The sequence below is a fragment of the Ornithorhynchus anatinus genome, chromosome 4 (assembly GCF_004115215.2).
Source record: "Ornithorhynchus anatinus isolate Pmale09 chromosome 4, mOrnAna1.pri.v4, whole genome shotgun sequence".
NCBI classification, from domain to species: domain Eukaryota; kingdom Metazoa; phylum Chordata; class Mammalia; order Monotremata; family Ornithorhynchidae; genus Ornithorhynchus; species Ornithorhynchus anatinus.
This window is the reverse complement of record NC_041731.1, coordinates 19,241,368-19,304,954: the sequence shown is the minus strand read 5'-3', so window position 1 is coordinate 19,304,954 and position 63,587 is coordinate 19,241,368. Positions and strand designations below refer to the sequence as shown.

At 47.3% G+C, this 63,587-nt stretch overlaps 2 long non-coding RNA genes across 2 annotated transcripts; one reads left to right on the top strand and one right to left on the bottom strand.

Moving 5' to 3' along the window:
- Positions 1–5,468: 5,468 nt before the first annotated feature.
- Positions 5,469–18,293, bottom strand: LOC114811058. Its single transcript, XR_003758742.1, has 3 exons — positions 18,073–18,293; positions 17,171–17,359; positions 5,469–5,699 (listed from the first exon to the last, which is right to left on the bottom strand). It is a non-coding gene; the product is annotated as an uncharacterized LOC114811058 (long non-coding RNA).
- A 7,346-nt stretch (positions 18,294–25,639) lies between these two features.
- LOC114811056 lies at positions 25,640–39,597 on the top strand. Its single transcript, XR_003758740.1, has 4 exons — positions 25,640–25,757; positions 38,370–38,560; positions 38,731–38,814; positions 39,300–39,597. It is a non-coding gene; the product is annotated as an uncharacterized LOC114811056 (long non-coding RNA).
- Positions 39,598–63,587: the final 23,990 nt, after the last annotated feature.

Genomic DNA, 63,587 nt, shown 5'->3' with positions numbered 1-63,587 from the left:
ATATTTAGTGGCCGCGTTCGGCCTGATTTACAGCATCTGCGCAGGGTCCAAATCTTGGAGCTCTTCCTCGAGAAGGTGGTCATCCCTTCAGAGCCAAATATCTGCAGAGTGGCTGGAACAGAGCAAGCACTTAAGAGAAACCATAATCAAATGGAATACATTTTCTTTCTAGACACTTAGCTGATTGTTGGTAGGCACGGTGCTGAATTCTACATTTCCATTTGCTGTGCATTTTAGGAATATGAGCAGTACAGCGTGTCGGGAATAGGAACTGCCATGCCCAGGACAAAGAAACTAGCCAGTAGTCCCGCTGATCATGTAGTAATACTTTCCCTGTAAGAGGGAAGAGAACATCCGAATCAAGAACACCCACAGGAAACCAGGGCTGTAATGAGATTCAAGGAATCACCACCTACTGATAGAGAAGTCAACAAGACAGGTACCATATTGTTTTGAACAGGAACGTTCAGGAAAAAGTAAAACAAAGGCTAAATTAGATAAATGAGAAAATCCCCCCAAAATCAAGAAGACAAGAGAAGGAGGGAGGATAGAAGGAAGAAAGTAATAAAGAGAGAAATAAAGAGAGAATGAATAAAAGAGAAAGAAAGAATGAAAAGAAGATATTAAGAATCAATCAATCCTATTTACTGAGTTCTTACTGTGTGCAGGGCACTGTACTAAGCTCTTGGAGATGAGAACATAACAGTATAACAGACAAATGTCCCGCCCACAATGAGCTTACAGTCTAAGTAATGATATAATGAATACTTTAAGTATGCATTCATAAGCGCAGGAAAGGTAGAGTGGTGGGTGGTGGTGAATAAAGTGAGTTAATCAGCCTGACACAGAAGACAGTAGGCTACTTCCCGTGCCCTATCGCCCTAACCTCCCTGTCTCCCCCACTCCAAAACTTGAAGTTTGCTCTCGATAGGTACACCCCCAAATTCCCTCTCTCTTTCTATTCTTTCTTTTCCCTCTCTCTTTCTCTCTCTCCCCTTGCTATTTCTGGCATCTTCCTACCACCAACCTACTTGATTCTCCTTCTCCTGGGAGCTAGACGTTTGGGAATCAGTGAGGAAATTTGAAGGGCGCCATAGGAAAAGCACATTGGATTCATCCCTGGGAGTTGTACAGAGCCTGCACTTTCCTTTTCCCACAGCATTTGCTCTTTGAATATTTCTCAGAATTCTGCCACAGAAATACCAGCCACCAAGGGAGCTATAGCTTCGCGTAGCATTGATCCTACTGGAGTCTTCCACAGTCCAATAAGAGGTAGCCTATGATGACGAATCCAACTAGGGTAAATGGACTTGAGTTTGAGCACAGAGGGTTCAACTGCAGGAAATCTCCTTGTCTTAGAGCAAGTGCACCGTGGAACTGGCCAGGGAGTAAATGAGCAGTGAACATTCACTGACGGAGAGGGCGTCCATTTCTAGTATGCGAGAGGCAGGTCATCCTCCCGGCCAAGGGGCACCATAGCGCCTGAATCCTACCGGGAAGAGCAGGGATTTTCTGCCCTTCTGTCTCACCGTGGTGGCCCCCCCGGACGTAGAAGTACAACAGAAGATCCGGCCACATTCTCTGTCCATAAGAAGCTTACCTCCAATGTCTAGGGATCAAGTCCCGTGTGCTATTCCGGAGTGGACCTGATGCCCTCATCACCAAATATCGCCAAAGATACAGTTAGAAATATACAAGTGGAGGCACGAGGGCTAACTTCATTCCTTTGGTGACGTGACAGGAATAGAGTATACAGATGTGGATGGAGGGACTGCATTTTCACCTACACCTCTAACTTCTGACCTCTTCACTGACACTTTTCAATAGAGCAGTAGCCATCAGGAAGTAATTGGCTGGGGTAATAAAACTGATGAGGCTATAAAGTAATGATAACCATTAATTTTTACTAGTTATAATACAATAATCATTAGTGATGATGGTGGTGGTACTTTTGAGCCGCCAAACACCTCCCAATCCATTCACATTTAGTCCAGAATCTGGAGGACTCATGCCCATATGGTGATCCTGAGGGGAAAAGGTCTCTAACACTCGGAGTTCTTCAGAATGTGAAGGAGGATTAAAAGTAGCATCCTGAATATTTGTAGACTGATATAAAGCTAGAGGATTGTATTGCTGACATGGGGCCCGCACAACACTTTGGCGTCTGGAGTGTTGCCAACACTTGGAAGGAAACTTTCTCCTGTCCATTGTACAGTCTTTTTTTGGTAGCCGATGCAGATAGGAGGTGGCACCAAAGATACTTTCAGATCCAAAGCAATGTTCGGGAGAGGACAGGGCTTGGGAAGTCTTGGACATGTAGAGTTTGAGGTGGCAGGAGGCTATCCAGGTAGAAATGTCCAGAAACCAAGAGGAGATGCAAGCCTGGAGGGAGGGAGAGAGACCAGGGAAGGAGATATAGATTTGGGTATCATCCTCATAGAGATGATAGCTGAAGCTGTGGAAGCGAATGAGTTCACCAAGGGAGTGAGTGTAGATGGAGAGGAGAAGAGACCAAGAAGTGAACCTTGCAGGACCCCCTACAGTTAGGGGATGGGAGAGGGACGAGTAGCCGGCAAAGGAGACAGAGAATAAACGTCCAGAGAGATAAGAGAGGCAGGCGAGGACAGAGTCAGTGAAGCCAAGGTTGGATAACATATTGAGGAGAATGGGATGGTCCACAGTGTCAAAGGCAGCTGAGAGGTCAAGGAGGATTAGGGTGGAGTGGCAGTCGTTGGATCGGGTAGATGGTGGTCATTGGTGGGATTTGAGAGGGCGGTTTCAGTGGAGTGAAGGGGGCAGAAGCCAGAATGGAGAGGATCCAGAAGAGAGTTGAAGGAGAAGAATTCGAGGCAGAGAGTGCAAGGAGTTTAGAGAGGCAGGATAGGAGGGAGATGGGGCGACAACTGGAGGGGCCTGTTGTGTAAAGGGAGGCTTTATGTAGGATGGGGTGACGTGGAAATGTTTGAAGGCAGTGGGGAAGAAGCCACAATAGAGTGAGCACCTGAAACTAAGGAGGAAAGGAGGGAAGACCTTCGAACTCCCAAGTTCTTGTTCTATACACTAGGCAATGCTGCTTCCCATAGATGTAATAGATGTAGTAGCTGCATTAGTAGGGACAATGAAAGGCGATTTCTTGGAATCAAATTTAAGGTCTAATCGGCAAGATCAGATTCAATAGCCTGCAAAAGAGGAGCGAGAAACAGGACTTCACTCACTCCAGAGGCAACTGGAGATCGAATACAAGAAAGTCCCCTCCTCGCAGAGAGGCTTGGGGTGTCGGATTGTAAGGCGATCAACCTGAGCATTATGGATACCAAACACACATACCCTGCTGGCTCACAGTAAAGGGAGAAGGCTCTGTCCGCAGTGGGAGTTTTCTGCCACGGTACCTGAGTTCACTCCCGTAAATCTATCTCGTCGCACCTCTCCTGGTCTGGGCTGGGGGGAAGGGGCAGAGAGACAAGGGACGTCGCTCTCCCTCACTGAGGCTGCAAGGCCCCGAACGAATATAATGCCTGTAGCTCGGAGGGGCTCCAACTGCCTAGACAGCTCAGATTCCGCTGTGAAGTTGTGCTCAGAGTTGACAATGCAGCGTCTTTCAGGCGAGGCGAGAGGGGAGCAAGAGCCGTGGAGGCCCCTGGGTTATTCCCACCGGGGAAGCTTAGCATTAGAGATTGCATGCCCCAGAATTCTCCTTCTGCTTCCAGATGGGCGAAGGCCGGGCCCACCGCCCGGGCGGGAAAGGCAGTCTTCCCATGGAAGTGGCCGACGCGGCCCAGGCAGCTGTTCCAGTGCGAAAGGCGGGGGAGCCCGGGGGTCTGATGGTGGGAAGAGGCACCAAGTGGCGTTAGGCTCCGGGACCGAAGCCAGAGGGGAGCCCCGGCAGGTCTTCCCCCTCCCTCAGCGACACAAAGATGGATTTTGTGGCCCCAGCGGGCCGCGGAGAACCCCGCAAGGGCCATGGAAAGGCCGCCGCGGGGTGAGGGCCCGAAGACCCCCGCCCGGGCTGGGGCAGAGCCACGGGAAGCAAAGATCCTGCCCGTCAGCCCTGGGGCTGCAGACCTTTGCGCCTGTAGGCCCGAGCGACGGAGCCAGCAAAGGCGCCTGGTCTGCGCGGCAGCCCAACGTGGTGATCTCGGGACAAATGGTCTGTCCATCGGCGGGCAGCGGTGGAGCCCGGAAGGCTTTTTCTAGAGTGCCGATCAAAATCATGAAAGAGCACGACTTTGTGTCGTTTCTGATCCCCCAAATCCTGCGCCTTTCCTATATGCAGTTTTCATTAAAGAGGAAAATCATCTCCTGGCAGAGAGGCTTGTGGAGCCGGATTATGAGGTGATAAATCTGGGCATTCCCGAACCCAAACAGGCTTATCCTGCTGGCTCACCGCAGAGGAAGAAGGCTTACTCCCCGGGAAGTGTTTTACACCCGAGAACCGGGGTTCACACCCCTATCTGTAAGACGTCGAAACTCTCCTTGGCGGGGTTGGGAGACAACGGATGTCTCTCTCCCTGGCTGAGGCCACAAGGCTTTTAATCTCCTCCCAACACGGCAACAGTTTCAAGACCCATTGAAATGCACTGCTGGGGTCCAGCTTGTTTGTTCCAGGCCTCAGGACAGTGGACATCTGTCCCCAGGTGACCCTGGGGTACCGACCATCTCAGGGTCAAATGCTATTTCGTTACCTCCTGAGCCAGCAGGTGGAACTCGGAAGTGAGGATGGGACACCGCCCCCACAACCCAAACTGCCAGATTGACAGTCCAAGCTGGGAATACAGAAGGTGCCCCTAGCCCCCGTGCCAATCAAATTAGGAATGGAGAAGGGGGGAGGGCAGAGATTGGATAAACTGAAGCCGGAAGCTGGAATGGCCTAAGGGCACAGGTGATATGCACGTGCCGCCTCTAACCTTCTGTGCAACAGAATAGGACTTCCAGCAGCCGGCTGCAGGTCGCCTCTGTCCAGAGCGTGAGAAGGCTGCTCTGGCTGCACCAAGTGAGGAGCTGTGGGATGGGTGAGTGTCCCGTCCTGCTGAGAGCTCGTGGGGCTGGAAGCCAGGTGCTTCACCATGGGTATGTAACGTTTAAATGGATTTGATGTCTAAGTGGGTGCCTCCCCAGGGGGACGTGAACAGGGTGGGGGCTAGCCGCCTCACCAAGTGCGAGTAACACATAAGTGGGTATTGCATAACTGGGTTTAACGCATAAGTGTATGTAACTCATATGTGTATGTAACTCATTAGTGTTTAACGCATAAGTGTATTTAACGCAAAGGTGGATTCCTCCTGGGTGGGGTGAGCCCATGGTGGGAGCCAGCCGCCTCACCACGTTGTGAGTAAATCATAAGTGGGCTCGGGTGTCCGCCCACACGCGAGTAACAGTGTATTTCTCCCTTTAGGGAAGCTCTAACACCATATTCCTCCCAAAGGGGAAGCTTTAACACCATATTTCCCCCCAAAAGGGAAGGCCAATTGTCCCATCTAAATAATTATTTAATTCAATTCACCCCGCGGAATAAATTCTATACAAAACTCAGGTTTTCCATCCCCAGCCTCTCTCTCTCTCTCTCTCTCTCGCCGTGCCGATTCCAAAAGAACCCGTCCCCGGCGACGGGTGACAACATCCTGGCCCAGTCGATTTCTTCACCAGCAGAAATCACATTCTGGTAACTCTTGGATAAGGTGCTTGATCAGGAGAGCCCGTATCTGGAGAGACAGCAACAGTGTGAATTTAAGGGTCCCAGATCCACATGATAACACTCGTGAAGTATATTCACCATTTATTATCTATTCGACCTGATGTCCTCTCCAAGGCACTTCGTCCTGTGCTCAGCACATAGTTGGTTTTAAGTTCCATCAGCGCAGTGACTACCTCTAGTCGACCCTCCCATGTCCGTTGAACAGGGCCCATCTCAGAGTAAATACAGTCCATTGACTACTATATCCCAAGCTCAGCACTAATACATGGAACTTCACTCTAAACATTGGGGATTCGTCCTCAGAAATCTGGATTTCACACCTGAGATAGCGAGGAGAGAATGGGATTGGTGGTCGACGGCTTCCAAGCATGTAAGCAATAATAATGTTGGTATTTGTTAAGCGCTTACTTTGTGCAGAGCACTGTTCTAAGCGCTGGGATAGATACAGGGTAATCAGGTTGTCCCACGTGAGGCTCACAGTTAATCCCCATTTTACAGATGAGGTAAGTGAGGCACAGAGAAGTTAAGTGACTTGCCCACAGTCACACAGCTGACAAGTGGCAGAGCCGGGAGTCGAACCCATGACCACCAAGCAAGCAAATCAGAAAAGCAGACAGAAAGGACGTGATTCTGGAATCTGGAGAACTGGGTGATACTTCCCCCGGCATTACATGTCGACTTTCTGACAAGTGACCATTTAGATTTTCGAACATGTTGACCAAATTGACAAGTCAAATTTTGTGACCACTTCTGTAAAGGGATTCCCCTTTGCTGTGTCCCTTGTAACCCATCTGTGAAATGGAATTAAGACATGAACTGTGTCCAAATTCTTCAGTCGGGATCTACCGCAAAACTTAGTACAGTGTCTGGCCCATTGTACATACCAAATAGAAAACAAAACAAAATCAAATGCATTTTCCCTCTTAATTATAAAGCTCATTGTCGGCCCAGAACGTGCTCACCAACTTTGGATTGTACTCTCCCATGCGCTTGGTGCAGTCCTCTACACCGAATAAGCGCTCAGTAAATACCAATGATGATGATGATGAATGAGGTCTTGAGTTCACCTTAGGTACATGCGGCATAGGAGGAGAGGGGAATGCGGACAGCCATTTCCTGGAAAGGGAAACCATCCGGAATGTCCACTGATCGTGAAGTCCAGAGTTGCCCTAAGTAGGAAAGACGATCCGCACCCAGAACAACCATAGTCAAACCAAGGTGGTCATGAGACACAAACAACCACCACTTACTAGAGGGGAAGAATAGCGTAAGATGCCTTTTTGGTTCATCAGTGCAGGGTTAATATCGACTATTTCTATTGGGTTCTCAAATGCACCCTGAATTGTGCAGGCGCTGGAGCCCGGGGGTCTGATGGTGGGTGGAGGCGACAAGCGGCCCAAAGCGACTCAAGCAGGCACCTTTGCAACCTCCGCGGACCGTGGAGGACCACGCTGGGGCCTTGGAGATGTTTTCATGTAGCTTTCCCGGGATGCTCTGCTCCCTCTGAAAGAAACCTCAACAGTCCCACTTGAACTAACAGCTCTGTGCACACGTCTCTTCCACGCAAACACTCTGTAACTCTTTTCCCTCTTTGTTCACAGGAGCGAGGTCCTTCCCTTCGGCCCTGGAATACCAAGTCTGGAGCCGGAAGGATCTGGATGCATTTCCAACCCCGCTGATGACCAATCATCATTTCCGGAAGCATCGCCATGTCATCTCTACTCAACTAGTCCTAGAGGATGCACTTAGAACAGGATCTCAGTCCTCAGACTTTGCAAGACTATGTTTTCCAACCCGGACGCGATACCTGAACTCATCTTCAATAATTTTAGCCTATTCAAATCAAGGTGACCTGTGTCCTAATTTCTTGTGTCCATTCTTGATCGGTAACTCCGGAGTGATTTTGAGCATGCTGTTTTTGAGAGTTTGTTGGCCGTTACATCTCCAAGGGATATCTGTTCCCAGCACGTGGCATTTCCTGTCCCCTCTCTCTGCGGGGTTATCGCTGACTTGTCAGAGTGACCAAGACCGGCCAGGGATTAAAATTCCCCTTTCAATTGGGGAAACTATTTCACATGTCGGATTTACAGGAGTAAAAAGGAATTTTCCAGAATGGGTTGAAAAAGCTCTCCCTCTGGAAATGAAGCCCTCTGTTACTTTTGATCCTATTGGGAAGCCAGGTGTATCGGGCAGGACCAGAGCTTGCATAGACTACTCGTCCCCCGTATATCGATTGTAATGGAATACCGAAGAAAGAGGAGGATAAATCCAAGTTGTCATCTTATTTATAGTGGAGAGCGGGGAGGAGGGGGGGATTAGCCCCCGAACAGTCCGTGGCGGCGAGTAGACTTGGAGAGATAACACAGCACCTTCCCCTCGCATTCAGTGCCTTATCCCCTCAGGTGTTCCAAGAACAAAGGTTTGTGTGTGTTGGGGGCGGGGGGGAAGGTAAGGGAGGCATCGGCCACCTGGCTGGATGCTCCCTTCCAGATATCCCTGGAGCCCCAAGATTCACGAGGCGGTATGCCCTTGGCGGTCGTTCAACGTATGGTCTTGTTGCTGCTGTGGGGCCTCCTAACTCCGGCAGGTCCGTCTTCCACCCGGGGATGGCACTACACCGGCGCTGTGCAACTAAGGAGGCAGGATGGCGCGGGGGCGGCCTTGACTGTGTTAGTTCACATGTTTCCCACGGGGTTTGACAATACACTCCAGCTTTTCGAGGACGTCAACCGTACAATACTAACGCGTTTCCGTCTTCCGCAAAGATCCCTAATCGCACGCCCAGGAGTAAATAATAATGCGGCTAAAATAATCGATCATCGGCCCTGTTCATTCCTGCAGAGGTTGCCTGGAGCATGATGCCACAGCAGCAATATATCCCCCAGCATAGTAGAAGCAAGTATAGTTTTAAAATGATTATTGTGATGAGCCAAGTACGCCAATGTGCAGGCAAATTCGTTAGCCACGTGGTGAATGAATCAGTCTTTCCAATTTCTGCAATTTCCCTTACCAGCTGATTCACTTGGACTAATGCAGCTGTGACGTTTAGGGAATTATCCGGGATGTATATTCAGCACTCTGGCCTGATCAGGGCACAGGTCCCTCCTTGAGCTGCTGTTGAAATATCCAGCTCCATCTATTCCTGGAGGACAACCCTGTGCATTTGCTGGATCTCGGCCGTGAGCCACGCCACCCCTCTATTAGTTGCACTCAAAGCAGTCACAGTAAAGTTGGCTAGAGGGATCACTTCCAATTTCGTGTAGATGATTTCCACTTGGGGGGTCATGACTGCCAGGGCCCAATCTCACCACTGCATGCTGCTTCCCCGATGGCTGCGTACAGTTCCTATGTTAATAATGGCCCGGGGAAGCTTAGCATTAGAGATTGCATACCCCAGAGTACAATGCCCTGCTCGATTATATGGGACAAATGGCCATACATTTTGGACACGCAACCATTGCCTGGGGTACGGGGCCTCATAGGCCACATGCCAGTCATGAATGGGACCCTTTGGCACAATTCAGCACCCCTCTCTAGGCATGAGGGCCACCTGGCACGCATCCTGGTCAGATTTAACTCCACCATCTGGTCTTGCCTTTTGCTGTAGCGTCGTCTCCGACTCACAGCGACTACGTGGACACATGTCTTCCAAACCTCCCCATTCTTCATCTGCAATCGCTCTGGTAGTGTATCCACAGAGATTTCCTAGGAGAAATTACAGAGGTTGTCTACCATTGCCTTCTTCCAAGCAGTAAACGTGAGTTTCCACCCTCGACTCTCTCCCATGCCGCTACTGCCGCACACGGGTGTACTTTTGCTTGTAGCAGATTGCCTTCCACTCGCTGGGCACCGTTCAAGATAGGAATGGAATGGCTTTGCCTCTACTTGACTCTCCCTCTGGTGGCTGAGACTGGTAGAGTACTGGAAACACTCCAAGCGGCATCATGAGAGCGGGACTCTTCCCTCTGCTTCCTTCCAAAATAACACTTCTTCATCACTTTCGACACTTGCTGACAATTACCATATTCAAGACCGACTTCTTATTCTTCCCACTCCAACGCAACCCTCATGCAGCTTTTCCCACCCCTGTAGACAATAGAATCATTATTCCGGCCTCACATTCCCGTGACCTCGTCGATATCCTTCGGCTCAGCAGCCTCATTAAACCCAGATACCGATTTTCTCCAAGAAGCCTGGAGCGTATATCTTTACAATATTGAGAAAATCCTCGATCTTCTCTCCAGCCAAACGTCCACCATGCACATACCAGCAATCATCATATATCCTACCTTCACGACTGCATCAGCCTCTTAATGGGGTGATTGGGATGTGGGGAAGGCATCCGTGACTACAAAGAAAGGTTTTGATAGGTCACGAGACTCGGGCTGAAGTCAAACATAGAGCTCTAAATCCTTTCATTCTTTCTTCATTTCTTCCTTTCACTTTTTTCTCCATCTCTATTTTGTTTCTATTTCCTTCTTTTCTTAGGCTATATGGCTTTATCTCTTTTTCTCTTTGTCTTTACCAAAAGTATCTCAGCAGTCCACACCGGGCGATTAGTGAGCAACCCCCCGTTAAACAGTTCATCAGAAATTCTGGGGAATATGGAAAGTATGATCTAAACAACACGGATGTTAAGAATGTTCCATAAGAGGATAGCGTTCGCTTAAGCAGAGGACTCTGCACATATTAAGCGTTCAAGAAATGCCATGGATTCAACGTCCTGGATGGAGCAGCGATGATAGATCCGGTGATTTTGAGCCTGCCTCCCTTGACACTTCTTTGGTGTGTTTTTTTTAAACCGCTGAAAATTTCCCTGCCCCTTCCTCTGTGGCCTTACCTCTGACCGGACCGTGTGACTAGAACCTCGCCATTGATAGAAAGCTCCAATCGATAATCCTATAAAATGCACTGAATTCGATCAGGCAAGGTGTTGTGTTCCTGACTGGGATGAAAAGGGAGGTTTTCACCTCTCAGGATTCAGTCCTGTACTCCTGATGGAAAGAATGACTAATGGAGGAAGAGGCCGGGAGGTGAGTTCACACGTTATGGGAGATTCTCGCAGGCGAGGAAAACAGTCTCCCTGGTCTAGATATAAACCTGGGCCTACCTCCATTCCAGCCAATTCTCTTTCCTGCCATTTGAGCGAGAGGGAAAATTTCTCATCACTGCAAGACTTTTCAGATCGGAGCCCGAGGACATCCAGGAAATGATCGGCATTCCATTGGCGAGTCCTGTCCCTCGGTGGATTATCTACTGCTCTCCAGAGGGCCGAGCGCCCTCCCGCAGCCAGGCAATCCAGACCCAGGAGCCACAGCTTCAGATGGAGTACCGTCCCGAGCAGGGCCACAGTGAAGAGGGAAGCCGAGACCTGGGGCAAAGCCTAATTGAAAATCTCTCTATCAGCAACTGCAGCCAGAAAAAACGTCCCGGCAAGAAGGGTAGCAGGAATGGCACGAACGGCCAAAGAACCAGGAAGCGGCTGTGACTGTGAGGCGAAGAGCAAAGACCGAGAAGGAGGAGGAGGAAGAGAAGGTGGAGGAGAAGAAGGAGGAGGAGAAGAAGAAGGTGTTGGAGGAAAAAGTGGAGCAGGAAAGGAAGATGGAATGTGAAAAGGAGACGATGGAGGAAGAGGTGGTGGAGGACGAGCACGAGGAGGAGGAGGTGGAGGAGAACGAGAAGGAAAATAATATGAAATTGGAAAAGGAGAAGACGGAGGAGGAGGTGGAGGAGGGCGAGAAGGAGTGGGAAAAGAAGATGAAATTGGAAAAGGAGAAGATGGAAGTGGAAGAGGATGTGGAGGAGTGGAATGTGAAGGTGGAGGAAGAGTGGAAGGTGAAGGAGGAGGAAGAGAAGATGAAATTGGCAAAGGAGAAGGAGGAAGTGGGGGAGGCGTAGAGGCAGGAGAAAGAAGAGGATCAACACGAGGGTTCCATTATGTTCCTTCCCCAGAGCTCAACGCAGGTGGAGATGTTCTGCGGGCTGGGGGCCCTGTTTCCAAGGCCCAGCCAAATTTGTCCCGAGGCGGGAGAAGGTGCCAGCCAGAAGGGGAGGAGAGGGGTCCTGGACTGGATGGCCCGTGCCCAGAGGTGGGTCCGGAATTCCCTGCGGGGGAAGGCCAAGGTGCACCCCCAGGGCAGGGACTGAGCACAACATCGGCCTCTCCCGGGGTCCTGGCGTTGCCCATCTGGAATCCCATGCCCCCGCCCTTGCCCAAAAACCGTAGGAAGCCAGACCCTTCCCTCTCCCCAGGAATCTGGCCTGTGAATCTAGCAAAAATGCCTTTCACATGTAACCTTCATGAGTCAGGTCTGCATCTCTCCTGTCCTTTGAAATCAGTGGGCCCCTTCCAGATCACCCCAGTCTTTGAATGCCTGCTGGCCACAACCAAATCACTCCAGTCCATTAATGTCAGCTGGCCACCTTCACATCACCCCCATCCTTTAATTTGAGCCAGAAAAGTCCACGTTGCCCAAGCCATTAACACCAGCGGGAAATGTCCTCATCGCCCCTATCATTTAACATCTGCCAGCCATGTCTACCTCGCGCCAGGCTTTAACATCAGGCATAAACGTCCACATCGCCCCAGTTCCTTAATATCTGTTGGCCACGTCCTCATCACTCGCATATCCTTTAATGTCTGCTGGCCATGTCTGGATTGTCCCCGTCTTTCAGCTTCTGCTAGCCATATCTGCATCTTTCTCTCCTTTAACTTCTGCTGGCCACGTCCTCATCACTCCTGACATTGAACACTGACTGACCACATCCGGATCACCCCCGAATTTTCATGTCTCCTGGCCACGTCCTCATTGCCCCCGACATTTAACATCAGACAGCTGCATCGTCCCCATCCTTCATTGTCCGCCAGCCATGTCTGCATCTCCCTGTCCCTTTAATATCTGCCAGCCAAGTCTGCACCTTCCACAACTTTGAAGATCTGGGGCCACATCCTCATCGCTTCCTTGACCATCTTTCGGCCACGTCTCAGTTATCCCCGTCGGTAAATTTTGGATTAGACGATTGACCATCGTGTCTCCGTGCTATATTCTGCCAATATTGTACTAGACATCCGGTCTCCGTTTAATGTCTTTCCTTTGGGAGATCAATCATATAAGTTTGGGTAGCGATGTGTAAATTACATTACCTTATATGGACCACTCCTAAGAACTGGGTCCTGATTGGAGGCTGGAGTACGGCAACCAAGGGGATTGGGTAGGATTTTGCGTTGGAAGAGTTGCGGTCGAGCGGAACGCAGAAATGCTCATAAATAAAGATACCAGGTTCAGACGGCTCGGAGCTAATCATCACTGGTACCCTCCTGGGGTGAATGGGTGGGCAGCCACTTTCTGCCCTTTCCTGCTCTCTCGGCTCTTTCTCTCTAATCTTTTCTTCACCAAGGTCACGGAACCCTCTCATTCAAAAATTGTGAGATCAGAGTCGTTTCTCGGCTAAATTCTCTAGCAGTGTTCTCCAGCCATATCTGAATCACTCTCACTCTTTAACAGTTGCTGGACATGTGCTCATCGCCCCGTGTTTCAACATCTACCAGCCACGTCCCACTGGCACCTTATGAGGCCCCCTCCTGTGCCTCTCCCCCATCACACTCTCTCATCGCTACCTGCCTCGTAACCCTAAATTCATTCATTCAATAGTATTTATTGAGCGCTTACTATGTGCGGAGCACTGTACTAAGCGCTTGGAATGTACAAATCGGTAACAGAGACAGTCCCTGCCCTTTGACGGGCGCACAGTCTAATCGAGGGAGACGGACAGACAAGAACAATAGCAGTAAATAGAATCAAAGGGATGAAGATCTCATTAAAACAATAGCAAATAAATAGAATCAAGGCGATGTACATCTCATTAACAAAATAAATAGGGTAATGAAAATATATACAGTTGAGCAGACGAGTACAGTGCTGAGGGGATGGGAAAGGAAAGGGGGAGGAGTGGAGGGAAAAGGGGGAAAAGAGGGTTTAGCTGTGGAGAAGTGAAGGGGGGGAGAGGGAGCAGAGGGTAAAGGGGAGCTCAGTCTGGGGGAAAAGGGGAGCTCAGTCTGGGAAAAGGGGAGCTCCAGGCACCTTACTAAGCCCCGGAGTAGATACAAAATGCTCCCCACAGCTGCAAACTCTAATACTCCTGCAGCAGGAAACCTGAAATGCTCCCTGCAGCCATGAACCCTAAATGCTCCCTGGAGCCACGAGCCCCTGAACCCCCAAATGCAACAGTGGTGTGGGGTAGCTCGCTGCCTGCTCATCTGTCCTGGGGAAGATGGGGTCAGGTCCCGGGCTCCCGACCAGCATTCCAGACCCTGGGCACCAGCTCCCCAGACAGAACCCTGCTACCCTGAGTCCACTTGTAGCATTCCCTGAGGGAGCCCGGTTCCCCAACTTCCAAATCCCAGGACCGGTCTCTATTTCCAATAGGCTCTGCTCTAAACATTGTTCAGAAACTTAAAAGCCCAGCCCTGGGAATGCCAAGTTTCATAAAATGTTTTTTAAATGGAGCACTCATCTCCTCACAAAACCCATCATGAGTGAATGAATGAATGAATGAATCAATGTTGTGAAAAAAACTGTATTGTACACATTCTAAAAACATAAAGATTTTAAATTTCAGGAAAAAAATAGTGAAAACCCTTTTCTAATTATAATAATGAGAGTGATTATTGTAATAGTCGTTAAGCACCTATTACGTGCCAAGCACTATACTAGGCTCAGGGGTTAATAGAAGATCATCAGGTTCCACATGAGGCTCATAGTCTGTGTAGGATGGAGAACAGGGTTTGAATCACCATTCTGCAGATGGGGGAAGTAAGGTGCAGAGAAGTGAAGTGACTTGCCCAAGATGATACAGAAGAGAAGTGGTGGAGACAGGATTCAAATCCAGTTCCCGTGGCTCCCAGGCCTGGGGTCTATCTACTAGGCCACATTGCTTCCATCAGAAGCCAATCTAATGGAATCCTTCAAAGGGTCAAAGTTCACCATGTTCACGAATGCTCTACCTTCGGAAATAAAGACGATGGTGGGCAGTGAGGATAATAATGAAAATAATGAAAATGATACTTTTTAAGCACTTACTATGTACCAGGCACTGTATTAAGTGCTGGGTTGGGTACAAGCAAATCGGGTTGGACACAGTCCCTATCCTGCATGGGGTTCACAGGTGTAATCCCAATTCTACAGATGAGGTAGCTGAGGAACAGAAAAATGAAGTGACTTGCCCAGGTCACACAGCAGCCAGGTGGAAGACTGTGAGACTCAGACTTCCATCCGCTTCACCCCACTGAAACCGCCCTCTCAAACGTTTCCAGTGAACTCCTTCTTGCCAAATCCAACGGCTCCTACTCCATCCAAATCCTCTTCGACCTCTTAGCTGCCTTTGACACTGCAGACCATCCCCTTCTCTTCAACACATTATCCAAACATGACTTCACTGACTCTGTCCTCTCCTGTTCTCCTCATCTCTCTGGCCTTTCATTCTCAGTTTCCTTTATGGGCTTCTCCTTCCCCTCCCTGCCCTTAACTGTAAGCTTCCTCAAGGGTCACTTCTTGGCCACCTTCGGTTCTCCATCTACACTCACTCCCTTGGTGAACTCATTTGCTCCCTCGGCTACTACTATCATCTCTATGTGGAAGATACCTAAATCTCTATTTCTTCTCTTGTTCTTTCTCCCTCCCTCCAGCCTCCCATCGTCTCCTACCTTTACAACATCGCCACCTGGATGTCCTCCCGACACCTAAAACTCAACAGGTCAGGTCCAAAACTGAGCTCCTATCTTCCCACCCAAAACCTGTCCTCTCCCTGACTTTCCCGTCTCTGGGGACAGCTCTACCATCCTTCCCATCCAACTAGCTCGCAACCTTGGTGTCATCCTTGACTCTGCTCTCTAATTCACCCTATGTATCCAAACCGTCACCAAAACCTGCCAGTCTTACCTTCACAACAACTCCAAGAGCCGCCCTATCCTCTCCATCCCAACCACTATCACGTTAGTACAACCACTCAGCATACCCTGACTGGATTACAGCATCAGCCTCCTTTCTGATCTCCCAAACTCTTGTCTCTCCCCACTTCAGTCTATGCTTCACTTTGCTGCCCAGATTATCATGCTAGAAAAATATTCTGGGCATGTCACCACCCCCCCTCAAAAATCTGCATTGGCTGCCTAACAACCCCCTCCCCCCCGCCCCTTCTAGACTGTGAGCCCTTTGTTGGGTAGGAACTATCTCCATTTGTTGCCTAATTGTTCTTTCCAACTGCTTAGTACAGTGCTCTGCACACAGTAAGTGCTCAATAAACACGATTGAATGAAATGAAAGAATAAATGAACCTCCAAATCAAGCAAAAACTCCTCACTATTGGCTTCAAAGCTCTCATCACCTTGCCCCCTCTTACCTCACCTCCCTTCTCTCCTTCTACATCCCAGCCTGCACACTCCACTCCGCTGGTGCTAACCTTCTCACTGTGCTTCGTTCTCCCCTAACCCGCCATCAGGCCCTGTCCCACATCCTACCTGTGACTTGGAATGCCCTCCCTCCTCAAATGGGCCAAAGAATCACCCGTTCCCCTTCAAAGCCCTACTGAAGGCTCACCTCTCCAGGAGGCTTTCCCAAACTAAGTCCCCTTTCCTTCTGCTCCCATTCCCTTCCCCATCGCTCTGATTCACTCCTTTTGTCCTCTCCACGCCCCACAGCACTTGTATATATATAAGTACATATTTATCATTCCATTTATTTATATTAATGATGTGTATATATCTATAATTCCAATGTTTACATTGATGCTATTGATGTCTGTCTCCCCCCTTCTAAACTGTGAGCCCGTTGTGGGCAGGGATTGTCTCTGTTGCTGAATTGTACTTTCCAAGTGCTTAGAGTACACTGCTCTGCACACAATGAGCACTCAATATATACGATTAAATAAATATAGGACCTGGTGATTTTCTGTCTACCTCAGAGCCTAGTATAGTCCTTGGCACATGTAGAGTCCAAAAAATTTCAGTCTTAGGTACACAGCATAAAGGGTTTTTTAATTGCAGTATGTTATGCAGATCTGTATGAGTGAAGATTGACATAGTTTGCTGCCGTAATTGCGGGCCCAACCTCATCTCCCTGAAAGGTGGAAGAGGTAGCTAGATATAGTCCGTGGTGGACGTGGTGTTCCTTCACACCAACAACAGAATCCAGTTAAATGGGGCTCCAATTTTCTTAACTGACAACAGGATGTGGCTGAAATTGACAATGGGGGAATGGTGAGGCTGAAGCATGATTTAGGAAAACAGGGTAGATTAGTGCAAAATGGAGTCTGAAACAAAAGTAAGGCAGGTTAAGACTAAGTTTCCACTTTTCCCTCTTTGATGCTTTACTAGCATCACCACAGAATATTCTGTAGTCAATTTCCTTCCAGTTGTATCTGGATTGTGGCCTTACTTAGGCAGCTTATCTCCTCATGACCTCGACCCCACCGGATCCCTACCTTCACGTAATAATTGAAGCGACAAGTCTCTGGTTTCATCATGAGGCAGGCTTTAGGGATCTATCTGCAGGAGTCTTAGGATCTCTATCTCTGGCTGTCACTTTGCTCTTCTCTTTCTTGAAGACTTGCAGAAACTATCCGTTCCAGTGTTCTCGCATTAACAGGCTTCTGCACACCTTTACAGCAATACTTTGAAGTGCAAGCAACAGAAAAAATAACACAGGTCATCAGAATCATGAGGATTCCCAGACCTAGAAACTGGAGTATGCTCTTAGCCCAGCCCTTCACACTGGGGAAACAAGATGTGATAATAGACCACAGCTCTCTCCTTTCTTGGGATATGTCATGTGCTTCCCGTAGCCCCAATAAGACGGAGAGAACTGTAACACTGAGAGAAATGCAAGACTCTGAGTTATCAGGGATGTACATACAACACGGTGTATCAAGGACAACACAGGTTCTCACCTTGAGCAGCAAGCAGCATGTCTAAAACCATACAGGTCTACAGGGCAACCAGGAGGGTGGCCTGGCCTCCCTTGCTTAATAAGCTCAGGGCTTTATTTATTTGGTTAAGAACTGCCTCTATTAACTTGGCTAAGGCACTTATGCCTTCTATGGCTCTATCTCATACTGTGGAAAAAAAATTTGGATGCCACAGAGCCAATGCCACTCTGAGTGGGAGCAAGTGATTTGGGGCCAGGTGGATGCATACTCTCCTCCTCATATATGTATATACAGGTGACCCAATCAATGACTGGGTCCACTATCAAGAGTTCACGAGGGACTTTACAGAAACCAAGGAATAGTGCTAGCCCAAGGACAAGGGGCCCTGCTGGATATCAACACCCCAGTAGTTCTGCAGTTTCTCCCAAGGGTCACTGTTATTCATAAGTTCATCTGACCTCAGGGTCCTCTTCTGATAGCTCTGGAACCTGCTTAAGGGGAGAGGCGTAGATCCGAGGTCTGCTATTCCTTACACTTTTCCACAGTTCCTGTAGATAGCAGCAGCAGATAAGGTTCCTTCCACTGTGGCTCAAGGGCATTCTTCCGTGAGAAGGACTTAAGTTCTTAACAAGGACTTGCCTGGTTTGAGTCTGTGGCACTGGTTTGGGTCTGACTTTCGCAGTGCTTGTTGTACCTGTGAATGTAAAGCTTTAAGGAAATCATTTAACATATTACAATAGTCCAATAAGGCATCAGGGGTAAGCATTATATTCCATCTTTCACAGTTCACAGGAGAGGACATTAGAGAGGCATATAGACCTCTCCATCAGAATATCATGTGGGCTCATACCTGTCTTTCCACTAAGCATGTTTTGCAGACCAAAGAGGGCCAGGAGAAGGCATTCTGGCCATTTCAATCCAGTTTCAGAGCATAATTTTACTCATCTGTTTTTCAGCATCCCCTTGTACTCTTCTACCAGTCCTGCAGACTGTGGGTCATAAGGTCAATGGACATAAGTTTTACACCCAGTTCTATACAGATATCTCCAGCTATTTGGCCAGTAAAATGAGTCCCCTGGTCACTACTGATATTGGCAGGCTAGCCGAACTGGGGAATAAGTTCCTTTAAAAACAATTTTTCTACTGTCATGCAGTCTGCCTTTCATCAGGGGAATGCCTCAACCCATCTTGAAACAGTATCTATTATCACCAGAACAAACCCCAAATCCATCACTCTAGGCATATGAATAAAATCAACTTGAATGTTAACAAAGGGGCTCCAAGGAGTTGGGTGTGCTGTGCAGGGAACCTTGGTGATTTTCCCTACATTAATGTAGTTGACATATTAGGCACCTTGAGACATACAGGCTAGTTAGGTGTGCTATCCTGTGTGCAACCCAGAGCCACGTAATGAAGTCCACCACCCCACTTTTGTCCATGTGGACACGACCATGATTGCCTTTAAAAATGTTGCAACAAGGGACTGTTTTGCATAGCAGTTCCCACAGTTATCAGCAAACCTCATTGTTGCCAAGGGGAACCAAAATGATGCACAAGCCCAAAGGCATACAGTAGTCAGTATAGATTATTGGGCTCTGTCTGGAGGCCAGAATTCAGACAGAAGTAAGAGCAACTAACTCTGCCTGTTGTACAGAAAAAGGGGGAGGCAGGAACTGGGATTACAGAATAGCAGACTCAGAGCAGACAGCATAGCCAGATTGTGTAGCCCTTCATCATCCTGAAGGCAAGAGCCATCAGCGAAAAACAAGAGATCAGGGTTTAGCGAGGGCTGGTCCTATAAATCTGGGCGTGGTCTTATTAAGGGATTAATGGCAACCTCGCCAGCATGAGATTCCCGCTTCATCTTTGGTTGGCAACAAGGTGGAGGAGTTTAGGGTAGAAAAACACGTGATGGTAAAATTGGGGGAGCTCAGGAGGAGAATCTCGTTGTTAATCTGCCTAGTTGTGGAAAAGGGATGGGTGCGCTAACACAAGAGAAGTGCCGCTATGGCATAGGGGTCAGCGACTTGGAGTGGATGTCCCAGGACTAGGTCCTCAGTGGCTCCCACTGCTCGGGCGGCTGCAGCAACCGCACAGAGACATGGCAGGAAGGCTGCCGTCACTGGGCCAAAGATGGCGCTATAGTAAACAAGGGGTCGTGGGAATCTATCCCCATGTTTCTGGCTAAGAACAGCCTTTTATTCTGCACAAAACAGGGTGACTGGCCTAGAAAATTCAGGTGATCCTTAAAGAGGGATGACAGAGAGGGCCCACTTTGAATCTGTAAGAGATTTCAGCCTTGGCCGCCCACGAAATCGGCTCCTGGGGGCCAGTAGCGAGGGCCTGCAGTGGCCTGGTCCTTTCAGAACAGGATGGGATCCACTGGCAGCAGTAATCCATCGTCTAACGAAAAGAATGAGTTTATGCTGGGCTTGAAGGGTGAAACACCTTCAAAACAGCTAAGATATGGTCAGGGAGCCACCGAGTTAACGGCTATGAGGTCTTGTAGCTCTGCCCTGCTCTTGCTCAGGCGAGATAGGGTGCTGGGTTATTTGAGGAAGGGGCTTGTTGGAGATCTAAAATTACCCATACAGGGGGCACGGCGATGGCCAAACCTACCTCCTTAGTATGGCTTGATCACAGAGAAAGGGGTAAAGCATCAAGAACAGGACTCCAATCTGAATGTACCTTCTCCTCAATAGGTAGCACAGAGAAAAGTGATATTTCTTGGTAGGGGCAGTGGAGATTTATAAGAATCCCTTCTGGGGTGCACTGTAGCAAGCAACTGAGTTTCCCCAGCAGGTAGAGTCCCACTGAACGAAAGATGAAGGGGTGTTGGGTTACCAGCTCTCCTAGCCCTATATTGATTCAGTAACACCGGCAGTTACGGGAACATTAGCTGCTCCAGTAGTTGGGAGAGTGTTCCCTGAAATGGGGCAACTGGGAGAGGCAACCGCTGAATGGTGGACTGTGTGGCTCTGGTATCGAGTAAGAAGGGAAGCGTCTTTTCCACTATGTTGCATTGAACTGTTTGGCCCCAAGAAATAAGTATTACTGGTATTTGGATGAAGATGAAAAGTCCCTCGCCCTTCCCCCCATATCCTCATTCCTGCTGCTACTTTCCCAGGAAAATGTGAAGGGGCATCTTCCTACATTTTGTTGGGTTAAAGGGACATTTATTCTTCCAATGACTCTCTTGGCCGCAGTAAAAACCAGGCCCTCTAGGGCCTTTCTTCTGAGGCAGGGGCAGAAGGCGCACCTCATGGGGCCATCTGCTGGGTCTGTTCAGAGCCTGGCTTTCTCCTGGCCAATGGGCCTGAACCTGTAGGGTCAACGACTTGGCTTCTTAATGTTCTTTCTTTTGTTCCTGGTTGGAGGACACAGTGTTTGGCTACTTCTACTAATTTCTCAAGGAAGTCTGCCTGCCACCATACATAGCTTATTATTATAGATTAACTTTAGTTGGACTTGGAGATTCTGAGTTAGGCCTTCCACAACGGTGGCCCCCAAGGCTTGTGGGCACACAGCCTTAGTGACTGGTACACCTGAATGCTGTTCAGAAATTTTGCCTGATCTTTCCGTATATGCCCCAGGACTTTCTTCTTTCCCTTGCTTACAGTTACTAAATTTTGACAAGTCAATTTTAGGCTGACCGACCAAGATGATTGTTCCTAACAGCTCTTCACGATCGCATTGAAGGTCTGTATGATCTGCCTTATGTCCTGTGGACCAGTTTGACCCCTCGAATAATTCTTTTTGAATATCAGGAGAAATTATGAGCAGTAATAGCTGGTTCATATTGGCCCATTCAGAGTTGTATCACTGAATTATGGTGGCAATTTCTTTCGTAAACCTTGCTGACTTTTCCTTTATACAGGCCATTCTTCACCAGGACATTAAAATGACCAGGGGTCCAAAGGACATGGACCCGCACTTGTTCTTTTTATCCACTTGGGACCATTCTTAGGGGAACGGATGGAGCACCTTGTCCCCATGTGCCTACCTTCATTTGAATTACATATGGCGACTCACGAGCATATTGCCAGGATTCCATGTTTACCCGATCTGAGGACCCAGAGACCCTCATGGGAGGGAGAGGACTGGGAAGGGATGGATGGGGGAAGTGGAGGAGAAGGAATAAGGAAGCAGCAGAGACAGGAGTATGGTGATTAGAACATCTTCTTCATTCTCATCCTCACCATACTCGGTTTTGGCGGTTGACAGTACAGGCGAACAGTTGGGGTGAGGCAACGGTCAGGTGGTAAAGAGACTCTTAAACCCTGTTCTTCAGCTATTTTGAATTGTTCTTTAAGTTTTGAATTTGAATCTAAGTCAAATTCTCTAAGTCAAAGAGGATCCTCCTTCCAGAAACTGTTTCTCTGGATCATCCCATGTATACCAATGTCAAGCATCTAGATAATGGTATACATAAACTGAGCTAATGAGCCCATATGGGGCGTCTCCACAGAGCTTCCCACCCTCATCACACACAAACACATAAAATACACTCACAAGATAAGATGTGGTTAAAAAGGGAAAGAGTTAGAGACCAGGGGTATGGAGGGATTTTAGCAGTTTATCATAGGGGCTAGCAGGGAGTTTTTCTCTGGGTAAGTCAGATGAAAGGTCTCCAGTCGGTCTTCTGACAGCTAACAGACAGGCTCTCGGCATCCTGACCACTACTATAGCTCCCGACATGGTGCAATGATTATTATTCAGATACTTTGGGCCAATTTGCACACTTAGTCCCTTAGGTGAAGTAGGGACAAGTGGCCCAGCATATTCCCCTTCTTCCACTCTCATGCTTGGCCAGAAATCTTTCACACTCACATATATAATAATGATGGTATGCTGACGTGGGGTCAGATAGGAGTCCAGCATGTCCCTTAACTTCCCTAATTTACTCGGTTTTTGAGGGGTCTGCCCCCATACGATTCTTGAAGGGTTCTCCCCCAGATCAGTTCTAGAGAGGTCCATCCCCGTATTGGTTCATATGGGGTCTGCCCCCCAAAAGAATATGGTTATTATGGGGTCCTCCCCCAAGAAAATTATCAATTCCCCCTTTCCTTGATGTGCTGGACTGAATGAGATCCACAGTGGCCAGAGAGATCCTTAGCCTGGGATCTTGTGGACCGGGAAGGTTCTCCACCAAGGAATTTTAAAAGGCTCCCTGACCTAGGTGTGCACTGCACAGCAGGGAGACATCGGTCTGGGCCTGTGGGGCACAGGGAGGGAGGAAGGAAGAGTACAAATCCAAGGGCAAGGGCAATCAGTAGTATTTATTGAGCAGTTACCCTATGCAGAACACTGTACTAAGCTTTGGGGAAAGTCCAGTATAACAATATAGCAGACACATTCACTGCCCATGACAAGTTTACAATCTACGGGGGAGGCAGACATCAGTATAAATGAATGAAATACAGACTTGGACATAAGTGCTGTGGGGCTGGGGGTGGGGGTTGGTGAATAAAGGGAGCATGTCAGGGTTTGCAGGAGGGAGTGGGAGAAGATGATATGAGAGCTTTGTCAGAGAAGGTCTCTTGGAGGAAATATGCCTTCAGTAAGTCTATGAAGGTGGAGAGAGCATTGATCTATTGGAAATAAAGAGGAAAGGACTTGCCAGACCAGAGACAGAACGTGGGAAAGAGGTTCGGGCAAGATAAACGAGATCGAGGGGCAATTAGTAGGTTGGCATTAGAGAAGCAAAGTTGACGGCCTGGGCTGTAGTAGGAGAGTAGCGAGGTAAGGTAGGAGAAATGGTAATGGGCCGATGGTAAGGGGTTTGAGTCTGATGTGGAGGGGTACAGGCAACCACTGGAGGGTCTTGAGGAGTGGGGAGACATGGACTGAATAGTTTGTAGAGAAAGGATCCTGGCAGGAGAGTGAAGTCTGGACTGCAGTGGAGAGAGACAGGGGGCAGGAAGTTCAGCAGGGAGGTTGATGCAGGAATCACGGCGGGAGAGTGTATATGCTTGAATGGGAGCAGTTTAGATGGAGAGGAAAGTGCAGATTTTTAGTGATGCTGTGAAAGTTGACCTGACAGGATTTAGTGACAGATTGAATATATAGGTTTACTGAGAGAGATGAGTTGAGGATATTGCCAAGGTTATGGGCTCGTGAGTCGGGAAGGATGGTGATGCTGTCTACAGTGACAGGAAAATCTGCTGGAGGACAGTGTTTGGAAGGGAAGATGAGGAATTCTGGTTTGGACATGTTCATCTTGAGGAGTCAGCATGAAATCCAGGTAGTAATGCCCTGAAGGCAGGAGGAAATGCGAGACAGCAGAAAGGGAGGAACATCAGGGCTGGAGAGGGAGATTTGGGACTCATCCCTGTGGACAAAGGAATTGAAGCCGTGAGAGTGAAAATGGTCTCCAAGGGAGTAGGTGAAGATGGAGGATGGACGGGGACCCAGCACTGAGCCTTAAGGGATCCCCCTTGTAAGGAGGTGGGAGGCAGAGAGGCAGCCTGTGTAAGAGACTAGGAATGAGCAGACAGATTAGAGGAGAACCAGGAGAGCACATGTAACCAAGGTTTGATAGTGTTACCAGAAGGAGGCGATCCTTAGTGTCAAAAGGGGCTGAGAGGTCGAGGAGGATTTGGAAGGAGTAAAGACCAATGGATTTGGCAAGGAGATCCTTGGTGACCAAGTGTGATCTCCCTAAAATCTCCCCTGCTTATCTCTAGTCCCTTGCTTCTTTTGCCCCTTCATCCACTCTCCCATATTTCCTAGCAGGATCTCAAAACGAAATCTCCCTTCACCACTCAAAATCCACCCCTTCCACCTGTGCTTACTCCCCATCCCTTCGCAGCTTGTCAGAACACTTGGCCCCTCCCTTCTTCCCTCCTTGACCCCCATCTTCAGCTGTTTGCTTTCCAGTGACTTCTACCCCATTGATTTCAAACATGCCCATGTCTCCCCATCCTAAAAAAAACATTCCTTTGACCCTATGGCTCCCTCCAGTTATCGCTGTATCTCCCTCCTACCATTCCTTTCCAAACTCCTTGAGCGAGTTGTCCACAACTGCTGTTTCAACTTCCTCTCCTCCAGTTCTCCCCGTGACCCCCTACAATCTGGCTTCCTCCCTCTTCAGTCCACAGAACCTGCTCTCTCTGAAGTCACCAACAATCTCCTCCTTGCCAAATCCAATAGCCTCTACTCCATATTGAGTCTCCTTGACCTCTGCCTTCGACACTGTGGACCTCCCCCTTCTCCTGGAAACATCATGAAATCGATAATCCCCACACAGACTCTGGGCAGGTGACGCCCACGACGCCTCCCTTTGACACATTAGCCCGTGGCCGTTGGGCCCGATTGACTCTGGCCACATGTCTGAGCCCAAGGTCAGGTGATGTCCCGCCCACTCGTGGCAAGTCCCTCCCCTTTCATAATATCTCCCCCCACACCCACCTCCTTCCTCAACAATGGTGTCTATGGTGACGAAGCTCCCTCCCTCAGCCCCCCAGCTCCATTGGGCCCTGTCAGTCTGAGAGAGCTCAACCAGAAACTGTGTGGCTACTAGGCGTGATCTAATTGTTTCGGTGGAACCTACGTGAATTGACTTAGCATTAATCATAGAGTCCGTGATTCACTTTGACCCTGCTGAGGAGCGTCTGTGGGCTCGGGTGCTTGGGTGTACCCTGGGCGGGGAGTCTGGAAATGGGGACCACATGGCTGGGTTGGTGTCCCCAGGCTGGCGTGTTGGGGGAGGGTCTTGCTCCACACTCTCCAAAGCCTGTTATCCAAGGCCCAGTGTTCCCTGTGAAGGAGCGGCTGGGCAGGGCAGGGTATCAGTGGAGCGCTTCCTGTGGGCAGAGCACTGTACTGCGCACTGACAAGGCACTCCTGGGTGTGAATCAGGCCCGGTCTTCGTCCCTCGGGCCTCCCGGTTTAACAGTGTCATTTGCGGGGAGGGGTCCGGTATAGACTCATCGGTAGTGACGAAACGACACAGTGTCGGCCCCGGAGGCGACCAGTGCAACATGGGGAAGGAGTGACGTGGCTGAGAGCGAGGGGCCACAGCTTTTTCCCGCTGATGGCAGGTTTTCCCACCAGCCGGTCGCTTTCTTTCCAGAGCCACCATGGTGGAGTGCGCCTGGCAAGTCCAAACCAGCAGATTCTGCATTTGCCGATGGGGAAGGTGGTGAGTCCAAGTGCATGAGGGATTGTACCCAATGTGCTTATAGGGCATCCATCTACCTTGGTATTTGGTAAAGTGATTGACACACAGTAACCACAGAGAAGTGTGGTTGCCTGATGGATAGAAGGAAGGCCTGGGAGTCACAAGAACATGAGTTCTTATCCTGGCTCTTCCACCTGTCTGCTGTATGACCTTGACCAAGTCAATTTGCTTCTCTGTGCCTCAGTTGTCTCTTCTATAAAATGGGGATTAAGTCTGTGAGCTCTGTGTGGGATATGGACTGTGTCTACCTCATCCGATTGTGTCTGCCCTAGCTTTTAGTACAGTGCCTGGTATATATTAAGTGCTTAAGAAATACCATAAGAAAAACAAATGAAAACAGGAGGGAGGCTGGGAAAAACCCAGTGAGGGAGGGGGCCCGGCTTGACGATCCTCTCCTTTAATTAATTAAGCGAGCTCTTTACTGAGTGTTTACGGTATGCATACCATTGTACCAAGCACTTCCCTGTCCCTCCAGCCCCCCTCGGCTGTCAGGAATCCTGGGGAGAGTCAGCCTGAGAGAAGGAGAAGCCCTGTCCAAAGGATGATGAGGGGAGAGTCAGTCAGGGGGCAAGTCAGGTAGGGGAGGGTCAGATATGGGGCTGCTCTAAGGGGACAGTCATTCATTCATTCTTTCATTCATTCATTCAATCATATTTATTAAGCGCTTACTGTGTGCAGAGCTCTGTGCTAAGCTCTTGGAAAGTACAATTCGTCAAGACAGAGAGAATTCCTCCCCAACTACAGACAGGGGAGAGTCAGCCAAGGGGAGAATCAATCGAGGGGAGACCCCGCCACCTAAAACTCAACATGTCCAAAACTAAGCTCCTTATCTTCCCTCTCAAGCCCTGTCCTCTTCCTGACTTCGCTATCACTGCGGATGGTACGACCATCCTTCCCGTCTCTCAAGCCAGCAACCTCGGTGTCATCTTTGACTCGGCTCTCTCATTCACCCCACACATCCAATCCCGTCACCAAGATCTGCTGGTCTCATCTTTATAAGATCGCCAAGATCTGTCCTTTCCTCTCTACCCAAACCGCTATCTTCCTGGTACAAGCTCTCATAATATCCCGGCTGGATTATTGTGTCAGCCTGCTCTCTGATCTCCCTCCTGTCTCTCCCCGCTCCGGTCTATTCTTCATTCCGCTGCCCGGCTCATCTTCCTGCAGGAACGCCCTGGGCATGTCACTCCTCTTCTTAAAAACTTCCATTGGTTGCCTATCAACCTGCGAACGAAACATAAACTTCTCACTCTAGGCTACAAGGCTCTCCATCACCTTGCCCCCTCCTACCTCTCCTCCCCTCTCTCTACTGCCCACCCCGCATGCTCCACTCTTCTCCCCCTCACCTCCTCAACGTTCCCCGTTCTCGCCTACCCGCCATCTATCTATCTGTCTGTCTGTCTGTCTGTCTGTCTATCTATCTATATCTATCTATCTATCTACCTATCTGTGCGTGTGTGTGTGTGTGTGTGTGTGTGTGTGTGTGTAGGCACGTGCACAAGGGAGAATGTACGCATTTAACCCTCTTGATTAGATGAAGCAGGGAATGAAAACTTTCCTGCTGTATACAGTGGTGGTTGGGTTTCACTTTCAACTTGTCAGCGAGGGCCCGGCCCAATAGGAACTCTCGGTTAATTAGGGCTGCAAGTGGGGACTCTATATCCAAGGATCACTTCCAAGGGGAGCAGGAATCTGGATGAGATGAAACTTTAGCAGCCTGGGGAAGGCCAGGCAGGGCAAAGATCTCAGTCGGGTCTCATGACAGTAATGATAATAATGAAGATCGTATTTTTTATGCACTATTTTATAGATACTATATTAAGCGCTGGTGGCTCAGTGGAAAGAGACCGGGCTTGGGAGTAAGAAGTCAGGGGTTTAAATCCCAGCTCGGCCGCTTGCCAGCTGTGTGACTTCGGGTAAATCGCTTCACTTCTGTGTGCCTCAGTTACCTCATCTGTAAAATGGGGATTAAAAACTGTGAGCCCCACGTGGGAAAACCTGATCACCTTCTATCCCCCCAGCGCTTAGAACAGTGCTTTGCATTTAGTAAGCGCTTAACAAATACCACCACCATTATTATTATTATTGTACAAGGTAACCAAGTTGGACACAGTCCCTGTCCCACATGGGGCTCACTGTCTCAATCCATATTTTACAGATGACGTGACTGAGACACAGAGAAGTTGAGTGACTTGCCCAAAGTCAAATAGTAGTCAAGTGATGGAGTCAGCCTAAGAACCCACATCCTCCCAATCCCGTGTTTTTCCCACTAAGCCATGCTGCTTGTCCCCATCATAACCAACCTCAGTGGTCTTGTGTGATTCATTCATTCATTCATTCATTCATTCAGTAATATTTATTGAGAGCTTACTTTGTGTAGAGTACTATACTCTGAGCACTTGGTAGGGTGCAGTATAACCAGCTAACTGTTTAGAGGGGGAGACAGGTATTAATATGAATAATTTACAGATATGTACAAAAGTGCTGTGGGATTGGGAGGGGCCATGAATAAAGGGAGCCAGTCACGGAGATGTAGAAAGGAGTGGGGAAGAAGAAAGGGGAGCTTAGTCAGAGGCAGATGTTAAAGGCTGGCACAGAGTAAGAGCTTATGAACTGCCATACAGATGAAGGTTCTCTTTATGTATAAAGGAAGGTAGTTTTACCCCACTTCAGAACACAAGACAATGTCCTGGGGATCCAAAGGGTTCCAAAATCTGATATTTACAATGACTGAGACAGTACCCAGAAGAAAACAGGGATGTGCCTGGCACACAGTAAGCGCTTAACAAATACCATAATTATTTTTATTTTTATTATATTTTGGAAGAAACACTTTTATCAGTTGTGTGGTTTATCCAGACTATGCAGCTTTTTCATCTAATTTTGGAAAGTCAGTGAACAGATATGTGAACCTCCCTTGATTTTAAGGAACTCAGTCTGTGCTCAAGATAAACTTCTCCCAATTCTTTTCAGGATACAGAAGATGATGAAACCTATTACTGCTACCAATCAATCAATCAATATCATTTATTACATGCTTACTCTGTGCAGAGAATTGTACTAAGCACGTGGGAATGTATAACATAACAGAATTGGGAGATGTGATCCCCGCCCATAAGGACCTTATGGTCTACTGTGTGCAGAGCACTGCACTGAGTGCTTGGGAGAAGACAATAGAGTAAGTAGATAAGACTCTTGGTCTCAAGGAGCTTAGAGTCTACTCTGTGAAGAGCACACATGTCATAGTCACGATCCCTGAGATCTTTGCCCCGCCTGAAATCCCCGAGGCTACAAAAGAGTCACTTCATCTAGATTGCTGCTCCCTTGGATGAGATCCTTGAAAGCACCTCATCCAGATTTCCCTGAGATGAGATCCTTGGACGTCCCTCACCTAGATTTCTGATCCCCTCTGGCCAGAATCATAGGTTCATCTCCCCCAGTGGGCAGCTCTAAGAAGCCGGGAGCTCCTTCTGGGTCGGGCACTCACTGATAACTTCATTGTGAAACCAAACCGCCACTGTATACAGCGGAAAGCTTCATTCAAAACGTAGTCTAATTCTAAGAAGGGGAAAATTAATACACACACCCACACAAATTACGACAAATTTAGCTACCTATCTACTGGTTTCGTGCAGATGGTCCCACGTCGGAGGAATTCAAGGAGTCTGGCTCCGTGAAGCACATCGTCGTGGTTCAAGTGCTAGGTGATTTGGCCGCGGTCCGAGCGACGGGTCCTTTCCCCCTTTTATCGATTATTTGTGGAGGGGTTTGCAGCGGGGCATCCTGATTCGCTTCTCCAATTGCCTGCTGTCTCAAACTCGTTACCAGGAGAAGTCAAGGGGGACAGTTAACCCTCCCCACCGCGCGTACCTGCGGGCTCATCCGGCAGTCTTTTTCCTGCCCGAGAGCAGGGCAGTTCAGCTCCTCCCCAAACTCCTCTGCAAGGCAATTCTGTTTCTAATCAAATTCCTCCTCAAATTTCTCAGCAAGACAATTCAGTTTCTCCTCAAATTCCTCCTCTGACGTTGTTGCTTATGGAGTCAAAGTACAGTCTCTTATGAAATGCCCTCTGTGTTAAAAGATGAATTCACTCTTGCTCACTGCAGTCATGTCTCCCCTATCCTAAAAAAACCCTCCCTTGACCCCAAGGCTCCCTCCTGTAATCACCCCATCTCCCTCCCACCATTCCACTCCACACTCCTTGAGCAAGTTGGCTATACCCACTGTCCCCACTTACTCTCCTCCCATTCTCTCCTTGACCACCTCCAATCTGACAATAACCATCTGCATTCCACTGAAACCATCCTCTCTAAGGTCACCAATGATCTCGTTCTTGCCAAATGCAAAGGCCTCTACTCCATCCTAATCCACCTCGACCTTTCAGCTGCCTTCAACACTGTCGACCATCCTCTTCTCCAGGAAACATTACCCAGCCTCGCCTTCACTGACACTGTCCTCTCCTGGTTTTCCTCATATCTCCCTGGCCGCTCCTTCTAGTTTCATTCTCAGGCTCCTCCTCTGCCTCCCACCCTCAACAGTGGGAATCCCTCAAGACTCAGTTCTGAATCCCCTTTCATTCTCCAGCCACACCCACTCCCTTGGAGAACCAATTTCCTCCCACGGCTTCAACTCCCATCTCTCTGCAGATGTTTCTCAGATCCCTTTCCATCCCTGATCTCTTTTTCTCTCTGCAGTCTCACATTTCTGCCTCTCTTCAAGACTTCTCTCCTTGAATGTCCTCCTGTTACTTCAAACTTATGTTCTAAGCAGAACTCCTTATCTTCCCACCCAAACTCTGTCCTCTCTTTGACTTTCCCATCACTGTAGACAGCAACACCTTCCAGGCTCAAAAGCCTCACAAACCTGGCATTATTCTCACTTCATCTATCTCATTCAACCTACATTTAATTCTTAATTGAACTTTCATTCAACCTGTCACCAAATCTTGTTAGTTCAACCTTCAGAACATGGCTAAAATTAGCCTTTTCCTCTCCATCCAAACTTCTCCCATGCTAATTCAAGCCCACCTCGACTCCTGCATCAGCCTCCTCACTCACCTTCGTGCCTCCTTTGTCTCCCCACTCCAGTTCATAGTTCACTCTGTTGCCTGGATCATTTCTCTAGAAAACCATTTGCTCCACATCTCCCCACTCCTCAAGAGCCTCCATTGGTTTCTCGTCCTCTTTCACATCAGACAGAAACTCCTCACCATTGGCTTTAAAGCTCTTGGTCAGCTCACCACCTCTTACTTCACCTGGCTGCTCTCCTCTTACAACCCAGCTTGCACATTCCATTCCTCTAATGCCAAACTCCTCACTGCTCTTCTATCTCGTTGATGACTTCTCTCCCAAGTCCCGCTTCTGCGCTTGAATGCCCTTCCTCTTCATATCCGACAGACAATCACTCTCCCCGCCTTTAAAGACTTACTGGAGGCACATCTCCTCCGGAAGGCCTTTCTCTCATTCATTCATTTATTCATTCAATCGTATTTAGTAAGCACTTATTGTGTATAGAGCACTGAACTAAGCGCTTGGGAAGCACAGTTCAGCAACAAATAGAGACCGTCCCTGCTCACAACGGGCTCGAGCACTGTATTAAGCGCTTGGGAAAGTATAATGCAACAATAAAGAGTGACAATCCTTGCCGATAACAAGCTCTCATTTGCTTTTCTCCCACTTTGTCATCCTGATTTGCTCCTTTTATTCAGCCCTCAATCAGTTCCACAACATTTATGTCCATATCTGCCATTTACTTATTTACATTAACGTCTGTCTCCCCCTCTATATTGTAAGCTCCTTCTGGACAGGGACTGTGTCTACCTTTTCTGTCACACTGTTATATTGCACTTGCCCAAGCATTCAGTACCATGCTCGGCACACAGTAATTAAATAGAACTGATTTATTGAGTCTTACTCACAATACTGATTGAAAGGAATCCACTGGTTTGAGGGTCCACAAATCCCATTTGATCTTGGGTTTGTCCCTAAAGCCCTCTGGGAGAGTGGGAACCCATGTCTCTGGGGAGACAAAAGAGGAATCCTCATCAATGGCAAAATGATGTCACCCACAATGACCATTTCCGAAGGCAGGAAATCAGTCAACATGGTGAAGCTTGAGCCCTCAAAATTTCCTTAGAACAGCTTCTGGCCTAGTGGATGGAGCCCAAGTCTGGGAGGCAGAGGCCCTGGGTTAGTAATAATAATGATAATAATAATAATTATGATAATGGTATTTGTTAAACACTTACTATGTGCCAAGCACTGTTCTAAGCGCTGGGATAGATACAAGGTAATCAGGTTGTCTCACGTAGGGCTCACACTCTTTATCCCCATTTTACAGATGAGGTAACAGAGGCACAGAGAAGTTAAGTTACTTGCCCACAGTCATACAGCTGATGAGTGGTGGAGGGGGGATTAGAACCCAAGACCCCTGGCTCCCAAGCATGTGTTCTTTCCACTAAGCCACACTGCTTCTCAAGGTTCTAATCCTTACACTGCCACTTTTCTGCTGTATGATCCTGGGCATATCACCTCTCTGGGCCTCAGATCCCTCATCTACAAAATGGAGATTCAATCCCTGTTTTCCCTCCTACTTAGACTGGGGGCCTCATGTGGGACCTGAAGATCTTCTGTCTACCCCAGAGCCTAGTATAGTGCTTGGCACATAATAGGTGCTTAGCAACTACTACAGTCATCGTCATTATTCATTCAATTGTATTTATTAAGAGCTTACTATGTGTAAAGCATTGTATTAAGCACTTGGGAAAGTATAATGCAACAATAAGAAGTGACAATCCTTGCCTACAACGAGCTTATATCTAGGGGGTGGGGGGTGGGGGGCTGTGTGTGTGACAGACATCAACACAAATAGACTCCAGTAAAAATAAATAAAATTACAGATATATACATAAGTACTGTGGGAGTGGGAGGGGGGGAAAAGGAAAGGGAGCCATTCAGGGAGATGCAGAAGTGAGTGGAAGATGGAGAAAAATGAGGTTTAGTCTGGGAAGGCCTTTTGGAGGAGTTGTGCCTTCAGTAAGGCTTTGAAGGGGAGGGGGATATTTGATAAGTATTTTCACTCATGCAATTATTTTGAAGTTTAAAATCTTTATTTTTTTCGAGTGCTGGGCTTTTATGTTTCTCACCAATAAGAGGTTTAGAGCAGGGCCTAGTGGCAATAGAGCCCGGGCCTAGGAGTTAGAAGTTCGGGAAGGTCCAGGTTCCTGAGGGGAAGGCAGCAATTGGGCTCAAAGTGTCTGGCCTCTATATGGGTAGCTAGTGTCCAGGGTCTTGAGAGCTGGACAGGAGCCCGGGACCTGACTCGTTTCTTCCCAGGAAAAATGGGCGGGCAACAAGCTGCCACACACAGCTGTATTTGGGGGGTCAAATGCCCATGACTTCAGGGAGCAATTAGGCCTCATGGCTGCAGGGAGCAATTAGGGTTCATGGCTGCAGGGAGGTTTTAGGGTTCTCAACTCTAGGGAGCATTTAGGGTTTGAGTCTGCGGGTAACATTTACATTTTGCAGCTGCAGGGAGCATTTTGGGTTGACAGCTGCGTGGAGCATTTAGGGGTTCAGGATTATGAGACAGGCAACTGGTCAGTCCCCCTGAGAGAGAGTGTTGGGATGGGGGCAGAGGAGTGCAGGAGGACTCCCCAGGAGGGGGCAATTGGAACCAGGGTTATGAAACCAGCAGGTTCAGGGTGGGAGGTGGTTGGTGACATGACCCCGGGGTGGGGGCCAGCCTGGGGCCATCACTGGGAGTACCATCTGAGTCCAGGGGAGATGTGGGCATGCCTTGCAAATGTTGAAGGACTGGAGTGATGCACACCTGGCCACCAGATATTAAAGGAGTGGGGAGATGCAGATGTGGCTGGTGCATGATGTAGGATGGGGGCGAATGGGACATGGTCAGCAGATGGTTTACACTGGGAACAATGTGGAAGTGGCCAGCAGAGCTTTGTGGATAGTTGACATGTGGACCTGACCAGCAGGTGTTACAGGAAGGGGGGGCGGGTCCATTCGTGGCTACAGACTTTAAAGGAATGGGGTGATGCAGTCTTTGCCCACACAAGTCAAAGGAAAGGGTCAATATAGATGTGGCTGATGGACATGTAAGAATGATTAGACTGTAAGCCCGTCAAACGGCAGGGACTGTCTCTATCTGTTGCCGACTTGTTCATCCCAAGCGCTTAGTACAGTGCTCTGCACATAGTAAGCGCTCAATAAATACTATTGAATGAATGAATGACGACGCTGCTGACATGGCTGGCAGACATTAAAGGAGGGAAGTGATGCAGACGTGGGTGGAAGATGTGGAAGGAAGGGGAGATAGAGACGTAGCCAGCAGGCCTTAAAAGAGGGGGGCAATGCATACGTGCCCAGCAGATATTGAAGTTGCAGCCGAACCAGTCGTGGTCAGCAGAACTTTAAGGACAGGGGCAATCAAGTCATGGCCACAGACGATAAAGGAATGGCGTGAGGCAGATGTGGCTGGCAAATGATAAAGGACTGGGGCAATTTGGGTGTTGCCGGCAGGTGTTTAAGGATATGACCGGTGGATGCTGAAGAACAGGGGCTATCTGGACATGACCAGCCAACATGAGAGGATACATGTGATGACAACATATTCAGCAGATATTAAAGGACCGAAGTGATGTGGACATTTCTGGCTAATGTTAAAAACTGGGGAAGATGTGGATGTGACTGCCTGATGTTCAAAACTGGAGGGTGATGCGGACACTTCTAGCTGGTGTTAATGGTCGGAGACAATGTAGACTTTGCTGGCTTTACGTTTAAGGATGAGGGCGATGTGGATTTGGACAGCGGATATACATGGACAGGGGCAATGTGGACATGGCCAGCTGACATTAAGGGACGAGGGTGGATATAGAAGTGGCCATCTGACATTACAGGACTGAAGAGATCTGGGCATGGCCAGCTGATGTAAAAGGAGTGCATCTATCTGGATGTGACCAGCTGGTGTTGGACAGCAGTGTTGTAGACATGACATATGGGCAGTGTTCCTGCGAGGGTTAGGAGAAACCAGATTCCCTGGGCTATGGTAGGGCCGAGCTTCCCATTGCGGTCGGGAGTTGGGGAGGGCAGGGGCATGGGGTTCCAGCTGGGCATCCCTGGGGTCCCGGGAGAGGGAGGCATCGTGTTCACTCCCCACCCTGGTGATGCATCCTGGTCTTCACCCTCAGCCCAGAACCCCCTCTTATCCTTCTTTCTGATGCCTTCTCCTGCTTTGGGCCAAATCTTTCGGGGTCTAAGGAACAGAGCCCTCAGCCCTCAGAACATTACCCCCTGTGTCAGCCTCTTGGGAAAGCATATGCTAGTTCCCTCTTCTTTCTCCTGCTCCTGCTCTTTTTCTGTCTCCTCCTCCAAATCCTCCTCGTCGTCCTTCTCCGATTCCTCCTCCTTGAATTCATTCATATATTCATTCAATCATATTTATTGAGCACTTACTGTGTGCAGAGCACTGTACTAAGCAATTTGAAAATACTATTCAGCAATAAAGAGAGAGAATCTCTGCCCATACCGGGCTTATAGTCTAGAGACAGATATCAAAACAAGTGAACAGGCATCAATATAAATGAATAGAATTATAGATATGTCCATGTATCCTAAGTGCTGTGGGGCAGGGTTCGGGGGGGAAGAGCAAAAGGATCGAGTCAAGGTGACGCTGTAGGGAGAGGGAGCTGAGGGAAAGGGGGCTTATTTTGGGAAGGTTAGGGTTGAAGCCAGTAGTGAGCAGTTTTTGTGTGATACGGAGGTTGACAGGCAACCACTGAAGGTTTTGGAGGGTTGGGGGAGGGGAGTGGTGACATGCCCTGAAGGTTTCTGTAGAAAAATAATCCGGGCAGCAGAGTGAAGTATGGACTGAAGTGGGAAGAAGCAGGAGTTTGAGAGGTCAGAAAAGCAGATGATGCAATAATCCAGTCGGGATAGGATGAGTGATTGTATTAATGTGGTAGCGGTTTGGATGGAGAGGAAAGGGCAGATCTTGGTGATGTAGTGCAAGTGAGACAGGTAGATTTGGTGACGATTGTATCTGTGGGGTGAAGGTGAGAGCGGAGTCAAGGATGACACCAAGGTTGCAGACTTGTGAGACGGGAAGGATGAGAGTGCTATCCACAATAATGGGAAAGATCAGGAGAAGACAGAGTTTGGGAGGGAAGATAAGGAGCTCTGTCTTGGAGATGTTGAGTTTGAGGTGGCGGGAGGACATCCAAGTATAGATGTTCTGAAGGTAGGAGGAGACGCGAGTCTGGAGGGAGAGAGAGATAATGGGGGAAGAAATATAGATTTGGGTGTTATCCACGTAGAGATGATAGTCGAAGCCGAGAGAGTGAATGAGTTCTCCAAGGGAGTGAGTGTAGATGGAGAATAGAAGGGGACCAAGAACTGACCCGTTAGAAACCCCTACAGTTAGGGGATGGGAGGGGGAGGAGGAGTCCGCAGAGGAGACTGAGAATGAATGGCCAGACAGATAAGAGGAGAACCAGGAGGGGATGGAGTCCGTGATGCCAAGTTTGGATAACATGTTGAGGAGGATGGCTGACAGAGTCAAAGGCAGTTGAGAGGTCGAGGAGGATTAGGATGGAGTAGGAACCTCTGGATCTGGCAAGAAGGAGGTCACTGGTGACCTTTGAGAGGGCGATTTCAGTGGAGTGAAGGGCATGGAAGCCATATTGGAGGATGTCCAGGGGAGAGTCGGAGGAGAGAAATTTGAGGCAGCGAATGTAGACGACTTGCTCCAGGAGTTTGGAAAGAAGAGGTAGGAGGGTGAAGGGGCGATAACTGGAGGGCCTGTTTGATCAAGGGAGGGATTTTTAGGATGGAAGAGACTTGGGCATGTTTGGAGGTTGGAGGCAGTGGGGAAGAAACCACTGGAGAGCGAGCGGTTGAAAATGGTAGTTAAGGAGAGGAGAGAAGTGGTGAGAGTTTTTATAAGTTGCTAAGAAAGAGGGTCCGATGTGCACGTGGAGTGGGTGGCACTTGAGAAGAGGCAGGAGATCTCCTCTGAAGATACTGCTGGGAAGGATGGGAAAGTTGAAAAGGGGGCTGAGAGGAGAGTGGATGGAGGAGGGGGAGGGGTGATTTGGGGGAGCTCAGATCTGATGGTGTTAATTTTCTTAATGATGTAGATGGCTAGATCGTTGGGAGCAAGGGATGTGTGTGTGTGTTGGGGAAAAGGGCGGCGGGGAGGGTCGGGCAGGGGGACTAAGAAGGAGTTATATATTATATAATGTTAATAAGCAGGTGATGCCCAGCGTAGAGTGTTGACTCGTCCTTGGGTCAATCAAATCAAAAAGGCTAGTGGCAAGGAGATTCCAGAGGCTCTTGGTCCAAATTTCTCTGAAAGGGTGGAGGAAGTGCTGTGGATGGCCAATTTGGAGAAGGGTGGAGCTGTTATGGGGGAGATGGGAGAGCAAAAGCCTGGGAAGAGTAAATAACTGAACAGCATGGTTGGGCTGAGCAGGTGTGAATGCAGGTAGCAGCTAATAGCAACACAGTGAGAACAAGGGCACTGTTACCCGGTGAGGGGGGTGGGGGGAATCAGTCACATCCAGTCTGAGCACAGGGAAGGAGGGAGTGGGGGCTCCCCAAAGATGATCGCTTCTGGGCTGGGGGGAGTCGTTGGGAACATATTGTCCCGCTCCCTGGGCGCGGGGGCGGGTGGTGGGAAACGGGACTGGGAAACACAGTGTCCCAAGGGCCTGGTTGGCTACCTGGACGCTTTGAGTGCTGGTTCTAGTGATCATGGTGGGGTGGTAATCCAGGGGAGTTGGATGGTCTGCAGAGAGATGGGGGATAATTCTGGGAGATAGACGAGGTACTGAGGGGCTTTGGGGCCTGTGACTGGGGTCGGGGGGCGGTCTTCGTTGTCGGTGTCGTCGGGCGGGGGTGCAGCTGCCCGGGAGGGGCAGACGACCATGAGCCTGGAGGCAGGTCATTGGAGTCTGATAGCGGGCTTCTCGGGAAAAGAGATCTCGGCGCTTCCGTGGGGGCGTCCGGAGGGAAAAGATCCTACTGGGAACAGGGGGACCGACGGTCCGAGGGCACGGCTCCTTGGGAAAAGAGGTCTCAGTGCTTCCGCACAGACGTCCGGGGAGGAAATCAAAATAATAATAATAATGGTGGGATTTCCTAAACGCTTACTATGTGCAAAGCACTGTTCTAAGTGTTGGGGGGATACAAGGTGATCAGGTTGCCCCACGTAGGGCTCACAGTTTTAATCCCCATTTTATAGATGAGGGAACTGAGGCACAGAGAAGTTAAGTGATTTGCCCAGTCACACAGCTGGCGAGCGGCGGAGCCGGGATTAGAACCAATGACCTCTGAATCCCAAGCCAGGGCTCTTTCCACTGAGCCACGGAAAGACCCTGCTGAATGGGATTATCCCCCTCCAGGCACCTTTCTGATGTCGTCCCGATGTCCCTGCAGTTGCCCATGTTGACTGCCATGTAGTCATACCCAGGAGACATACTTCACTCGTTTCCGTTTCCAGATTTCATATCTGCTGTCCTCCCTTGGCTTTCTCTGATGGCCTTTCCCTGTGTTTCAGGTTTCCGTCCCAAGCATCGGTGTTGGCGACCCCGAAGGGCTAGATAGGATGGAGAAGAGAGAGCAGAGAAGAGTGAAAAGACCAGATCACCAAGCTGCTCCTTGACAAGCTGTTGGCTCACTTCAAGGTCGGTGGACACTGACACAATGACACAAGTGCTCGTTGCCTCCCTGGACTTGACACCCACTCAGGTGAGTGCCCACCTTGGGCTCCAGGGGTTCTATGTGGAGGGAGGAAGCCCGGGCCTAAGGGCAGAGACTGCCACCTTCAGGTAGCGCTGATCCAGACTGTCTACAGTCTGGGAAGGGGCAGAGCCCCGGAGATGGCCAAAGACGCTCATTTGTATTCTTGCCCATTTCAGGTCGTCAGCTGGTATCATCTCCAATGCACTCAATACTGAAAGTGTCCCTGGAATGGCCAATGAGGAGAGACAGGAAACTTCACGGTAAGTATACGTGGCCCCACTCACTGCCGGCTGGAAATAGGGGTTGGAAATCAAGAAACCTCGCTGGTACGAGTAAGGGTTGAGGTCCGACAGTCGCCGGAGGGCTCCTCGATACCAGAGGAGAATCCAGAGGTCCTGAGCTTAGAACAGACCTCCGAATAGGCAGCCGACCACGAGTAAAGGTGTCGGGGCTTCTGCCAGACATTCTGTTCTCAGGAACTCGTCAAGGTCTGTGAAAGACCCAGGTTTCAGGATTCCATTTAAGATACACGAGGCTCTCCTCCAGCAACTCCATGCCCCGTGGTCCTAGGGCAGCATGTTCATGTTCGAAAGGTCTTCCAAATGATACCGGGATGCATTTGGTTTGGGAATGGGTAACCCGAGGCCAATTCCTTCTCTTTCTCTCTCGCTTTGACAATATCTCTCTATCAATCTCTATCTCCTTCTCTCTCTCTCTCTTTCTCTCCACCCGCTCTGTCTTTCAGGGTGAATGGATCCCAGAAATATTCCTGCCAGGATCCTGCATGTCATCTCTACAGGTCAGGACAGAGGATCATGCATTTACTCTGCAGATGACATGGGAAAATCAATGGATGTTGAATGCTGCTGCATTCCTCTCTGTTTAGGGCACCGGCTTCCTGTTGCATTCTCTGAAATGGTGGTTGTTTGGTTCTTAACGGCTGAAATGTCTTTTCCAGAGTGGTGGAGTGTGGCAGAGAGGGAGGCTGGAAAGTCGAAAAGTGAGAAGGTTTTTTTTAAGGTTTTCCAAATCAATAAACTCATCTTATCACTCATTCTATCACTCTGGGGATCCTGTGTGATGTTTCTAGAAAGATGAACACTTGTTCCTTGCCTATGCGAGAACTGTTACCCCTTAATAAATCTCATCTGGGCGGGGGCCCGCCAGGTGTGGAGTGCAGCCCCTACTGGCCCAGAGTGGGAGAAACTCCTCTTCAGATTCCTGTATTGCCTGCACACACTCGTTTTATTGAGTTCGCAGCATCTGACAGGCAGAACCGGTGAAAGAGATCACGTAAAACACAAGGCGGGATATTTGCCACTGATATTTGAGAAATGGTAGAAATGGAGGAAGCCTCATATTTTTATCTAGTCCTCCAGGGAGGCCTTTAACTCGTGAATGTGAGAATCAGTCATGACGTATGAACTCACCACCCCGTCTCTTCGTCCATTAATCATTTTTTTTCCATCGGTATTGAGGGCTAAATTCTCGGAGGTGAAATAATCCTCTTTCATCCCAGTCAGGAACATGACACCTTACCTGATCAAATTGGGCACGTTATACAGGTGCCAAATCCATTGATTTGGGTGCTTCAATCAAAGGGGAAGTTCTAGTTACTCTGTCAAATGAGAGATAAGACTGCAACGTGAAGGGCAGGGAAATTTTCAGGTGCTTTGAAAGAAACCAACAAAACTGTCAAGAGAGGCAGGCTCAAAATTACCAGATCTACCATCCCTGTCCCATTCATGATACTGAATCCATGGCATTTCTTCGATGCTTATTGTATGAAGAACCCTATTCTTAAGGAAACATTATCCTCTTATGGAACGTTTCACTGTAGACCATGTAAACATCATCCTTCCTGTCTCACAAGTTTGGGCCCTTAGCTTTTCAGTGACCCCTCTCTCTTATTCAACCCACATATTCAATCTATTACTAAACCCTCCCACTCAACCTTCACAACATTGTTAAAACCTGTGCTTTCCTGTCCATCCAAACTGCTACTCTGTCAATCCAAGCACTTTTCCTATCCGTCTTGGATTACTCTGTCAACCTCCTTGCGGAACTCCCTGCCATTTCTCTCTTCCCATTCCAATCCATATTTTTCTCCTGAAAGTTCGGTCCATATTTTAACTTTCATGTTCTGTGACCTTGCATCTGTGCCTCAGTTGCCACACCTGTAAAAATACGGAAGAACTACCTCTAAAAGAGGTACCTCTAAAAGAGCCTCTAAAAGAGGCTGCCTAAAAGGAGGCAGCATGGCTCAGTGGAAAGAGCACGGGCTTTGGAGTCAGAGGTTATGAGTTCAAATCCCAGCTCTGACACTTGTCAGCTGTGTGACTGTGGGCAAGGCACTTAACTTCTCTGGGCCTCAGTTACCTCATCTGTAAAATGGGGATTAAGACTGTGAGCCCCATGTGGGACAACCTGATTCCCTGATGTCTACCCCAGCGCTTAGAACAGTGCTCTGCACAAAGTAAGCACTTAACAAATACCAAATACCAACATTATTATTTTCCCTCTTCCACACTCTGCGAGCCCCGATGTGGGCCGCAGGCTGCCTCTGTCCCACTGTATAGTCCCCAGACCAGCGATTAGCTGAGTAATCACTGAACCAACACCACCGCCATAATGCAGGTAAGAGGCAGCCCAGCCCAGGCACCAAACCAACGCATGAGAACCTGTTGCAGGAGGAGGAAAGGTGGCGTGGAGGTTCAGGGCACAAAGACTTGTTCTTGACGGGGTTCACCTCTGCCTACCGAACTACCAGTCCCATCGTGCCCCGCCATGGGGCCTGCGGCCACTGGGAGGAGCACTGAAGGCTTAGGATGCAGTTGTTCAGGCCGTTTTCCCATTCATAATGTTAGTAATTATGGTCTTTGTTGAGTACCAGCTTACACTTCCCATGAAGTGTCAAATAGAGAACATGGAGACCTCAAACTCCCTTAAAATCAGACACCTCTAATCCCATTCCCTCCCAGGAGAGTTTACCACACAACTAACGATCAAGACACTGAGAGGCTTCAAGTACTGTATCTGGGCCACTTACTGGGGTGGGGATATAACACCTCCTTTCATTTACAGGATCCCACTCAGTGCTGTCCCATGGGGATCCCCTTGGCTCTCCCGAAGATGATCCGACAGGAGCGAACACTCATTACAGAAGCAGCTTGATGTGGTGGATACAGAGCGGAACTGGGAGTCAGAAGGTCATTGGTTCTAATCCCGGCAACGCCACTTGTGTGCTTTATGACCTTGGGCAAGTCACTTCACTTCTCTGTGCCTTAGTTACCTCATCTATAAAATGGGGATTAAGACTGTGAGCCCCATGTGGGACAGGAACTGTGTCCACCCTGATTATCTGATACCCCAGCGTTTAGAGCAATATCTGGCACAGAGAAGGTGCTTAACAAATACCATCTTTATTACTATTATTATTATTAGAGCCTGCCCTATCTGTTGTGTTCCACTGAAGTGCGGCCAGTGCACCGCCACATCCAATCAGGCCCTGCCGTGAGGGGAGGGATGTTGGCATGGCAGCCTCGGGCACAAAGACTTCTGGGGCCTGTAGTCTGACTCTCGCTCTTCAGGACGTTCACCTCCTGCTAGCGCACTAACATTCTGTCATGCTCGATGAACAAACAAACAAAAAATCCCAAGGGTCGGGAAGAGAAGCAGTTTGGTTTTAAACATGTCTAACTGGAGGGTTCGACATGTCTATTTGGCGTTGTTTGCTGTAAATATTACACATAGGGCCTGCACCAAGGAACTGAACAGTGTAGATGGGAGGAATGGGCAAAAAAAATATTCCCGGTAGGAAGACGTCTTAGAGGTTGACGAAAGTACAAAATTCCTGAAGTGTCGCTTGAGCATTGATGTAAGACTCCACAGTTGCCACAACAGGACAGCTGCCCTGATTCCTATGGCCACAGCTGGCTTTTCTGGATTCCTACAGCATCTCTGCCTTCCAATCAATCTCACACAACACCTCGAAAAGCAATGAAGTGAGTGGAAAGTGCGCAGGGCTGGGAGATTGGATATCTGGATTCAACACTTTTGTGCTCTGTAACCTTGGGCAAGGCACTTTGGTATCTGTGTGCTTCAGCTGCCGCACCTGTAACCTGTAAAACTGGGAATAAACTACCTGTTCTCCCCCGTCCACACTCTAGGAGCCTTGATGTGGGGCACAGGCCCCCTTTTCTCTACTCATAGAGTCCCCACACCAGCGATTGGCTAACAGTGATCGCTGAACCAACAGTACTGTGATAATGTGGGTAGGACATAGTCCAGCCCAGGCACCGACGCAGACAATCACTGTCACAGAGGGAGGGACGATAGTATGATGGCTCGGGGCAGAAAGACTTCTTAGTGCTTGTATGATGCTTAGTATGACGCTTGCTCTTGAAAGCATTCAACTCTGCCCAATTGAAATACCTCTCCCATCCTGCCCCGCGGTGCGGAAGGCAGTGTTTCAGGCCGTTTTACCATTAACAATGATAACAATTATGGTATTCGTTAAGTACATGTTACCACTCCCCGTGAGGTTTTGCATGGCGAACAAAGAAACTCCAAACACACTCAAAATCCGGTATCTTGATTCCCATTCCCTCCCCAGAGAGTTTACTACACAACCAACAATCAACGCAATGAGCGGCTCCATATACATACATGTTGTAACAAGCCATTTTACCTTGAGATGGTGGGTACTCCAGGTTCTTCTTAGGCCATTATGTTTTTCCACCCCTCAAGAAACTCCAATGCTTGTCCACCTGCCTTTGCATCAAACAAAAACATCTCACTTTAAAGCCCTCAATCCCCTTGCCCTCGCCTACCTCATCCCACCACTCTCCTAATACAACAAAGTCATCATAATTCACTCCTCTAATGCCAACCTTCTCATTGTACCAGAGTCCTTTCTATCTTGCCATCACCCTCTCACCCACATCCAACCTCTTGCCTGGATCACCCTCCCTTTCCATATCCAACAGACAAATACCCTCCCCACCTTCAAAGCATTATTGAAGGCACATCTCTTCCAAAAGTGTTTCCCTGACTAAGCCCTCCTTTCCTCTTCCCCCATTCCCTTCTGTGTTACCCTGACTTGCTTCCTTCCTTTATTCATCCCCATCCCAGCTCCGCAGCATTTATGTACACATCTGTAATTTATTTAGATTAATGCCTGTCTCCCCCTCTAGACTATAAACTCATTGTGGGCAGGGATTGTGTCTGTTTATTGTTGCATCATACTCTCCCCAGTGCTTACTGCAGTGCTCTTCACACAATAGGCACTTAATAAATAGGATTGAAAGAATGAATGAATGAAAGAACCTAACCCAACCCCTCACTGTAACTTTAACCTGAGTCTTAATCCTAACCCTAATTTCAATTTTAACCCTAAACCTAACCCTAACCTTAGCTTTAACGCTAACTCTAACCCAAAACCTTACCCTAACCCTAACCGTAAAGCCTAAATCTAACTCTAAGTATAGTTGTAACCCTAGCCCTAGGCCTAGTTACAACCCTAGTTAGCCTAGGCCAGCCACAACCCTAGCCCTCACACTAACCTAGTCCTCAATTTAGCCATAATCCTAACCAAAACACTAACCCCAGCTCTGCCTTAACCCTAGCCCTAGTCCTAAACCTAACTTTCACAATAAACTAGGGCTAGTTCATTCAGTTAATAAAATATAGAGCTATAAAATATAGTATATAATAGAGTTATAAAATAGCTGCAACCCTTGCACTAACCTTAAATAAAACCCTAACCCTAGCCCTAATTCCAACCCTAACAGTAACCCTGACCTAGACTTAGCCCTAGTCCTAACCCTAAATATAACCCTAAACTTAGCCCAAACTCTAACCCTAGTTTATGCTAAATCTAACCTTAACCCTAACCCTGAATCTAATCCCAACAATAGCTGTAACAACCTTAGCCATAATCCTAGATCTAGCCCTATCCCTAACCTTAACCTTAACCCTAACCTTAGCTCTAACCGTAATTTTAACTCTACCCCTAACCCAAACTCTAGTTCTAATGTTGTCCTTAAACCTAACCGCATCCTCCCTAGGCCTTAAAGTAACCCTATCCATAACCCTAAACCCAACCTTAACCCTAAACGTAGCCCAAAATTTAGGCTTCGCCCTAGCCCTAATCTTAACCATAACCATAACCCTCAACCTAACCTTAACTCTAACCCTAACCCTAACCCATACCTTATCCCTAGCCATAACACTGACCTTTACCCTAAACCTTAACCTAAATCAAATCTTAACCTAACTGAAACTTAACCCTAACTCTAAACCCTATCTCTAACAGTAAAACTAACACTAAGCCTAGCACTAACTATAACCCCTACCCTAAATATAAAGCTGAACCTAAACCTAAAGCTTGCCCTAACCTGAGCCCAAATCCTAACCCTAGCTCTAACCCTTCCTTAGCCCTATCTTTAACTCTAACCTTAACCCTGAAACCTAACCTGAATCTTAATCCTAACCCTTACCCTATCCTTTGCCCTCGCTGTAACCCTAGCCTTCAGAGTAATCCTGATCTTAATCCTGGCCCTAAACCTTACCCACGCCTTAACCCTAGGCCTAGCCCCCTAGCCCTAACCTGACCCTAAATGTAACCCTAACCCTAGCTCTAATTTTAATCCTAGCCCTTACTGTAAAACTAACTTTAGGACTAGACATTGCAATAACCCCAACCATAGCACTAACCAAACCCTTAATCCTGACCCTAAATCATGGCCTAGCTCTAGCCATAGTCCTAGACCTAACCCTAACCCTAAAACTAATCCTTAGGCTAACCCTAACCATAAACCTAAACATCATTCATTCATTCAATAGTATTTATTGAGCACTTACTATGTGTAGAGCACTCTACTAAGTGCTTGGAATAACAAATTTGGAAAGATAGTCAATCCCTGCCCAATGGCAGTCTTACAGTCTGAACAGGGGAGACACACAGATAAAAGCAAGACAATATAATCACAATAAATAGAATCAACCCAACCCTAACCCTAACTTTTATTATAACCCTAATCCTAACCCTATCCCTAACCATTACACTAACTTTAGCCCTAACCCAAACCCTAACCTAGGATTAGCCCTGACCGTAACTCAAGCCTTAGCCATAACCCTAACCCCTAATCCTAAACCTAATGTATCCTCAACCCTAATCCTGCACCTCGGCTTTGCCTCAGTCCTAATCCTAACTTTTTTCTCTACTATAAAGTGAGCCTTATGCCTAACCCTAACCTTAATGCTAGGACTGGCCATAACCCAAATCTGACCCTACCTCTAAGCCTACCAGAACCCTACAGCTAACCAGAGCCACAACCCTATCCTTAGGTCCAACTCTAGCTGTAGCCTTAGCCCTAGACCTAACTGGAACCCTATACCAAATCCTAACCCTTACCCTAACCTAACCCTAATACTAAACCAGTCAGAAATTTAATCCTAAACCAAACTCCACCTTAACCATAATCCAAACTCTAACTCTAGCCTGAAGCCTAGCCTTACTGCTAATCCAAATTAAAACCCTAACACTGGGCCCTACCCTAATTGAACCCTGGGACTAGCCCCAACCCTAACCCTAACCCTAACCCTACTCCCAAGTCTAGTCCTAGCCCTAGCCCTAACTCTAACCCTAACTATAATCCTAACCCTAGCCTTAGTACTAAGTTTACCTCTAGGCTGTTGTGAGCCTAGAACAAGCTGCCTTATTAGTGACTGTTTGTCATCTGGCTAACAGGAAGCAGCATGCAGAGGAGTGAAAAGCACACTCTAAAGCAGCACAGAGGCACACAGGAGTCACACAGAAGCTTGCAAAGAAGCAGCAGGCATGCAGAGTAAAGCACCTGGAGCAGAAACCTGAAGAGAGAAGCAAGCATTAAAGCAGGAGGAACAGCAGGAGAGCAGAGCTCTTGGAAGCAGAAAGAAGAACCATCAACAGAACTGCAGACTGGCTTTGGATGCTTGGTAGAGTGGAGTGAGTGAGTGTGTGTATATGTGTCACTCCCTTGCACATTGGTAAAATTAAGTAAAAACTTTCCACAGTAACCTTGGTGATCAGTGGTGTGGTTTGAATCTACTATGTTTCACAGAGGCTCCCCTGGTCCAGGAGCTTTAACCTGAACCCTAACCCTAATCCTTTCCCCTAAAAGTAACCTTAACCCTATCCCTACCCCTAAACTTAACTCTATGTCTTACCCTAAACCTAACCCTACTGAAAAGCCTAAGGTTAACTTTAGCTGTAGTCCTAGCCTTCAATCTCACCCTAACTTTAATCCTAACCCTAACCCTAACCGTAAACCTAAACCTAACCCAATCCAAACCATAATTCTAACCCTAAATCTAATCTTAACCCTAACCCTAACCCTAGCCCCACTCGTGGCCATAGCTGAATCACTAACCCTACCCGTAGCCCTAGAGCTAAGCCTAATGCCATCCTTAACCGAACTCTAACCTAACTCTAAACCCAATGCTAAATCTAACCCTTTCCCTAGGCCTAGCTTTAACATTAACACTACATTAGTCCTTGGCATAGCTGTAACCTTAACAATGACACTAAGCCAAAACCTAATTCTAACTGTAAACCTAGCCCTATTGGTAGCCCGAGCTCTACACCTAAACCTAACCATAATCCTAAACCTAATACTAGTATTAATCCTAACCCTAACACTAATCATAACCCAAACTCAAAACACAACCATAAAACTAATATTAACCCTAACCCTAACCCCAGTCATTCAATCATATTTATTGAGCACTTACTGTGTGCAGAACACTGTACTAAGCCCTGGGAAATACAATTTGGCAACAGATAGAGACACTCCCTACCCAACAACGGGTTCACAGTCTAGAAGGGGGAGACAGACAACAAAAGAAAACAAGTAGACAGGCATCACTACCATCAGAATAGATAAATAGAACCATAGATAAACACACATCATTAACAAAATAGAGCAATAAATATGTACAAATATATACAAGTCCTGTGGGGAGGGGAAGAGGATAGAACAGAGGGAGGGAGTAGGTTCCAGAGGATAGAACAGAGGGAGGGAGTAGGTTCATGGGGAGGGGAGGAGGAGCAGAGGGCAAGGGAGGGTTCAGTCTCGGAAGTCCAAACTCTTACTCTTATCCTAACCAAGTCCTAGGTCTAGCCCTAACCATAACCGTATCTCTAACCCTCACCTAGCCCTAACACTAGACCTACCCATAGTCCTAAATCTAACTAGCCCTAACCTTAGCCATACTCCTAGCCTTGTCTTTAGCCATACCCTAAGCCATAACCCTATCCCTAACCCTATACTTAATCCTAACTTTATTAGGAAACCTAACCTTAACCATAATCCCAACCCTAAACAGAACAGTAAACGTAAACCTAACCCCAACCCTAACCATAATTCTCACAGTAACTCTAACCCTAACACTAACTCTATCCCTAGCAGTAGCCATAGAGTTAACCATATCCCAACCCAGCCCTTGCAATAACTCTAATCCCAATGATCACTTAAAACTAAGATTTACTCTAACCTTAACTGCAATCCTACCCCTGAATTCATCCATAAACCTAACCCTAGACATAGCCCTAACTATAACATTAGCATTAACACAAACCTTAGCCCAAACTCTAACCCTACCCTGGCCCTAAACCTAACCATGACTTTAATCCTAAGTCTAGCCATAATCCTAAAACTAAACCCAAACCTAAACCTAACTCTAATCCCAATCCCAACCCTAATCCTAACCCGAAACCTTGCCTTAAACCTACCATTAACACTAACCCTGACACTAAACCTACCTTAACTCCAACCTAACCCTAATCTGACGCCTAGCCCTAGCCCTAGTCCTAAATGTATCCCTCACCTTAACCTTAACCCAAATCTTAGCCCTAACCATAACCTTAACCCTCACTAACCCTAACTCTAAACTTATTGGTAAATGCAAATCTAGCCCTAGCACTAGACCTAAACCTACCCTAAACCCGACCCTACCCCAACACTACCATTAGCCCTAAACCTAACCCTAAACCAAGCATTAACCCTAACCCTAGACTTAGCTGTAGCCTTAAACCTAACCTTTACCCTGAGCCTAATGTAGCCCTGACCCTAACCCTGCACTAAGTATAGCCCAAACATAAACCCTAACCCTACCACTAGCCCTAGTCCTGAACATAACCCTAGCCATAATGCTGAACCTAACCTTAACCTTAACCTTATTCATAACCCTAAACCTAACGTTAAACCTAACCCTAAACCTAACTCTAACCTTAATCCTAAACCTAAACCTCCCCGACCCTAACCCCAAACCTAATTCTAACCCTAACCCTAACCCTAACCCTAACCATAATCATAACCTTAACCCTGAATTTAACCCTAATCCTGACCTTACTCTAGCCCTAGCCATTCCCCTAACCTTAACCCTAATCTTAACCCTAATCTGTCTCTAACCCTAACCCTAACTTTAAACCCAACCCTAACACTCCCTCTAGCCCTAGCCCTAATCCTAAACCTAAACCTAAACCAAACCCTAGTGCTAACCCTAAACCTAACTTTAATCCTAACCCTAACTCTAATAACCCTAACTCTAATCATAATCCTAAATCTAACTCCAACCCTACCCATAGTTCTATCATTACATAGGGCTAATGGGGCTAACTCCAACCGTACCCATACTTCTAACATAGTTCTAATCATAAACCTGACGGAAGCCCAAACCCTTGCCAATCTCTATCCCGGTATCCACCCCAGTGAATAGTATAGTGCTTGGCACATAGCAAGTGCTTAACAAATACCATTATTATTAGTAGTAGTATGATACTAATCCTAACCATAACCCTAACCCTTAACCCTAACACTTACCATAAACCCAGTCCTAACCTTAACTGTAAACATAACACTAACCAACCCTAAATCCAACCCTAAATCTAGCCCTTGCTTAACCTTAAACCTATCGACAACACTAACCTTTGCCCTATCCCAAACCCCAACCATAAAATTATAACTAGCACTAAAACTAACCCTTACCCTAGCCCCAATCCTAACGCTAGCCATAATCTTAAACCCAGAGCCCTAGTGATAACAATGGCCCTAACCCTAAACTTAACCCTAACCCTAACCTTAACTCTAAACTTACTCCTAACCCTATCCTAACCCTAACTTTAAATTTACCCCAAAACCTAACCCTAAACCTAACCCTAATCCTAACTCTAGGCCTAACCCTATATTTGGGTGTTGGTTTAGCTCTAATCCTAATCATAATCCTAGCCCTAGTGCGTACCCTAACCCTAAACCTTAACCTGAACCCTACCTTAGGCATACCTACCTAAGCCTACATTTACCCTAACCCTAACCCTAACCACAATGCTATCCTTTACCTTTACTGGACCCCTATCCCTAACACCAACCCTAACCCCTAACCTTAACCCTGACCTTAATTTTAACCCGATCTTAACCTGATTCTTATCCAAATCTCTAAACCTAACCCTGACCTAGGTCTAGCCCTAACTCAAATCATAACTCAAACCTTAAGCCTAACACTAACCATAACTCTAGCACTAACCATCTCCCTAACCCTAACCCAAGCCATAGCTCTAACCCTAATCCTAATTAGCTCTAACCCTCAACCTCGTCGTAAACCTAACCCTAACCTTATCCCTAACCCTAACCTAATTGTAACCCTAAGCCTAGCCTTAAGCCTACCACTAAATCTAACCCTAACCTAACTCTAACCATAAAACTTACACTGAACTCTGCCCTAGCTAAACACCTAACCCTAACCCTTAAACTCACCCTAACTCTAACCCTAACACTAATCCTACCAGTAACCCCAAACCTAACCTTAACCTTATCTCTAAGTCTAACCCTACCCCTAACCATACTAGTGGCCCTAGTGCAAATCTTATCCCTAAGCCTACCACCAACCATAGCTGTAAACCTAACTCTAGCCTTAACCCTAACCAGAAACCTAGCCTTAACTCTGGCTAACATTAACACTAAATCTGACTCTAACCCTAACCTAGTCTGAACCCTAAACCTAGCCCTATGACTAAGCCTGCCCTTAACTCTAACCCTAGTTCTGATGCTAATCTTATGATTTACTCTATTCTTAACCCTAACCCTAGCCGTAACTCTACCCCTAACACTAACCCTTCTCCTAATGTAATCCTAACCCTAATCTTAGGCCTAGCCCTAGTTTTAGCCCTAAACTTAACAACATCCCTACTGTGAACCCTAACTCTAGGCTTTATGCTACTACTAAACCTAATCCTGACCGCCTAACTCTAACCCTAACCATACCTGTAGCCCAAACCCTGACCATAACCCTAAACTTTACTATAAATCTAGCCCTGACACTATCCTTAACCCTAAACCTAACCCTATTATTCTAACCCTAACCCTAGCCCTAGGACTAGTCCCAGAGCTAGCCCTAACCTTAACACTAACCATAAACCTAAACCTATCCATAACTTTCCTCAAACAAACCAGACAATTATTCTCCCCTGCCCCACTTCAAAGCCTTATTCAGTCACATCTCCTCTAAGAGGCTTTCCCAGGCTAAGCTTCACTTTCCCTCATCTCCCACTCCCTTCTGTGTCTTGACTTGCTCCTTTAGTTCTTCCATGCCTCACAGCCCCCAACACTTACTTATATATCTTTAATTTTATATATTTGTACTGATATCGGTCTTCCTCCAATCTAGACTGTGAGCTCTTTGTAGGCAGGTTGTCACTGTTTGTTTTTTATATTGTACTATCCCAAACTCTTCATACATTGCTCTACACACAGGATGTGCTTAATAAATATAACTGACTGAATGAGTGAACCCTAACCTTAAACCTAGCCCTAACCCTAACTCTAATCTTAAACCTAACCTTAACCGTAATTTAACCATAACACTAACTCCAATCCCTAACCCTATCCTTAGCCCTAGACATAACCCTAAATTAAACTCTTAACTTTAGCCTAACCCTCACCCTAAATCTGGCCCTAACCCTAACCCTTACCCGAACCCTAAATCTAACCCTAACACTTACCCTAGGCCTAACCTTAAACCTAACCATGACCCTAGCTTTTCCACGAATCCTAACCCTAATGCAAACTCTAATTCATAAATCTAGCCTGAACCCTAGCTTTAACCCTAACCTAACTCTTACTTTAGAACTTGCCTTAACCCTAAAACTAACGCTAACCTTACACCTGACCATGACCATAGCCATAGCCGAAACACTAACCTCGCTCAAGGACTCCGCTACTAAGTGTCTCGCCCCCACCGCCCGGCCCCCGCAGACCCGCAGCCACCAGCTCCCATTGTGCTCCCCTGCTCGGGCCTGGGGACATTATGATCCTCTGCTCCTCGCACCCGGGCCTTGGCACATTGTGCTCCCCAACCGCCCTCCCCGAACTCCGCCTGGAAGCGGCCATTTTGGGAAGCCCTCACTCCCTCTTCCCGCATGAGGTGATTGATTTCCCCCGCCCCGGGGGACAGTGTCCTTGTTCTCGCTGTGTTACCTTACCTTAGCCGCCACCTACGCCCACAATCCACCCCGGATATCCTCAGAGCTCCCGCCGCCGCCTCAGAGACATTTGGACATGAGGCCCGGGACTCTCTTTGCCGCTAGCCTTTTAACTTTGATTTTGATCAGGTCGACCCTTAGTCATGTCAACACTCGACCCTGGTCATCACCCGCTTCTGAATAATATTTTATTGTATCATGTTACTATACTACCGCTGTCCCATGTTATCGTTAATTCTTCTCAGTGCTGCCACCTACCGCTCTGGCCTCACCATGTCCCTCCATCCCCCTCCTCCCAGACTCTCTGTCACCTTTCCCGCTCCTATCTCTCCTCCCTTCTCTCTTTCAACTCCCCACCCCGCATGCTCCGCTCCTCTGCCGACCACCTCCTCACCGTCCCCCGTTCTCTCCTATCCTGCCGTCGACCCCTGGGCCGCGTCCTCCCGCGGTCCTGGAATGCCCTCCTTCCTCACCTCCCCCAAACTAATTCTCTTCCCCTCTTCAAAGCCCTACTGAGAGCTCACCTCCTCCAAGAGGCCTTCCCAGACTAAGCTTCCCCCTTTCCCTCTGCTCCCTCTACTCCCCCCTACCCTCCCTTCACCTCCCCTCAGCTACCTCCTCTTTTCCCCCCTTTCCCTCTGCTCCTCCCCCTCTCCCTTCCCCTCCCCTCAGCACTGGGCTCGTCCGCTCAATTGTATATATTTTTATTACCCTATTCATTTTGTTAATGAGATGTACATCACCTTGATTGTATTTATTGCTATTGTTTTAATGAGATGTTCATCCCCTTCATCTAGTTATTGCTATTGTTTTTGTCTGTCTGTCTCCCCCGATTAGACTGTAAGCCCATCAAAGGGCAGGGACTGTCTCTATCTGTTGCCGATTTGTACATACCAGGCGCTTAGTACAGTGCTCTGCACATAGTAAGCGCTCAATAAATTCTATTGAATGAATAAATGAAAGAAACCCATCAGAAGATGCTGTAAATTAACTCCTTCAACTGAGTGAAGGAAGATCAAAGAAGGGTGCCTGGGATGGCGTAATCAAATCAGACATAGGTTAAGCAGCTCATACCCAAGCCATGTACCCCTTTGAGGCACTTCCCAGAATGTGGGAGGCAGACCTCAGGAAGAAGCTTCAGAGAAACTAAGGAGATCACCCGAAGGGATGCAGAGTCAAATGGAAATTACATTATTCATTCATAAAAGTAAAATTTCTCCCTTCAAGATGGAAGAATGGCAATGGGAGAAGGGAAGAAGAAGAGACAGAGAAACTTATAGCTTTAAGCTAGATACGAGGTGATCAGTATTTCAGGGAAGCATCTTATCTGACTCCTGTTGGATTGACTTATCCTGTAAAACAGAACAGAAAAAGTTATGTAGTGTCTTCTGGACTGTAGGCCAACCAAGAAACAGTATTGATCTTAGAGCTCATACTTCATGTTAAGATGAAGCTGACATTGTCTTAGGAAAACCCATGCCTGAAACTGAGAATGATGTAAGATGGCTACCTGGAGAATTGAAGTTCTGATTTCCGATAAATGCTCTGTAGTGAAACTTCTCTCTCAAAATCAAATCAGTCCTGCCTACTCTCAGGACCTGGGATTGATGACTCCGACACACTGAGGAGTTTTCCTGGCTTTTGGTTGGGAGTTTCTGAGTCCATCCGACCCTGCTAGGCAGAGAACCGAGGGAAAGAATCCAGGGCAACAGTACTGTCTGGTAATATTTGGCTCACCTTTTGTAACAGCCTGGTACATAGATCTGTGGAAATGAAGTCAGTCAGAGCCCATGACAACTCAGCAATTCAAGTGCCTCTGAATGGCATGGAAAGTGCCACTAGAATAAATGAGTATCCAAATCTTTCCCCTTTCCAGTATCAGTCCACCAATGGAGGTAGGATGGGGTTGGGAACCAGAGAGTCTAAAAAGCGATGGATGGGCTTACCATTTCAAATTAGATGAACAAAATTCCTGTGATGGGCAGCCCTAATTACAGAGATTCAATTTCAAATTTCTTCTTGATTTTGCCTGACATTTCTGGAGTTCTACTTGAGATCAGAGACAGCATAGAAGGTATTTACCCCAAATGTAACCAGGAAGATGAATAACAGATATGATGGAGAATGGGAAGGATTAGCTGGAAGGACATAGGATATGATCTAATTGGTAGCAACTGGTGCTCAGAAGTTGAATAGCAGCATCAGCCCAGCTCAAGGTTGACAGATGGTATTCTCTGAGGAAATTGAAGGAGAATACAACATTTAAACTGGACATTGGGTCTGGTCCTGGGGGAGGGAGAGTACCTTAGCCTCCTCACAGAGTCAGAATCTATCAGAGATACAGTGCTCTGTCTTGTCACCCCACGGGCTAAATAAATAATTTTTTCAACTCTCTCAGGAGGATCAAATATTAGGGTGGTGATGGGGGAAGTCTGGGTTTCCCTCCAACTAGGACAAAATCTTCATCTGTGGTCACTCACTAAAAGAGGTGGAAGAATTGAGAGCCCAGCCACTTGTTTCCCTGCCTTCAGTGCCTTCCCCTGTGGTCATGTCTGTGGCAAGACCTGTTGGACATGTGGGAAGGGAGGAGTTTATGGTATTTGTTAAGCACTTACTATGTGCCATACAAGCTTATCAGGTTAGACATAATTCCTGTCCTACATGAGGCTCACAGTCTTATTCCCCATTTTACAAATGAGGTATCTAAGGCCCAGAGAAGTTAAGTGACATGTCCAAGGTCAAACAGCAGACAAGTGGCTGAGTCAGCATTAGAACCAAGATCCTTCTGACCCTCAGGCCCATGCTTTATCCACTAGACCCTGATCAGGATTTAACGAGATGGGAAGATCCTGCCAAGCCTGCACTGAGACCCTTGGATTCCTGATGGCCACATACTCTGCCTCTGTTTCAGGGAGAAAGTGTGACCCATAATTCACTGTAGAGTGTCAAAGAATCCAATGAAGCTCCAGGAGGCCCTCCAGTAATGAACACCAAAATATAAGATTCACAGTCTGTTTCTTCCACCGAGTATAAAGGTTCTGGAAGAAATCATAAAAGCTATTACAGTTTAAAGTCTAGGAATGGCCTAGTTGGTGGTTTTACATTCTTATGCAGCAGAAGGGAGCTCAATACTAACACTAACAACACTAACAGTAAGAGAGATAGTAGTACTAACCCTCCGTGAACTCCTTAACCTCTGAATGGGCTACTTTGGAGACATACCACATATTCAGTGCCTAGTTTTAGGTCCTGTTTGTGCAAAGCCTAACCATGTCTAAATTTCTGTCCTCTGTAGAGCAGATAAGCATTCCATTTATTAGGAAAGGAGAGTTCAGTTACTATAGATCAGGCCCATTTGTCCAGTAGCTAAGAGCTTCAATGATTTAGCCTCACTATTGGCTGAGGCAAGTGACTGTGGAGCACTGAGCATAGAGGACCATAAATCAGGATGAGACCCCTCCCATCCCAGCTTTGTTTCCAGGTCTTATAGCTTGTCCCTTAAAGTGTGGACCACCTTGTTTCCCCCCCGTCAAAAAGGCAAGCAGCCCAATCAGAGGAAAGGATTTGTCAACCAGTTCCAGAGCCAAATGTGACAGCCCAAGCTAAGCTATTCCTCACACATACTGCAAGGAAAGGTTTGCATGATCCTACAACAGAGGAACTGGTCACGATTTAGAACTCCTCCAGGAGAAATAGTCTGTGCCTCCTATCCCAACTTTTCATACTTAACCAAAACACTTCCTTCCCTCCTTTCCTTCTTCACCAGCATGTTTATTTTCTCTATCTTAATAGAGAAGCAGCGTGGCTCAGTGGAAAGAGCACGGGCTGGGGACTCAGGGTTCATGGATTCAAATCTCAGCTCTGCCGCTTATCCGCTATGTGACTTCGGGCAAGTCACTTAACTTCTCTGTGCCTCAGTTACCTCATCTGTAAAATGGGCATTAAGACTGTGATCCCACGTGGGACAACCTGATCACCTTGTATCCTCCCCAACGCTTAGAACAGTGCTTTGCACATAGTAAGTGCTTAACAAATGTCATTATCATTATTATTATTATTATTGTTATTACTTCTTCCCCACTGCTTTCAAGCATGCTCATATATCCCCAACCTAAAAAAATCCCTCCCTTAGTCCCACGACTCTAATAATTGTCCCATCTCTCTCCAGCATTTCTAGTCAAACCTCTTGAGGGAATTATCTATACATGTTGCCTCCACTTCCTCTCCTCCAATTCTCTCTTTGGTCTCTTCCAATGTGACTTCTGCCCTATTTACTCCACCAAATCTGCCATCTCAAAGGTAACAAATGATCTCCTTCTTCCCAAATCCATTAGCCACTACTCTACCCTAATCCTCTGTGACAGAGTGGATCATGCCCTTTTCCTAGAAACATAATCTAACCTTGATTTAAACTGACACTGCTTTCTCCTGGTACTCCTGTCACTCTGGCCTCTCATTTTCAGTCTCTTTCACAGGCTTCTCCTCTTCCGCTCAACCCGTAATTGTGGGAGACCCTAAAGGCTCAGTTCTGGGTCCCCTTCTGTTTTCCATCTACTCCCACTGCCTTGGAGAACTCATTCAACCCCATGGCCTCAACTACCATCTCTATGCAGATGATTCCCAAATTTACATCTCCAACATTCCCATATTTCCTCATGCTTTCAAGACATCTCTACTTGGAGGTCCCATCGACACCTCAAACCTAACATGTCTGAAACAGAATTCAACATCTTCCCACCCAAGCCCTGTACTCCCCTTGACTTTCCCATCACTGTAAAATGGGGAATAAGACTGTGAGCCTCATAGACAGCACCACCATCCTCCCTGCCCCACAAACCTGTAACCTTGGCCTCGACTGATCTCTCTCATTCAACCCAGTTATTCAATCTGTCACCAATTCTACTGGTTCAAGGTTCACAACTTCACTAAAATCTTCCCTTTCCCCTCCATCCAAACTGCTACCATGTTAGTCCAACCACTTATCTCCGTTTAGACTTTGAGCCCGTTATTGGGCAGGGATTGCCTCTATCTGTTGCCAAATTGTACATTCCAAGTGCTTAGTACAGTGCTCTACACATAGTAAGCACTCAATAAATATTATTGAATGAACTGAATGAATGAATGAATCTTACCTTGGCTACTACATCAGCCTCCTTGTTGACTTTCCTGCCTCCTATCTCACCCCACTATAGTCCATTCTTCACTCTGATGCCCAGGTCATTTATCTACAGAACCATTCAATCTGAATTTCCCCATTCCTCAAGAACCTCTAGTGGTACCCTTCCACCTTCCATTTGAACAGAAACTCCTTACCACAAGTTTTAAAACACTCAATCCCTTTGCCACCTCTTACCTTATCTTTCTAATTTCCTACTACAATCCAGCCCGCATACTTCACTCCTCTAATGACAACATACTCACTGTACCTGGGTCTCAACTATCTCACCACTGACCCCTCGCTCACATCCTGTCTCTAGCCTGGATCTGGTCCATCTCACCACTGACCCCTTGCCCACATCATGTCTCGGGCCTTGACCTCATCCTCTTCATTGCTGACCCCTTGGTCATGACCTGTCTCTGGCCTGGGACACTCTCCCCCTTCATAACTGACAGAATATCACTCTCTCCATCTTCAAATCTTTATTAAAAACACTCCAAGAGGCTTAAGCCCTCATGGCCTCTTTTCCTACTCCCTTCCATGTCACCCTTGCACTTGGAGTTGAAACCTTCATTTACCCCACCATCAGCCCTACAACACTTGTAATTTGTTTATTTATGCTGATGCCTGTCTCCCCCTCTGGACTGTAAGTTCCTTGTGAGGAGGGAACATGTCTACCAATTGTTTTATACTCTTCTAAGCACTCAGCACAGTGCTCTACACACAGTAAGCACTCAATAAATATGATAGTTTGATTGATTAATTGTTGTCAACCACTCCCCTGGTAACATCAGATGGAATATAACCAATTACAAGGAGAAAAATTAGGAAAGGGGAAAGGAGCTAGATAAGTGGGGAACAAACTCAGAGACTGAAGGAGAGACAGATGCTGCCAGACCTCTAATTGGGAAGGTAACATAAAGCTGATGCTTGCCTGGAAAGCTAAAGGATAGTACAGAGAATTACCCATATTGCCCACTAGAATCTGCTAAAGAAAATAAAATAGTGGGTTCAGGAGGTCTGTAAACCCTAGGTTTAAATTGAGAACAAATCCAAGGTTAGGAAGTTATTCCTGAGTCTAGTTTATGATTCTGGTGTTCAGTTCCTCTTCTGTTATAAGCTTAAACTTACCTGTAAAATACTAAAGATAGTGCCTGGCCAATTTGGGTGCATAGAACCTGAAAAGGTCAGAGAAATTTCTCTCACTGGGAGGGATGGACATTTGGAACTAAAAGTAAAATTGGTAATGGTATTTATTAAAGTGATTGCATTATACTAAGCATTGTACACTGGGGAGAACACACAATAAGTGAATTCAGACATTGTCTCTGCCTCAGAAAGGGCTGACAATCTTGATGAGGGAGAACAGACAATTTGAAAACCAAAATAAATTATAGCCATGGCACAGGTCAGAGGAGTACTTAGAAAACCAGAAACCAAAGGAAGTGGGAAGTGAAAGGAATATGAAGAAATAAGAGAGTGGAGATGGTGGTTCTAATGATTTTCCTCCCACAAGGTACAGTCCCACAGGCTCTCCAACAGTCTACTGTTTGCAAAGACTTGTGTGAGGTTCACAGGTCCCCACAGTTCCTGACTTCTCTGAAGCCTGAGGGGAAGGGTCTACGCCCTATGCTGACCTCCGGGGAGAGAGAGAGTCAGTTTAGCCCCCATACCTCAGTAGTTTGGACCCAGGTCATGCCTTATCATACATAACTGGCTACCTGAATCCCAAATAATTCCTGGGTCTTTCAGAGGCATTATACTGAAGAAGGATGGTGGTAGCAAACTACTGGAACACTCTTTGAGAGCACTAGCTTGGAGACCTCAAAGATTCCCTCGCTACGGTATCAATTACCATAGTTTTAGAAGTTGAGCCTTAGGATAATAATACCTTCATCAGTCACAGCAGCCCACTGGTCCCCTACAGGACCCAGCCCTTGTTCCCTTCCAGACTTTACCTCCTTTTCTCCCTTCTGTTCACAATATTTCCTGACATCACACAGTTAATCTCTCTGGTTAAGTTACAGTGGGGACCCTTTCTGAGCTGCTAGCTGAGCACTTACCATTATGTCCTGGTCGGTTAGGCACTGGTTGTTCCAAAAGCACACCAGAGTCACATTTTCCACCCCAGAAAGGCAATGAAATACCAAAATGAAAAATGCTGAGCTTTCACCTCTGTCATTTGATCTCACCAAGATGCATTGCTTCTGAAATGTGAGTTTCCCATCAGCACCTAGTACAATCTGATAGAATAGTGCTCCTGTAGGGCTGTGATACCAACCGGGCGCTGGGTATTGTGAAGTCATAGGTTGATCTGGAATCAGGTACACAAGTGACATGGACTTAGAGTCCCCATGTTACATCAGTGTCCTTCATCCATGCCCACTGGGTCAAGCACATTCACTGAGGAAGAACCCTTTTCCTAGCAGGGTATCCTCAGCCAGCAGTGATTATAAAAGACTGAAATTACTAGCCAGCTGGATGAGAGGTTTGGTCACACTTACTAATCAAAATTGTAAGCCAATTCCAGGGCCACTCCCAAATTAGCTGGTGCAAAGTGAATATTATTAGATGCCACAGCAAGCCCATACCAAAACCCTGAAAACTGGAGAGGATAGATCCATTAGTAGCATATTCCACTGGAGATAGTCCATAGAGGACATGGCACTATTTCCAGCTCCAGGACTGGCTGGGGCTCAACAATAGCACAGAAACCTCAAATTCCAGGAGCCAAGATTAAAATGGAATCTTTTCAAGAGAAAGTCCTGGGAGTCAGAGGACCTGGATTAAATCCCAGCTCTACCACGGGTCTGCAGTGTGACCTCAGGCTACTCACTTAACTTCTCTGTGCCTCAGTTACCTCATCTGTAAAATAGGGATTAAAACTGTGAGCCCTATGTGGGGTAGAGATTACGTCCAACCTGATTATCCTGTATCTATACTAGTACCTAGTACGGTGCCTGACACATACTAAGCACTTAACAAATACCATTTAAATAAAGGAACATTTTCCCAATTCCCAGAGGTATACCGAATCTTATTCTCCTCCCCAAAGAATGACACTCATTGACTTCATCCAGGAAAAAGGAGATTGGCTTTCCATAGATAGAGCCGCTCTAGTATCAGCTTTCCCAGTTTCTCTCTGCCCAGAGCCTAGGTCAGGAGCCTTGCACTGAAACTACAGTTCTGTGTTCAATGTACTTCCCAGCAACAGCTGAGATTCTAGATTTACAGGCTGAATTTTAGCTGAAAGAAAGCTTTTCTCAGACACTGCACTGACCACCCGGTATAAACTCCAACGAGACCTTTCTCTCCCCATTCCTCTCAGGATCTCTGTCACCTATAGCAGACTCAAAATTGAATCCTTTATCTGACATCTGACAAATGGACATGTCACCTCAAATGTCCATTTCACCTCATTTTTACTCTTGGCATGGATTGCTGAGACCAGTGCCAGCACAACACACCGCAACAAGCCATTCATTTCGCCAGTAGTCTGTTCTGTCTGAGTAGGCAACACCAGTGCTCTCAGAACTAGATCCCTCCAGTTAGAGCTTTATGAGGGACTGACCAAACTGAATGACAGTCAGCTCTGTCAGTCAGCAGAAGGACCAAGGGCTGAGGTCTTAGATGCTGTCACTTAGTTTCGGTAAGTTTGAGTTTGGGTGTCAATCCAATTTGAATGACAGTTCAAATCCCTTAAAAAAATTTGACCCTCCCCAATATAGGAAGAGCATCTGAGGTTTAGGTTCTCTTCCAGCCCTCAAAAGAACTCTTGATAACACTGGTCAAAGGGAGTACCTACCCAAGATCTAACTATGGAGTTAATAACAGTAGCTGAGCTCAAAGCAATCTCTCCACTTTTTCAATGATAATAATAATAATAATGGTATTTGTTAAGTGCTTACTAGGTGCCAGGTGCTGTACTAAGTGCTGGGGTGGATACAAGCAAATCAGGTTGGATACATTCCCTGTTCCACGTGGGGCTCACGGTCTCAATCCCCATTTTATTAATGAGGTAACTGAGGCACAGAGAATTGAAGTGACTTGCCCAAGATCACACAGCAGACAAGTGGTGGAGCCAAGATTAGAACTCATGACCTCCTGGCTTCCAGGCCGTGCTCTCTCCATAGTGGAGAGAGCACTATGCCACGTACTTTAATTTCCATCGATATCCTGGGCTGGAAAATCCTCAGTGCCACTTGGCAGTGGCACACAAATGTGGAGGCAAAAAGTCCATACCATTCCAGAAGTAGGACAGATGTGCCCTCCTTGAAGGTCACCTCAACCAGAACACATTCCCTAACTAGTCTCCCACCTTCCTGCTACCCTGTCAACCACCTCAGCCTGCTTGTGTCTAGGTGTCCCTTCACAATTTATTCAAATATTTCCTTGTCTGTACCATCCCTGCTGATGAAATCTACCTGTAAGTGCAACCGCCCCCCTTCACCTCTCCGCAGCTAAACCCTCTTTTCCCCCCATTTCCCTCTGCTTCTCCCCTTCTCCCTTCCCATCCCCTCAGCACTGAACTCGTCTGCTCAACTGTATATATTTTCATTACCCTATTTATTTTGTTAATGAAATGTACATCGCCTTGATTCTATTTATTTGCTATTGTTTTAATGAGATGTTCATCCCCTTGATTCTATTTATTGCTATTGTTCTTGTCTGTCCGTCTCCCCCGATTAGACTGTAAGCCCGTCAAAGGGCAGGGACTGTCTCTATCTGTTACCGATTTGTACATTCTAAGCACTTTTTACAGTGCTCTGCACATAGTAAGCGCTCAATAAATACTATTGAATGAATGAAAAGAAGGATGATGAGGGACTGAAAGTCCAGAAGGCACTCTGCACCTACAAATAAGATCCTTTTTGGTGCCATTTTTTTGTTTCCTGGCAATTCCTGCTTCATTTGCAATGAAGTTATCCTTCAGTGCCAAAGTGAGGTTAGATTAAATTTTTTGTACAAGTGAAAAGATAGTGTACATTTTTTTGTGTTTGATTCTTGCTTATTCTTGGGTAGAAATGTTGAAAATTGATTGAAAATATCTAATGCTTTCATCACATTGCTTGCCAAGTTTCACTCCAATAAGTAATAAACCTTAGTAAAGTCATACCTCCTCTAAGTGGCCTTCTCCCATTAAGTCCTGTTTTCCCTGGCTCACTCTCCCTTCTGCATCATCTATGCATTTCAATATATGCCCTTTGACATTTGATAGTTGCCCCACCTCCAACCCCATAGCACCCATGTGCACATTTTTTAATTACATATTATATTATTCATTCATATTAATATATGCCTCCCCCTCTAGACTGTAAGCTCATTATGGGCAGGGAACATATCTGCTTATTCTGTTGTATTGTACTCCTCCAAGTGCTTAGTGCAGTGCTCTGCACCTAGTAAGTACTCAATAAATACAATTTATTGCTTATTAAAAAGGCTAAATCTCTCCTTTTGGGAGTATTGAGCGAGTGTAGGTATCCCCAGAAGGCTGTTTTTGCTGGATAAATTGGAAACAATCATACTTTGCTACCATCCTCAGCCTTGGGAGAGTGGTGATTATTGTGTTGTCTTGTTTTTGTCCGTCTGCCTCCCCCGATTAGACTGTGAGCCCATCATAGGGCAGGGATTGTCTCTATCTGTTGCCTAATTGTACATTCCAAGTGCTTAGTACAGTGTTCTGCACATAATAAGCACTCAATAAATACTATTGAATGAATTAATGAATGAATGTCATTCCCTAGGAGTGGAACTCCTGCAACCTGCTCAATGCACCAAACTTCACTGTGAGGAATCAGATGTCAGGAATACACCTGTATGTCCATCAAAGGAGAAACATCGTGTATTTTCATTTCTTCTTTGTGCTTTGTTTATGGACTAACCTCATATGAACCTCTATCATTACCATGTGAGCCTGGAACCATTGCCAGAACCTGTTCAGCTCCACTATGCTCCTCAGTTCAGATGCTTTGAGCCAAGCACGTATGACTGCCCATAAATCCAGGTTCATATTTTCCCACCTTGCTTGAAGGCCCCCTTGGTTCAGAATGAGGCAGGGAAGCATTCTGGATAGTCATTTCATTTAGGTCAGTGGCTAATCCAGAGATCTGGCTGTTAGCTTTTAACCACTCAATCTCCAAGGGCTCCTTCCCCTCTGCCTTCAAACACGCCCACGTCTCCCCCATCCTAAAAAAACCCGCTCTTGACCCCACTTCCCCCTCCAGTTATCGTCCTATCTCCCTACTACCCTTCCTTTCCAAAATCTTAGAACGAGTCGTCTACAATCGATGCCTAGAATTCCTTAACTCCCATTCTCTCCTAGACCCCCTCCAATCTGGCTTCCGTCCCCTCCACTC